The 72,089-nt window shown below is 39.4% G+C and overlaps 2 long non-coding RNA genes across 2 annotated transcripts; both read right to left on the reverse strand.

The window, feature by feature from the left end:
* Positions 1 to 21,391: 21,391 nt before the first annotated feature.
* Positions 21,392 to 35,472, reverse strand: LOC143419175 (uncharacterized). Its single transcript, XR_013099153.1, has 3 exons — positions 35,344 to 35,472; positions 21,720 to 22,057; positions 21,392 to 21,621 (listed from the first exon to the last, which is right to left on the reverse strand). It is a non-coding gene; the product is annotated as an uncharacterized LOC143419175 (long non-coding RNA).
* Positions 35,473 to 61,765: 26,293 nt separating this feature from the next.
* LOC143419176 (uncharacterized) lies at positions 61,766 to 62,847 on the reverse strand. The gene is made up of 3 exons (XR_013099154.1): positions 62,690 to 62,847; positions 62,558 to 62,616; positions 61,766 to 62,229 (listed from the first exon to the last, which is right to left on the reverse strand). It is a non-coding gene; the product is annotated as an uncharacterized LOC143419176 (long non-coding RNA).
* Positions 62,848 to 72,089: the final 9,242 nt, after the last annotated feature.

Consider the following 72,089-nt stretch of genomic DNA (forward strand, 5'->3'; position numbering starts at 1 on the left):
TCGACAGTCAGTCAGAGTGTTTGTGCTTCAAGGTCGACCACTCATCCCGTACTGAGAACACATCACAACATTTATGTTTCACACACAGAATTAAAACCTAGCATCTGCCAGACACAGATGTTCCCACTCAATCTTAATGGGAGTGAAAATGTAAGAAAATCTATTTATGAAGCTCCTCAACTACTGTTATTTACCTCTGAAGTGAGTTCTTGAGAAGCAACCTATTCCAAATGGCGAATAAGACAGCTGGCTGCTATCATCTGTGTACTTTGATGAAGTGAGATTTTGGAGTGCCAAAAAATTAGGAGCACAACTGTTTGGCCTGCCAGTTCTCCTGCACCTACTAAACAAATAAACAAGTTGAAGGTTACAAAGTGCACTGACATTCTGCTCAGGTGCTGAGATTATGGAAGCATTTATTGAAATACTGTATAATATATGGCAAAACAAATGCTTGAAAGTCAATATTTGGTATGACCATCTTCATTCTTCAGCCCACGCTGGACTGTCTTAGACAAGCTTTCTTCTAATTTCTTTAAGAAAACTTCAGGAAAACTTCTCCAGGCTTCTTGAAGCACATTCAAAGCTGTTCTTCGGATGTTGGCTGGTTCTCAGTCAAGATGACCTCATACTGCTTCTGTATTGTTGGAGACTGGGGAGGCCAATCCATGACTGATATTGTTCCTTTTAGTGTGTATTTTTTAATCCAGGTATGCTTTCACTGCATTGGCAGTGTATTTGAAATTACTGTTTTGTGGAAAAGATGAAGTTGCTGCCAACTAGATCCTTTCCAGATGGTATTTCAGGGCAGATCCCCAACGGGTGCTATAAATCTCTGGTGCTGGTAATCCTTCTCCTGACTTCCTTCATCCATACTAACAGAAATTTAAAGGAAAAATTTCAAATATGGATTCATTATAAGATCTATTGGTGATTATTTTCAGTCTTCCTTAAGAATGGCTTCTCTGCAGCCACACTTCCACTGAGACTGTTTATCCACTCAGTTTATTTGATGTAGAGAGTTTTTTAATCCTTGTTGTGTTTTCAGTAGATTCAGCTAAAGCTTCGGGAGCAAGTGTTTTTGCAAGAAGCTGCCAGTCACAAAGTGCCTGAAAATACAATTTAAAATGTGTTCTTTTTTTAACTTTTAAACAAAGTGCAGACAACCATAAACATTAAAGCATTTTGATTCAATTCAATTCAGTTTTATTTATATAGCACCAAATCAGAACAACAGTTGCCTTAAGTTGCCTAATATTGTAAGGTAAAGACCTGATAATACAGAGAAACCCCATCAGACATTTCCCTATGAGCAAGCACTTTGGCGACAGTTGGAAGGAAAAACTCCCCTTTTCTTTTTTTCTTTTTTGTGTCCCGTTTGGATCTTTAGCCTTCAGAATTGTTGTCTGAAGGCCAAGAAAGATGCCAAGCGGATTTACTTTACCAATTGGATCATCATGGCCTTACCATATTGGTCCATTTGATTGACCTTTATTATAATTATGTATTTATTTTATTTTATTTTCGGTTGTTACAGACGGGACAGACATGACTGGGGGATAGGACAGGGAGAAAGAATGAAAGAAAGAGAGGGAGAGAAAGAAAAATAGAGGGGAGAAGAGATGGTGAGAAAGGGGGGAAGAAAAAAACAAACAAACAAACAAAGCACCTAGATCACCTGTATGGAGATAAGAAAAAACAGAAGAGAAAACAAACAAAAAAGAGCAACATAATAAATACAGCACCATCACAATAAACTAGCTAACAGTAGATAACAGTAGATACTAAATATTACATGTTATTGTGCAGTACGCAAGATCGACAGCGCACAATGTGCTTTGAGGTAGCAGCCAAGAAAGGTGTAGTTTGTGTCTGTGAACACCCGTGTGTACACCTGTGTGGATCAGCACGCTTGTATTCAAAAGGTTTCTCCATGTAACGATCTGCTAGGGAGTGTGGCGAGCCATAGCCCCGTCCCCCAGGGCATGAAGCAGGTATGGAGGAGATCCAGGCCCCAGACATCCAGAGGTCCCAGAATACGAGGACCCGAGGAGGACCACCAGGGGGGGCAACCGTGCCACCCTCCTGGGAAGAGCTGAGGAGAGCCCCAAACGAGAGGTCACCCAGCAGCCACGGAGCAGAGGCCAGAGGGGGTTGCAGTGATGTGCCCGCGGGCTCTGCAAAAACTCCCTTTTAACAGGAAGAACCCTCATGCAGAGCATGCTCAGGGAGGGGCAGCGATCTGCCACAACAAATGTCCAATTAGAGACCTTCAGAAAGTTTGGAGAAGTGTTGCTTAAGGCTGCTTTAAAAATGACAAGAAAGTCTGACTCCTTGGAAGCAAAATAAAATGAAATGGGGGGTGACTCAAGACTTTTGCACAGTACTCTATTATATATTCTTCTGAACTCTACAGGTGAGCCAAATTAATACTCAAAGTTTCTCTTGAATTGCCAAACAGTACATTTTTACTGACATCCCTGTCAGTCTGAATGCTGCTTCTTTTCCATCCCGTTTTGTAATTGATGCTTGCAAGCCCCCACGCTTTCATCTTAAGATACAGCATCTGTGGAAAGGGGAGAGCATTTTGTTTCAGCCTTGTCATCACATTCTCGCACACACATTGAAAACTGAGAAGCGTTCAAAAGCTTCCATTTTGTCAGCAGAAACGCACACATGCAACCCTCCAACAACACAAATCAGATTCGATGTGTTTTGGCTGTTTAAAACGCTCCTTTAAATGACCCAACTCACTGAAATTTCTCTCAAAATACAGCTTTTAAATTGTTCTCAAGCAAATCTCAGGAATGTGTTTTTACTGTGTAACTCTCACAGTAATGATCTTCAGGTGTCAGTAAATGTAATTCAGGAATATGCAGAATCATAAGCAGACCTTCCGGTGTTGGTTGCGCAAAGCTGCCTGCGTGAGGTTTTCCTGCAGCAGAAAGGACAAGTGCTTCATGAAATTGAGAGGCATGTGCGCGTTTATGCAGGTGACACAGTGGCTGACACTTCATTAATATAGGATGTCAAGCTAAAAATGCCCTGCTCTACTCTACACATCTGACTGGGCAGCTGTTACACACAGATCCCAGGTTTATACCATGAAATTGTTGGCAATAAAGCAGCCGTTCTCTCTGGTGTTCCTGTCTCTTCTGTTAGAGCTTTTTTTTTTTTTTAAATATCATGTTTAAAATGACATTTCAGTGTTTAAATTGTCATAGCAGATAAAGCTGAAGAAGCAAAGGCTTTAGCAGCTCAGATAAATCTGGTCCTCTTCCCTGTTGACCAGTTTACAGGGTTACTTCACCCTTTTTCCCCTTACACCATTATTGGAATCATTCCATTCAGAAACTTTTGGCTGATCAAAAACCTGATGATCACAAGTAACAGATATCCAGCAAAGCAGGAGCACTTAACATGACAGGAAGAATAGGATTGGAAATGGCAGGCACCAACCCTGGTCGGAGACTTGCACGGACTGATTTGCATACTGAATCAAAACACATTTACTGGCCTTAGAGAAAGGAGTGCAATGATCAAGGGCTTCAACAACGCTATAGTAGTGTAAAGTTTATTTTCATTTTCTCAGTCATGGTGTGTTGCTCCAGTTTAACCCCCGAGGCGTAGAGGCAAGTTGGTGAGCCTTTTTCTTGCCCTTTTCATCATGCTCCATTTTCAAACCCATGCCCTGTTAATCGCTATTACAAGCAAGGCATTCACGGTTCATTTACCAGCCTTTTACTGCAGCTAGATCACATTTATCAGCAACATAGTTTTGTAATGAAATATACTAATTAAACAATTCAAATTAAAGACATGAAACGTAAGTATTGTTAAATGTAAATGCAACAACATTTTTAATGTCATTGTTGATGTTTATGATTCGAATAACCTAACCCTAACCCCTTGACTATTTCTTCAAATGGTAGCATCCGGCTAATTTATTCTCATTACGAAATGTAAAAAATGGTTAAATTAGCTTCCTGTTCATAAAGATTAAACTAGTGCTGTAAATGTTAATCTTGTTAAAATGACGTTAACGCCATCGTACCTATCTTAATTGCTCCTTGGGGATGAATAAAGTCTCTCTGACTGTGACTCTGATAACCGCATTAACGCAGCAAATTTCCGTTAGCAAGTTAACGTGGATTGGCCCGTGCGAGGGGCTAACGCGTTAACGAGCTAACCCTGCTAACACATTAACGCTGTGCAGCCCACGCACGGGGCAATCCGCGTTAACGAGCTAAGGGAGATTTGCCACATTAATGCTTTTATGGTGTTAATGTCATTTTAACGAGATTAACGCTGACAGCACTGGATTAAACCAATGCTTTAGTGCCCATTCATTCTGATGTCCAGCAGGGGGCGACTCCTCTGATTGCGAAGGAACATTCAGTCATCTAAAAATCTGCAGGAAACCAAGTCTTTGATTCTCCTCTATCTATCTATGACCACAGTAAACACTTTCAACGTAAGGTTCTAGTTTCAAGTCTTACTGAGTACAACATCTAAATCCCAGGCCCAATGAGAGAGAAACAGGTTTTCTATGCAACTGCAATCGATTAAAATATGTCTGCATTTTTCACTGCAAAGGAATCAAATACAGGAAGTCTTCAGGTCAAAAAAGACAAAAAGAAGAAAAACCTAGAAAAGACACATGCTAGTACGATGAGCTCGATCTACATTAATGATGTGGATCTGGGTGCATCATATCGCCAAAATAGCTTTTCACAGCATCCGTATTTATGATGCGACTTCAATTTCACCTCTGGGAATGTGATTTTGCAGAAATCAGAACTACATAAGATTGTCCACCACCTAATGAATACCACAAATATAACCGCAGTCAGTATGGAAATTGGTATGAGTGCACTTCTCACATCATGTAAAAATCACCAAGCGTTTGCATAAATTTCCATCAGTGCAGCAGGGACTGCATAGACGGTTATAAAAATACAACAGGCAACCGAAAACAAGGCAGTCAAAAAATGTTTGACTCAACATCTTTTTTTTTTTCATTTCAAAAGGTAAAATTAAAAGAGTCACATTAAAAAAGTGAAATGTCATTCCTAAAGTTTCCACTTACTTATTTAGCCTGAGCATGTTTTTACAGGCAATAAATCAAATGTTAAAAACTTTGAGTTTTTCAAAGTCAGGTGAAACTTGTCCTGTTTTCCTGATCCCACACATCTGCAGTTCAACAAAGTCTTTGACTACTTTATAAAAGTACCAAAGTGAACCACACAAACCCCTCAAGTTTTTCAGATGCCCTCCCTTTGCCGGTCAGGGCCCTCTTTCCCAAAACATTTGAAATGTGAGATGATCTGAGCTGATAGTCTTAGATCATTTTAGGCTTAAGATGCTACTGGGAAGCAGAGACCAGGTCATCCTATTGTTTCTTCCACCACTGGGGAGCAGTGGTATAATGAGTCGGTAATTGCAGTCACTATATAAATGTCACAGTCGCGTCTGGGATTTATGATACACACACTTGAACAAGGGTAACTGTGTAACGGAGTGGAACTGGCAGGAGCACATTCATTGAGCTTTTTCACGAGCCAAGTGAAGAGGATAAGCTCGTGCTACTCTGTCTGATATGATGCTTGACACGGGTTATTAAGATGGGAATACATTGACCCTCAGAATCAGCTGCTTCCCACTCATCTCACCTTTTCAGTTAAAAGGCAGTTAATGCAGAAGGTGTGACTCCTAATTAGATTTAGTTTTATAGTATTATGGAAATGGTGGCTTAAAATCTGTTCCAGTGCTATGAAATCTAATTAAAATAAAAAGGGAGAGAGAGATAGGGAGAGAGAGCACCAAGTACCATCATCACGGTACCTATTTCACTTTAATTCAAGGCGAGGCTTCATTCAAGACTGTGGATGGCCTTCCAGCTGGAATGCTCATACTAATTATAATAATTAATGTAATAATAATTATCAAAAATTTAGAGATTGGTCAACTACAAGGGTACATATTTGTCCGTTTCAGATGGAATAGTGCATTATTGTTCTCTGCAATCTGATAACATGTTGTCCTGAAATAACACTGGTCAACATGCATTTTTGGTACTGGGATTCTTTCACCTGTACTTGAACCAATTTCATTTTCCGACTCCAAATCTGAAAGCTGTTTTTGTCTAGCTAACCTCATTTTGAGCTAAACTGACAGAAATATGCTTTAATGCATCTCTGATACCGTCTTCTGGTTTGTTTTCGAGATAAACACAATTTATTTTGGTGGGAAATAGTTAAAATTATATGTATTTTATTGATATATTTGTAGTCTGGGAAATTAGTTGCCACACAGGACACAGTAACAGAGAGTGTTGCAGTACTTTAATTACATACAGAGACGATTAAAAAAAAGTAAAAAACAAAAAGGAAAACAAACAAAAACAACAACAAACGTAAAAAATACCTGCGGCATATACTGATCACTACCATCAGTATATGAACTTTGAAAAATTTGGACGGGGTTACCACTGTTCTCTGCAACGCTGCCACCTTGTGGTGAAAGCTTGTAACATCTTGTGAATGTACCTTCCAACTACAAATTAATAACGTGTCACATTCAAAAGAAAACAGCAAAGAACGTGTTCAGTGGCACTGTAACATCCCAAGAGAAAACTTATTTAGTCCAGATGGAAAACTCCGTTATTAAGGTAAAGGTTTTTAGCACTCGACTACATATTGACATTCAAAAGTGCAAAAACATCAGTGATGTGTATCTCAAAAACATGACGCCCAAGCCTAAATGGAAAACATATAAAAACACTAGATGCAGGGATAAAAGTTACCAGTTGCAAGAAAAACTCTACTTTTTGTACACTAGTGTAATTAATCTACAGGAATCTGCGAAAATACCAAAGTTAACCAACTGCCATTAGGTGTGGCCGTGTTTACATAAAATAAACATTTTAACGGAAGCAGTTCTAAGAAGGGTACATTTTTCTACTTTTACCTTTACTTTGTTTGTAAAGCTGTGAAAGTGGCATTCAGGAAATAAGAGAGAGTCTGTGCAGGTCTCAACTATTCCAACTAAACAGACAAATAAACAGTGCAAACTATATAAGTGAATCCCTCTCTCGCTCTCATGCTAATATTGCCAACTTTAGTCATGTTTAGAGCACCCTACATACATACATACAGCATGCTATTAATTTTTGTAAATTATTTTCCCATTTAGAGTCAGCAAGGAGGATAAAGCAGGGTGTTGTAGGGATAATTTGTGAACCAGGGGCTTTCTTCCTGTTAAAAGGGAGTTTTTCCTTCCCATAGTCACCAAAGTGCTTTCTCATAGGCGGCCATATGATTTTGGGGTTTCTCTCTGTATTTATTATTGTAGGGTCTACCTTACACTATGAAGCACCTTGAGGTGACTGATTGTTGTAATTTGGCGCTGTGTAAATGAAATAGAATAGAATAGAATAGATTAACGCAACTGTGTTTGTAGTGTTGGTGTAAATTGGAACAGATTTAATAGAACTGCCTAACAATTAATACATCTCATTGTGATTAATTGTACCCTAATCCTCTAAAAATGGCCACAGATGGCTTCAATACACGAGCGATGTGGCATCGAGAATCTCAGTGCTTTCACTTACCAATTCTAGAAATTCGTGTGTGATTTAACGGTGACAGCATTGAGTTCATCTAAAGTTCATCTTTTATATACAGTCTATTGCCAGAAAACCTAGTTGCAAATTCAAAGTTGGAAAATAACTGCATGCACCACGCTCCATGTTTGGTACCTTTATCAGTCTCTCCCTAATGTTGTCACTCCAGCTTTACTTGCTTCTGTTGCTGTCAGCTGGCACCAGCAGACACTGTCAGCACCATAACCTGTCAGCACAGCAATGGCGGGAACACACAAAGTTGTCGTCAGATTCGTCTATAAAATGAACTGGGGTAAAAAAAAAAGAAAAAAAGACAAGCGTTTATGATCCAACCATCATAGAGTGAACATGACAGGAGAGAGGAGAAGAGAACAGCCGAAGAGATGAGAGGAGATGAGATGAGCAGTGTGACAGACAGATGAGCTATCAAAAGAGCTGCTGGAGGAGTGAAGAAGGGGAGAGTTTCAGACAGAAAGATAAGACACAGAGTTAACACAGTTTGTCACAGTTTCAAAGGAGTTTTAGTCACACAATAAAAAGCAGGAGCTGCGAGTGTAGGGGTGATCAGGTTTCAAAACTAAACAAAGCACTGGGAACAATATAGGAAATGTACATGCGCTATCTGCGTCGGGAATTTCCTTTTGCTAAAAATAAAATTAATTAAATGAGAACTTAGATTGTATTCGTATTGTGTTTTTGACGGGATGTTATGTAAGCCAGCCTATGCATTTGGAAGGTTTCTGAAAAATAACTCAAATTTGGTGCAATGATTGCAAATGATGTATGCATTGCATGTTTTTGCGAGTGTGGTGGAAAGGACTGTGAGCCTGTAAAGGAATTACCACATCATACAGTCTAATGTGCTTGTATTTAAGTACACGAGGTCAGCCTTAACAGGTAGGTGGTATGTGAACTGGCATTAATTATTTACATTATTTATTTCAAGCGTTGCCACTAACTAATGATGTTCTTACTCATCTAGTGGTTGCAGTTTATTTATTCCTTAATAATGTATTCTTGGGAACGTCAGAAAATAATATAAAACTGAACGAGTTCTAGGGCTGACACAGAATATTGTACATAACATTGTTAACACTGTGCTGCGCTGTGGTAGTATTCCTCTAGTACAAACGTGCACTGAAGTGAAGCAGTCTCTCTGTAAACCACCCCCGCAGAAGCAGCAATGATGCTGAATGTGTGCAACGAGCAATGTTAGAATGAGAGGCCTAGGTGAAGGGCTAATAATCATCTACTTACATGGCAAACCGTATATGAGGTCAATTAATGATGAATCTTTGCAACTTCTTGGGGATGTCCTTTTCCCTCACGAGAGCTCAAAATTCGAATGACTAACTGTGGGGACTTTTTTTCCCCTTGTGTCTGTAGTTCACATAATTTTATCATAAAATCCACACCCACTTTTTAAAAGCCAGTTGTCTTTAAGTGTTTTCTCATAGAAGACTATGATTTAATAGGACTTAACTGCATAACATTGCAGTTAAGCGTGAGTCACATGAATCATTGATATTTGGTGTTTGGTGTGCTTGATCACTGCCTTTACTCTCTTAGCTAGGCTAGGTATTATCATATTGTAACTCGTTTCCATCCACCCTCCCTTCTCTTATCCATTTCTGGGTTGCAGGAAGGACTGGAGTATATTGCAGTTGCTGTAGGTTCCCAAAGTGTGCGGCATTGCAAGGGGGGGGGGTATGAAAAAAAAGAAAGAAAGAACACTTGGACACTGCTAGCATAATGGACTTTTTTTTTTTTTGACGGGGCTTCCTTCCACACAAACGCAAAGCAGGAGATGAAGCATCGCCAAATATGTTTCCAAACCAACTTCCTTCCAAACCAAAGACTATAAAATATGGTGAAGCATATCTTCCCTTTGGCTTCACCTGCACAAGTGCCGAGGTAGGTCTCCCCTGCAGAATTGGTTTTCCCTGCATCAGGAGCAGTGCTGGGCTGTTCAAATCACGGACAAACAGTATCCCACATTCTTGATTTTTAGTTCACAAGCACTTCTTGGAATGACTAACTACTCCTGACATTTTGGGGATGTTAGCTCTTTATAAAGTAAAGTTACAGTGGGATACAAATAATATCGGGCTGATCCTGCCACGGTTTGTTCCCCTATTCAAATCACGGACAAACAGTATCCCACAGTTGTTTATGTTTTTAAACCCATTTTGCACAGAGAGGCATTTTTTTTTGCAAAAATGTATTGATAGCAATGTTGAATATTATTACACAGGAAAAAAACAACTACACGCCTCTGCCTTTCTAAATGGAGAGACAGTAACTGCATGTATATATGTAAGCGTGTAAAACCTGAAGATAGAGACAAAATACTGTTAATCTTACTATCTGCCATTCTGCAATTCATCTCATGTAAACAATAACGTGGAGCACAGCGTGACGTGAAAAAAGGAACATACCTTTGATGTTGCGTGATGAACTCCGTATTCCTCGCCCACACGTAAACGTAAAAAAGGAGTTTTAAAAAATCTCAGTTTTCGGTGATTACAAACGCCGTTTACGTGCAGAGGTAAGGCCCAAACGCATAGAAACAGCTGCGTTTTCATAAATACCCGTGTAGGTGTGCACGTAGCGTGACAGAGTTAGTAGTGTATTTTATTACTACCTGTAATTTATTGCAGTTTACTTGTATTTATTTAATTGTTTACTAAATGTTTGAGGTGTGAAATAATGGAGTTTGAAAACAAGATATGGGTGTGTGTGGTTGGAGGGCGTGTTTGTACGTCGTGGTGGGGCGCGAACATTTTTCTTGTAAAACAAAGGGGGCCCTAGCAAAAGTTTGGGAACCACTGCCGTAGGGGAAGAGGGAGTGTACATCCTGAACTGGTTGCTGGTCTGCCATGGGGCTCTAATTAGCTTCCATGTGTACAAGAATTCTGGATGCTTGACTTTAATTGTGTCCAAGTATTTAGGGGCTTGCTTTTATAATATTTAGTACACAGTCAGACCACAGATAAAGAGCTTTAAAGTAATCTACAAATCACACACACAGACGATGGAAGGGAAGAAGGCAGTGAATAGTGCAACTCTGGAGATGTAAACGAGCCTAACAGTAAGAACTTGGTTTAATGAACCAAAGACAAGCTATAGGGTCAGTACAGTATGCACATAGAGCACAGTGTAAAAGACAGAATTAATATTCAGCAGCCTTATGATGGAATTCTGTAACCTTAACTGTCATATAGTGAAAGGTAACGTGTGAACCTGGAACATATGTGAAACATAGCTGCACAGATACTACTGCATATATACGTGTCATTAACAGTAATGAGGCTGACAGCAGATGTGCAGTGCCACACGGGAAAATCTCTCTTCCTCAGCTTTCTGTCCACCGTTACTGCCTTTAAAAGTTTGCCAGTTTGCTGCTGGTCTGCCTGCACAAGCACCAGCAGATTCATTTATTTACTGCTTCTTCTCCTCTGAACACCCGTCAGCCCTTTGGCGTCTCGTGACTTGTTACCATCGTAGAAACAAGTCATAGCTGCCGTCACTTTTTCCTCAGTGACTCACGCTACCTGCCACAGGAAAATCCTCCATGTGTCCCAGCTCTTATCCTCTCGCGCTGTCTCGACTGGTCATCTAAGCTCGACCGGGAGATGCGCTGCGAGGTGTGATCAATAGGTCACACTTGAGAGAGGCTTTCCCTGTTTCTCTGCTATCTTCTTGATACGGATTGACTTAGAACAGACAAATACCCTTGTTCTGAAGGTTTTTTTCTCCTTTCTAGTGCCATATGTGTCTCGATGTGTTCTCTCCGGTGTCCCTGTCCCAGTTTCCATCCCCCAACCCCTCCTCAGTTTTTATTGCATTTCATTTCTCAGCTTGTTTTTAAGTGACAAGCCAAGACTGAAAGGCGCTTACAAGCATTATACTGAAGCTGCTCTTTGGGCTTTCTCTCGCTCAGAAACAAAAAAAACCTGTCATGGTTCTGGGTCAGTTTCTACCCAGTATTTTGAGTTTATTATGTTTTGGATTAATTTTGCATCAGGGATTGTTTTCTTGTTCTCTTGTTGTGTTAATGATGATGATGATGGTTATGTTTATTATTAGAGTTTCATGTTTCTTTTTATTTGTGTTTAGGATTTATTCTTCGGATTTGTCTGGTTAGTATAGGTCTAGTTCTATGTGTCATTTTTTGTCTGTCTCTCAGTGTCGAGTCTGCGTCTTAGTGTGATGGTTTCTTGTTCCTGTTTTATTGTGAAGGTCTGCGTCTCATGTGAGTGTGTTCAGTTTTACCTCTTGTCTCGTCTCGTTAATGACTCCCAGCTGCATCCCCCACCTGTGTGTAATCTCCCTGTGTTTCTCTGAGTGTATTTAAGTCGTGTCTTCTGTGTTTGTAGTGGCTGGTCCGTTTGTGTATCCACCATGTTTCATTCGTGTGTTCCCTGCCGTCATCATCATGTACCATCGTCTTCCTTCCTTTATGTCCAGGTTCGTGTTCTTGTTCATGCTCAGTAGTTTAGTTCTCCGTTTTGCCGTTTGCCTATCTATATTTCGTGTTCAATAAATCACCTTCACGCCTTCATGACTGCCTGTGTTTGGATCCTCCTTTACCTTTTCCACACGGCTCTTCTCACTCGCCGTGACAAAAACTTTCCAAAGATAAACAAGAGTCGGTAATTGAAAGACATCTCTGCAAAAATCAATATCAAGGCCAACAAAAAGAAGGAACTAAACCACACAATTGTCGTAGCTTTGGTTTTATATATATTATTTGAAGTTTTTAAGAATTTCAGCTTTACATTTACTTTATTCTAGAGCTACAGTCCATTGCTCTTATTAAGACTTTTGGGTAACAAAGCCAGCAGTAGAACACATTTCTATTCTTTTTCATCCGAAGAGGAAAAAAAAGAGAGAAAGAAAAAATCTAAGTGACCTGAAATTAGATCAAAACAGTCAAATCAGTCAGATAAAAAGGGAAAAGACCTGTCAAATTAACAAGATGCTATGCATCTAGAAAAGTATGTAAAAATTTTCTTTTCATTTACTCACTGACACTGTGTGGGAAGATGTAACGCAGCTTGCGCTTGCCATGTTGGACCGGTACACATGGCAACAAGCAAAGAACAGTGGGAGCATCACAGGAAACATATCTTAGAAGCAGAGATTGCAGAGGGAAGAAACAGAAACCATGCTGGGGGACATTTGTAGAGGGTGTTTAATGTTGTTATAGAGTGACACATATATATAGTATATAGGTTACAGCTGAAACGAGGTGGCAGAGCAATAGCTAGAATGTTATGAAACCTTATGGAAATTATCAGGAGAAAGAGAAAAGAAGGTTCAGAGAAGACAGTGAGACAGTTCGAGGACTCCCTCGATAATAAAGAGCAATATCACTTTGTTATAACTCGAGGACGTGACGAGCTAAAAACACTCACAGCAATCAGCATCTCATAGGAGGTTCTTCATGTTGTATGGTAATGTAACTTTAATAATTTTGGATATATCAGTAGACTATTTCTACATACTGAGTTCTGATAAAGTTGGGATGCTGTGTAAAATGTCAACAAAAACAGCATGCAGTGGTTTGCAGATCTCATAAACCCGAATCATATTTCCAATAGAAAAGGAAAAGGTTTTTGATGAAAAATATTATGTTTTGAATTTGGTGGTTTCAACACATTTCAAAAGTATCTATAAGTATAAAAATATAAGAGATACTAAAAAGAAACAGCTGGAAGCTGGAGGAACATTTTGCAGCTAATTAGCTTAAATGGCAACAGTTTAATAACTTAACTGGATACAAAAAGACCGTCTTGGCAGAGATTCAGCAGTCTGCAAAAATAAATAAACTATAGAAATTGTGGAACAGTTTTTAGATCTGGTGAAATAATGTTCCTCAGTGGAAAACTATGAATATCTCATCATCCACAGTGCATAATGTCACCAAAAGACTGTGAGTTTCTGAAGAAATGTGCATAGGATAAGGCTGAAAATAATCATTGGATACCCTTAATCTTAAAAACGTCATGATTCTGTGGTGGAAATCATTTCAAATGGACTGAGGCAAAGTGGAAAACTGTTCTCTGGTCAGATGAATTTGAGATTCTTTTTAGGAAACACGGATGCCGTGTTCTCTGGAAAGACCATCCAGCTTGTTCTCTGCACTCTGTTCAATCTCTGATGGTATGGAGGTGGATTAGTGCCTATGTAATTGGCAGCTGACACATCTGGAAAGGCAGCATCAGTGGTGAAAGGTATATACGGGCTTCAGAGCAGCATGCAAACCCATACAGACAAGACGATGTAAGTAAGTAAGGCGATGCTAAAGCCCACGCTATATCTATTACTACAGCGTGATTGTAGTAAACATGACCCTAACATATGTTGCTCAGGGCCATGTTTAGAAAACATTTACTATGTTTTCTGTTCTATTGAGAGTAAAATATAGGTTTCTGGGATTTGCAAATGATTGGATTTTACACAGCACTCAACATTTTTGAAAATGGCTTTGTAAATGAAAATAAAGAAAAGAACAATGGTTACCTATACTGCACTCAACAGCCCACTCCGATGTAGCACGACTATAATTAGGATTAGTGTAGACAAACGGTTTCTGTCTGAAACTCTTCGAGATGTAGACGCGTTCACCTCCAGCCTGCGGTAACTCAGGGAACAACCTGCTGCACATTCATGAGCTGCACAGCCTTTGTTTCAGAAGCAATCATTCTTTGAACTGCACTGTCATTTCCCTCAGGAGACCTGATTTCAGCATGAAAACACCGGGAGAGGAAGTAGTTCCCACGCCTCGGCCTTTCAATCACTAATCCTAATCAGACAGCTCTAGATGGTGGGAGTATTGTGTGAGCGTGCATATGGGTGTGTGTGCACGTGTACACGCGTGTAGGAGGAGGATGGTCAACAACATGCTAACCCGGATTATGTTTCCTCAATCAAGTGATGAGGGGGCTTAAACACTGACAGCTCCTCATCTCATTTAGGTGTACTTTATTTCAGGCTTCCTCTGAGCTGTGAGAGCTGAGAGTGGAAATCAAACACGCTCTGTCTGAAAAGATCTTTTAGAGATGCAAATTCCACCGTGCGTTCAAATCGAAAATATCCCAACAAAAATTCCTGCCAAACTTAAAAAGAAAGTCTGAATAAAACTTGAATCCATGTCAAGAAAATAAAGCTAAGATGAGAAAACTCGCAACACTTCTGAGTGTCGGATTTCTGAAATCCACGTTTTTTTCACACTTTAGAAAGAATTTATCTGTTCATGTACTCTAACATGTGGTGCCATTTTCACCATCTATACAACAAGGACCCTCTTTGGCACTCGGCCCAAAGACTTTGTGGCGATGCGCAATCCTGACACCTCTGCTTGTTTCATGCTTTAGGCTTTGGTCTGTCTGGTGAAGTGGAAATATGGTGGAGAGGCAGGATTAATGAATGTTTTGTGCAGAGTAGAAAAAGGAACAGTGTAGCGGAGAAATCTTACTCAGTAAGCCTTTAGTGTATCGATTTCTTTTCCTTCTTCCTTAAGCTGAATTTGAGGTTATGTTTCTGCATCTGTTTGCGTGGCCCTGTGACTGCATAGATGCTGCATCATCTCAGCCTGTGTTGGACTAAACACACCTTTGAGTGTAGTCCTCCAAAAATTCAGCAGGACATTGCACGTTGATTGTGATGTTGTGCTTATAGTTTAAATGTTGACGAGCTATAAAAATTGGTGACTTAATGGTTTGGCAGTTAACACATGCATTTAGCAAGTAAAAGGGGGATGGCTTGATTCCAGCTGGAGACACAAATCCTTTTTCTAAATACATTGTCATGAACTTTAACATTTAACATACTAACTGAGGGTGTTTTTCTTTGTTTCTGAACATTGCACAGTCCGACCTTGGGATGAATATGTTGGGATATCGACTCCTGGGAAGAATGACGTCAATCTTGAATGTAAGAAAACTTTCTCACTTCAGATTGTTTGGAAGTTGCCTCATAAGTCTTCCCAGGTTGGTGGGCAATAGCAATTGGTTCACTCAGATCATTGCTGATGTAGTTCCTCCATCGTATGTGTATTAAAACAAATATAAATACTCCAGACCCGGATTTCAATTCAAGAAATGCATTTGAGAGCAACACCTGACTGCTGCAGATCTACCTAGTATTTTCACACACTTATTCGACATTTTGGATTGTTAAATTAATAACGACCCAATGCAAATGTCATGTTTTATTGTCCAAGAGTGTATCGAGCTAATTTGAAGACATGCCGAGTACCAGGTCATTTAAACACCTGAAGACAGACAACATTTATTTATTGTCCTTTGCACACCGAGATTTCTCCATATCATCTATTTATAATCTATTTACATCTATTTATAATATAATCTTATAATATATTCTATTTTTAACAGTCATGTTGAAGACCTGTTTCCACTTAACCAAATTAGCAGTTTCTTCTCAGTGCCTTTTAATTTTCCAATCTTTGCCCCCCCTATCCCAACATGTTTGACAAAGGTTGCTGCCGTCATTTTTAAATGGAGATAATATATTTTTCTTATAATGGTACATTTTTCTTCAATCATATGTTTAAACAGAGAAATGTTTTCTGTGTGAATAAAGTATGGAGCTGAGTTTAGATCTGCAAAAATTCTATTTTATTTGTATTTCCATTTTGTTTCTGAACTTCCTGAACTTATCTTCTTCTGAACTGAGTTCGTAAAGGGAAAATAAACAAATAACAAATAACAGATTTGATGCTGATTACTCCTCAGAGAGTAAATAGTGTTTTATGCGGCAAACACAACTTCAAAACCATCTCTTTTTTGTTTTTGCTTTTATTTTTACCAGATGTTTACAGGTTTTATGTAAAGCAGCCGAACAAAAAAAGCTCTTATAATTACCTGAAGTTTGCACACTGATCACTGTGTTGCTCCCCAAAGTCAAGCACTGCTGGATGTTAGCCACCTGCTCGCCACATTACCATTTCATTTCATATTCTGGCGGCAAGAGTTGTAGACTTTGTAGACTAGAAAGAAAAGTACTGAGCAGAGCGGCGCTCCTCTCCACGGAGTCAAGTTGACAGGATTTATTTATTTATTTCACCCGAGACAAGCTGTAACCATAGCAGCAGAAACTTTACAGCGAGAGGCCACAGGACAGTAGATCTTTGAAGTTAACTATCGATTGAGCAGTCCAAGCGCGCTGCCTTCAGTGCCGACATAAGAAGCGGAAAGGACAAGTGTGTGTGAAAATTATTTGTGCGTTTAAAGGGCAGTGCAACAAAAAATGCTCGACTAACTTGCTGAGAGAAAAAGTAACGACAGCCGAAGGATACAAAATAAGGATTGATTTTGATGTGTAGAGAGTAAATTAAGGGTCCTGACCATTTCGTGTCAGGTACAGCCGATGGATGTTTAACAATGACACTGATTTCCTGTACTTGAAAGGTCAGTTTGGACTAACAGCAGTCACTGATGGAACAGATAGCTGGAAAAGGAGCATGCACACTAACACAGCAGGGAGAAGATTCTGGCTCAGACGACCGAGAAGGACTAGTTTATAATATTATGCAACATATGCTTCCTTACTCTAAAACAGGCAGGTAACTGAAAGGACGCCGTGTTTGTGAGTGAACATCCTTTCTGTCATTGCAAAGACAGTTGGGTTTCCATGCATGCATTGTGCCCTTTTAGCATTCTACCTATGCAAAGGTCGAGCAGTCGAGGTCTCATTTTCATACAGTCACACCACTGGCAATGTCAATCAGACGCATGTGAACGGGAGCATTGAGACGAAAAGTAGGAATGGGGGCACAGGACAAGACTAAGTCTTTCCATGCTTAATGGTCTGATTAATAATAAACCCCCTGCCTAATTATGAAATGGTAAAAACTAATGAGATTTTTGACACCAGTTTTCTAACGAGCGTATTAGCAATTCCACTCTTTGTCTCTGCCACACAAATGATATCATCTGCATATGTCACGTTCCTTGAAGCTCGCAGAACACATGAATATGTGACTTTTGCACATGCCGTCCCTGCTGCTAACAAGTGTTTCGTTGGAGGAAATGACACCAGTGATCCTGTAGGTATCCCTGGGCAACTCACTTATAATATTTGCTCCAAGACTGCACATTGACACGCAGACCTTTTAATTTAAAAAAAGGAATCATGTTCGCATATATCTTTTGCATGATATAGCTTTAACCTGGTGTTGCGGAGCGTTATCAATCCCAACGGATTTGTGGATGGCATGGTGAACTGTGCTCACAGACAGTGATGTCTGGAAGTGTTCCTGAGCCCACGCAGGGATCTTCATGATGCCTGTTTTTAATGCAGGGCTCAAAGGTAATCCAGTAATGATTTTTCTGCTTTGTTTCTTGTGCACAAAGATTCATATTCTTCATCTTTTGGTGGTATTCTGTAATATATATGACGAGATATTCAAATTCACAGTTTTATGTTGAGGAACAATATTCTGAAATGATTCAACAATTTGTAGATGCAGTCTTTTACTTTGCTGATTGTGAACCTCTGTCCGTCTTTAATTCTTGAAAGAAACTCCACGATAATCTTTTTGTACCCAATTACGTTACCGACCTGTTTCCAATTAACCTAATTACCTGCAAAATGTTCCTTTCCATTTAGTTGCCCAGTCTCAACATTTTTGAGATGTGTCGCTGCCAACTTCAAACTTCAACTTAAAAATGACTGAATACTTTTCTTAAATTGAGATCTGTCTCAAGCCAGTAAAGGAAGAGTAAAAAGATGATTTTGTAATGCGGTGAAGAGGAGAAGCCAAAAACAGACTCTTGTTAATATTCAATTTATATCCTTTTGTCATAAAACCCCACATAAAAAGAAAAATAGCAATGGCGTCATTCTATTAAGCACTGTCTGGAGAGCCACAGTAGAGATCATTTAAGATTATCAAGTGTCACTGACCTCCAGTGTTATTCTAAAATCACGAAAAACTATATATTTTAAGAAATCTGCTTACTGTAGCTTTACAATTCTTCTCACATATAAAATCTTAAATAATCATGCCCCATCATGTCTCATGATACCTTATTTTTCTAACAAAGTACTCTTAAACCATTCTACTTCTGGAGTTTCTAGAGGTAGAATGTCATCTTTCAGCTTTCAGGCCCCTCTATCCTCTACCATTGAACCAGCTCCCACTTTGGATTTGGGAGCCACACATTCGCCCTGCTTTTAAGATAATGCTTAGGGCTGGATCAGCTGACTCTGAACCATTACTTTGTTTTGGTGCAGTCTGTTGGGCTGCTGGGGGGCGGGGCTTCCAATGATGCACCGAGCATTTTTTTTCACTCATATCTTTTCACTATATGTGTTTTCTCTCTAGTCTCTTTTCTCAATTCCTCAACCACAGTCGGTCATGATGGATAGTTGTCCGTCCCTGACGGATAGTTGCCCGTCCCTGACAGTGGTTCTGCTGGAGGTTTCTTCCTGTTCAAAGGGAGTTTTGTCTTGCCACTATCACCAAGTGCTTGCTCAAAGTGGGGTTATGTGATTGTTGAGGTTCTTTTTAATATTGTAGGGTCTTTACCTCACATTACACCGTCCCCTGAGGAAATTGTGGTGAATTGGCACTATATAAATCAAATTGAACCTAAATGATTTGAGTGTTAGTTCATATTGTTTCTCAGAGTTTGTCTTCTCTGAACCCCTCCAAGCCAAATACAGATTACCCTTGAGAAACTCATGCCTGATTTCCTGCGTGGTAACTCTTCATACTGAGGCCTTGGTGTGTAGGAATGAGGGAAAAGGGTGCTTGCGTGTGGACTCGGCATCAGAGCAGAGGCGCGTGATATCATGTTTAGACAGGTGGAATTCAACTGTTGGAATTATTAGGCTGGGCCCTTAAGCTCAAATGCAACGACTGATCCAGTGACCTCTACAATGTGGTATGCACACAGACAGAAAATTTTAACCGATGATCACCTGTCTGCACAGTTAGTTTCATTTTTCAATGGAGAGCTTGTTTTCACAAGTGCAGGTATGAATTTAGGTAAACACGCTAAAGGTTTTAGATGTTAGTCACTGGATTTGAAGTTTGAGGCTCCAAAACAGTAAGATTAAAATAGTTCATGTAGATTCAGGAAAGAATAACTGATGTACTTGAACCAAAATGGGAGTTAAACTTGTTTTGTTTATTATGACCTTTAATTATTAAATGCCCTGTTTCATACAGAAAAAGATACTGCTGCTCTGCTTAGCTCACTGTATGTGGCTCCAACTGTTATAGATTAGTCAGATCTGTATCATTTCTAGGAGTTGAACTTCAGATATTATGCGTTAAGGAAGAAATATTTGAGCTCGACAATGCTTATAATCTAAAACATGTCAAAATTGGAATTCTGTGTCTGTGTGTGATTAAGTGATGAACAGCAGGCTATATAGAGCAGCACAAGCACTGGAAGTGTAGCAGATGTTCCACCACATTATCTGCTTGTACGCTCGGATATCAGCAGAGGTCCATTCATGCTCAGGCAGTTATTTTTTTCAAGTAACAGCTTGAATCCTGCTAGACTTAGATTACGGTCATCAAAGTGACATTTATTCTCCATAAGAAATATCTGTCTAAAAACAAAAATGACTAGACAGACAGTCCCAAAAGTATGCAAATCCAAAAGACAAAACAGTAATATCTTTTTTTTTTTTTAGAAAATTGACAGGGAAGAGATATATGGCATGTGGATGTGAAGAAACAGCTTCAGCTTCCTGTAGCTTTGTTAGTGATACAAAGAAAATCGTTTTGGCTTTCTACAAGTATTGGGGTATTAATTATTGCTTCCAATCACTGAAAGTCAAAATATAATTGTATAATTGCTCAATTCACTTAACCCCTCTCCCCAAAACCCCACCAAAAAAAGATGGCTATGACCTTTTATATTTAATGAAGTCCTCTACTGTATAAACACAACAAAAAACTAAAAAGAAAACTGACTGCATTATTGTTTCTTCTTGGTTTTAGCATACTAATCTTGTTATTTCTTAAAGAAACATGATAGAAGTTTGGCTAAATTTGTTGTTAGAAGAGAATAATTCAATGAAAATAATAAAAGTCTAAATGCTAAAGCTGGATTTTAGAAATAAGTGCTTAAAGTTTTCAAGAAATGTATAGCATAGCATGTATATCTTCTGTCACTATCTAATGTTGCATCATGTGGTTGGTTGCTTGTGGTTAATAGACACACACTAGTTTATGTTAACTAATAAGTGGCAGAACCAGTAACTCTCCTCAGGCTCAGTGCTTTGCAAACTCCAACATTATGGGTAACAGCTAGAGCTAGCCAAACATTGAACAGCCAATTACTGCTAAAGAGTCAGACAGAGAAAGTGGACAGTATATCCTTGACTTCTTACCATAAAATATATTGTTGCAGGACAAATGTGATGCCTTTAAACTGATGTTTTGTTTTAATGTCCTTATTATGCACTGAGTAATCGGTTTTGTCTCTAGTTAGCTAACATAAACGAATGTAAGTCCATTAGCTGCAACCACCCAACCAACCCGGTGATGAACTAACAGAAGATGGCGCTACGCATGTTCTCAAAACTCAAACTGTAAGCACTTATTTCTTATATCCAGCTACACATACAGTGTTACAAGCAGGGCTCAATCATGTAAATTAGCCTTAATATGTGAGTGTTTCATGTGCTCTTTAAGGATAAATGTTGCAAAAGACCACAGTATAGCTGCAAAGTAAACACTTTGCAAAAAACTCTAAAACAACATCCAAATGTGCTGAATTATATTTTATTTGTACAAAATATGTCACCACCTCTGATAAATACACAAAGATGAGATGGAAATGTGACTCTGTCCCTCCTGTGAACTGATATGTAATCCCTTCTGCACACAGAGGTGCAGGATGCGAGTGAGTAACATCTTGCTGGAATACATAATCTGCAGTGTTAGCTCATTAGCAAGAAGAAACTGCTATGTTGAGATGCAGGGGCGCAGCGGTAGATGGCACAGGCTGATGAAGAGTGAAAGGTGAACATTTTACTGAAGTGGATGAGGCAGTAAGCAACGTTCAGCTGTGCCGTTTATTAGTCAATTTATCTAATTACTTACAATCAGAGCTCATATTGCTGGTCTTCGTGTTGCCAAGATGAACACTGCAGGCACTGGAGTGAGGAAACTGTAACTTCACTAATGGAGAGCGACAGTAAGCTTTCCTTAAGAGTCCTCTAAAACTTTAAAGACGGTAGTGTGCTCCAGCAACCCTATGGTTACATCAGCGTAACTGTGAGCAGTGTGGCATTTCCTCCCTTTCAGCACCCAGCGCCGACCTCTCCATCCTCTGAAAGGCAGCAGCTCTTCTTGTAGCCAGGCAACGTAAAACTCCAAACTCTCAGCCGTTTTGTCTTTGCCTGGCATTTTGCTAAACATCATGCATGTCATGAAAGCATCTGCAGGGTAAAGCAAGGAAAGAAAGTTACCGAACTGCCCCGAAATGCAGAAAAGAGATACGAGGCATAAAAGGCTTTTTGTTATAAGACCTCTGCCTGCTCTAAGAGTGGGCAAGACCACCTACAAAAAAAATAAGTACAAATTTAGCTAACATCATCTATCTACACATTTTAATGGAAAAAAAAGGGATGAGTGTGTGCAATGCATTCAGCATTCATGTCTGTCTTTTACCCTATTACTTTTTTAAATGCAGTGCAAGTAAGTAAATCTTCTCGGCTGCCGCATGGCGATACTGCCAGTCGCCACATCAATCTTTCTCAATTCACTCCTCACCGAGCTGCACTTGTTGTGACATCTGTTTCCTGCCTCGTTAAGTGAGTTACGAGTGAATGTCTGTCACGGCGTTTTTAGTGATATTAGATGCCATGCTTTTTATGTTCACACTGAAACGGTTACACGAGTGTACGTTCTAGAAGTTCAAAATAAGAATTTCAGCACTATGACCTTCAGTTAATACTTTGGTTAATAGTTTGTTTGATCGTTTTGTACTTTTTTCATGTGACCTTCTCAGTCTATTTTAGAGCCACTGACCAAAAGTTTAAAGCGATTTCTCATCTTAATGCCTGACTGGCAGTTCCCTCATCATACTGATGGTCTGTTTTAAGAGGACTTGACCCGTGCCACATCAGTTTGCCAGCTTCAGAGAAATGACACAGTCATGTGCCTCCCGTGACATCTGAAAGGCCTCGTCTTGGTCATCCGCCAGTAGGCCTGATCAAAAAATGCTTTGTCCATTCTGAGGAACATTCAGGGAGATCATTTCGAAACATGGTTTTTGTTTATCATTTCAGGTCCGTGATTATGACGATAAGCCTTTTTTTCTGAGTAACACCTAAGGTTAGTTTTCAGCTTTTTCTTCTCTTATTGAAATGTCTCAGTCAGACAGCAAGAGTCCATTCTCAAGATGATACAGCAGCATTTTAAAACTCTCTGACATGGGAAACCAATAAAACACTCCTGTAGTGGAGATGGTAGATTTTTTATGGGACTTAATTCACAGTAGAATGGCCCTCCTAATATCACCCGTCCCCGGGATGAAATATAAATGTGACATCAAGGGAGTGGAAGACCAACTTCATGATAATAAGCTGTTAAACAATGCTGCTTAGTAGTAAAAACCTACTAATCAGAGAGAAGATATACGTAAAACATACAAAATCCAAAGCTCATGTGCTCATGTTAATGCATATATATAAATGCTTTCAACTACAAGCATCACTAAAACCTGGCATAATTATGATATAGGGAGTCTGCTATTAGTCTGCAGTTTGTCTAGTTGACTGTTTCTGATAATAAAGCAATTAACTGTGAGAAATTATCTCTCAGATCTACATTGAAATTCACATTTAACAGAAATTCACATTCAGTTATTAAGTTTTTGCACTCAGCAGTCTTCCTTAACCAATATATAACCACAATATAAGCAGCTGGCAGCGAATGGAGCCCCCTCGAGTTGTGCTCACTCGTTCAGACCAATTGGAACATTTTGGCAATCTGTCTGCAATAACTAGATAGCAATTATTTGCAAACCTTCGATAATCTCTCTGGAATGATTGCAGCTGTTTGCAGAAAGGTTGACTCCTATCAGATAAGATGAGCCCTCTTGCCCGTTGTAATTCGAGAGCGTTGTAATGTAATAAAATATAGATATTTGGCGGCCCTATATCGATGCAAGATCACCAAACAAAATATTTTCTATAGCATGCTGTATTGATATTTTGATGTACTCGTCACAATATAAAAATAAAAGCTGAAATAATATAAACTTTAGAAACATTTCAGATGCTATCAGGTAACCATTGTTCCTATTCTTTGAAAATTGCCACCTTTGCCACCAATAATAAATTGTGTTTATTTAAAATGGAGACACTGTTTTAGATTCTGGTATAATGTACCATTAATTTTCTCTTTTATTGTGCTGAGCCTTTTCAATGATGTTTTCATTAATTGCACTAGAAGCTAATGATTATCTCTCTATATATGTATATATCACCGCTTTGTTGTTAGAGAACAGAACAATCTTTTTCACTGGATTATCTACAGCCTTCTATAATATGGCTGAAAGGAGTTAGTGGAGGTGTGAATGTACTGATTTCTGCATCAGGTTTAAGTTAATAGATTAAGATAGCAGAAAAGTTGTCATGTGAGTCATATCGTGAGGTCCAAAAGAAACAATTTTTGTAAAATAATTGGAAAATTGCAGCACAGTGGCATGGTGGTTAGCACTGTTGCCTCACATCAAGAAGGTCATGGTACTCTGGCTTCCTCCCACAGTCCAAAGGCATGCAGTTAGTGGGGTTAGGTTAATTGGAAACTCTAAATTGCCTGTAGGTGTGAATGTGAGTGCGAATGGTTGTCTGTGTCTGTGTGTTAGCCCTGTGACACACTGGCAACCTGTCCAGGGTGTACCCTGCCTCTGACACAGTGGGGATAGACCTGACCCTGACCCTGAAAAGGATTATAATAAGCAGAAGAGAATGGATAGATGAACTGGAAAATTGACTGAGAAGCAGTTTCTAGAGTATAATATTTTGAAAAACAAGTTATGGGTACATATTTGCATAACTTTTTAGGTATATGTACAAGTAGCGGTAATTACAAGTAAGAAACATGTACTGTGCTTCATAAATGAATAACAAATGTAGTAGGGGTGCAACGATACTCGTATCGATATTGAACCGTTCGATACAGTGCTTTCGGTTCGGTACGCATATGTATCGAACAATACAAAATTTTTAATTTATTTTATCAACTTTTCTTCTGACGATGCTGTCTGTGTTGAGCGCTCAGTGGATCTGCGCTCGACAGTGCAGCCTAGGCGGAGTAGTCGAACGCAGATTCACTGAGCTCAGGGCAAGCTAGCGAGACAGAAGTTAAGCTCTCCTTGCAACATGGACCTCCCCCACCCTCATTCAAAACTGGCGTTTGGAACTATTTTGGTTTTCATGTGACGTATGACCCTGAAGGTAAGCGCGTCATGGACTAAAGTAAAACAGTATGTTGGATGTGCCACGCAATGCTCAATTACATGGGTGGGAACTAGTGTGTTAACTTACATTAACTACTGATTTTATCTACTGTTCTGATTTTATCTGTTTTGATTTTATATACTGTTTTGTTTGTTTGTTTGTTTGTTTGTTTGTTTGTTAAGCGGGTTTAGAGCTCTGGGTAGCTCCCCAGCTGGGTCTAGACTGGGTCTAGAGAGTATTTTAAATTCAGGGAATTTAAAATAGAAAGTAGCTCGTCCACAGAAGGACTGGTAGCTCCCCTTACGATAAGGGTTGAGATCGCGCGAACAGGTGTGAAATGTGTGTGTTTAGTTAGTTTGTTTGTTTGCTTGTTTTAATCAATTTTAAATCATGCTTTTTATTTGTTTTTGTTTCTAATGTCTCTGTAAAGCACTTTGAATCACCTTGTTGTTGAATTGTGCTATACAAATAAATTTGCCTTGCCTTGCCTTGCCTTAGCGCAGTTAGCTCGTTAACGTGTTGGCCGTCCAGCTCCACGCACGGGGTGATCCGCGGTAGCTCGTTAACGGAGATTTGCCGTGTTGTGCCGTTAACATCATTTCAACGAGATTAACGCTGACAGCACTAGTGGGAACACAACGAATATGACTGCACATTTACTCCGACATCATCCTAGTGCAAAGACAAGTGGAAGCAGACAAAAACAACAAGCACGCATGCTACAAACTTTACCCGAGTCATTTAGACAGCTGTTAGCACATGATTCTCCTTATGGGGACCTGATATGTTTAATATGCTGCTGAGAATATAGCCCAGAAGAAACCTATAGTGTAGCTTTTATTTAGGAAAGAGACATTTCTCTGTAATAAACTCTCTTTTCCAAAAATGAGTGATTTCTCGATCAGACAGATTTATTTTTTTTATTTTGTTGTTTCAGCAACATTAAATTTAAAAACTGTACTTCTGAATTAAAATATATATTTATAATTTTAATAAATGACAAATTAAAAAGGCATGAACATTTTTTTTGTATCGAAAAAATATCGAACCCTGACACCAAAGTACCGAAACCGAACCATGAATTTTGTGTATCGTTGCACCCCTAATAAATTATATATATATATATATATATATATATATATATATATATATATATATATATATATATATATATATATATATATGGGTCAATACATGAGTGGGGCACAGAAAGGGATTGGCAAGAATACCAGAGGCGCAAAACACCAGCTACTGGTAGACAGAACAGTCAGCCGAGACTGCAAGACCAGACTGACCAACCTGTGCACTGCCTGGATTGATTACAAGAAGGCCTATGACTCAATGCCCCACAGCTGGATACTGGAATACTTAGAATTGTACAAGATCAACAGGACCCTAAGAGCCTTCATCAGGAACTCAATGGGGATGTGGCGTACAACACTAGAGGCCAACTCCAAGCCCATAGCACAAGTCACCAGAGGTGTGGACTCGAGTCACATGACTTGGACTCGAGTCAGACTCGAGTCATTAATTTTATGACTTTAGACTTGACTTGAAAAAATGTTCTCAGACTTGTGACTTGACTTGGACTTTTACACCAATGACTTGGGACTTGAATTGGACTTGAACCGGTTTACTTGAAAAGACTTGATATTTTACCCCAAATATAAAATTTAACATGCATATTATATAGAGATTGAAAATGTGACGTCATTCACGGGTAGAACCACAAAGGATTCTGGGAACTCGTGGCAATCGGTACTAGCGCACGCAGGCTTTCAATTAAAATCAGTTATAGGGCTTCGGAGTTGACGTCACGCCGCAATGCATTGTGGGAGCGCGGCGGCATTTTCGGGGTCTACGAATCAAATCAAACACACTGTGTTGGAACGACGATTACAAGATGCTTAAAAGCAGCTTAAAAGAGAATGGACTGTATAGAGACCGATTGCGTCCAGAGGCGAAGCGGCGGTACTTGCAGAAAATAGCGTGCATTGGAAATGTGGACCCGTATGAAATACGGCCGTGGAGTAGAAACCCTGAAGACCAACCGCTATTGACGTAGCCTGATATATTTCATACCTTATCTGTGGAGTCAGCGCGTACAAGTCGTCATTCAATCAAAGGTAAGTCAGCTCGAGTACAGCGAGTGAAATGCGTTTGATTTCCCTGCAAACATTCAGATTACTGCAGCATAAATTCATTCATGAGGGGAAATTACAGTGAGAACATGTGGAGACTGTTAGGTGGATAACATAGTGAGTTCAGTGCATTGATGAGACACTGTCCTGAAGGATTTAGTTATTCTCTATGGTTAAAGAAATTGCAATGATTTATTAATGTTTATTATAAATAATTCTAATTATACATCTTGCTTCCATATTTGTATCTTGTGTCACTAAAAATACATTTTATTTTAGTTTTATACTTTGATTAATGACCTGCAGAATCTCCTTATCATATTAAGTGATTCATAATTGTCACTTTATGCTTTCTCTATCTCTAAAGTGATGACATCCTTGCATTACATACTTTAGGTTCATTTTCTGCAGGCAGGTTTCTGACAGAACAGACAGATTTAGACTATAACATGCAGCGTTCTATAGATGGACACATAAAGAAATGAAAAATCACATGTATGTGCTAACTTTCTTGACACTTTGTTACATTTATGATAAAGTAGATTAAACACATTTGTGTCGGCCTTGGCTCATAGTTCTTGTCTTTAAATGAACTTTGTCTGTGTGTGTTTCAGGTGCTGCACTCTAAGACTGAATGAACCAGCATTGCAGCCATGGGTCACTGTGAGCATCACAGGGAAGGTTGAAGCCGCCCGCTGCACCTGTATGGCCGGAGTCGCAGAGACCTGCACCCACGTCGCTGCTCTTCTGTCTAAAGTAGACGGAACAGTGTTGATCCGTGGCACAAGGACTGTTACAGATGAACCTGCATACTGGGTTTTGCCTGGTAATAATACCAAGATACACCCAGAGGTTGGCCATAAGATAGACGACTTCTCTTCAGCTGCCCAAAAAAAGGCTCTTGATCAAAACATACACAGACCATCTGTAGTGACAGGTAAAAGGAGCCGTCCTCAAAAAAGAAAAACCCCACCTGCTACTGTAGAGGAGTTGTCACTGCTATAATGCCATCATGTTTTATCTAGGGGTCTAGATGTATGCCTGTAGTGCACTGCTGTGTAAATAATTTGCATTTACTGAATATGTACTGACTGAGTCCCACTGTTCAAAAGTTGAATAAAAAAACTAAATTATTTTGCCTTTTTTTTTTTTTTTTATTAAAACCACTTTATAGAACATCACATCAGTAACAGTGTAGAATCCATGTCATTTACAGTTTACAAATGACAAAATGTTTACACCAAATCATGAGTGTTTACATGATATCACCCACTACTAACATTACTTTATTTACTGTATCTTTTGAAAAAATAACAGCACAAGACTTAAGAACATTTAACAGGAGCAGGTTTCATTCTTCTTTGGTTTTATTATCACACTGTTCACCAAACGCAGCAAACCTTCACCATCTTATCCAGAAGGGTCACCTCTTCACCCTCACATGGAAGAAGTAATCTGATTGGCATGGTGGTTTGTTTGAAGCAGGTCCCTCTTGTAGCGCTGGAAACCAGTCATGATGTTTCATCCATTTCATCGGCTGGTTTGCTGCAATAATGCCAAATAATTAGCAACTCTATAAATAGACGGTAGTTCTGCAAAATCACTCAGTAGGATGTTTGTTCTAATTTGCTATGAGCTCAGAGTGCATCGAAAATGAAACTAATAGGCTATAAAGAGAGATATGAACATATTTAGAACTTACCGGAATGAAAATGTCTGGAGCACCAACAGATATTTGGAGATGGAAGAGAGCTGCACGTCAGCTCATCTCACAGCTGCTATCCAGGCTAGACGCCTTCGTTTGGTAACATCGATACACGAGCTGCCTCATGTCGCTTCCAGGTTGGGAAAGCATAAAAAGACAATCCAACCTTATTCCCGTGCCGGTCGTAAGATCGAACATTGCAGCCGAGCACACAGCAAGTACGAACCATGGCTATGCTATCGCTCCTAGCTTAGACCCCCAAAATGGTGAATCGGGCCAAAATCCTTTCCACGCCCACCCCCGTGACATCACGCTCCGAAGCCCTATACAGCAATAAAAAGAAACACAAAAATGTCAAGAAGCTGTTGTATTATTAACTGCAATAGCCGGTCGCATGACAGCCACGGGAAGCCGACGGGTAAAGAGATTGGTTGTTATCGGATTATGTCGTTGAAGAGAAATTGTTCAAGCCATGTTTCCGAAGTAACAAAGACGCGACGGATGGCCTGGATTGCAGCCATTCAAAGACCAAATATAACGTCCCAGAACACTCCAGCTCACAGGTTAGTCTGCTCCAAGCATTTACACGAAGGTCAGTGTTTTTTAGTAGTTAATACGTCATTTTCATAACATAATTAGTGATATAGGTTACAAGCAAGTCTGGCGCTGAACAGAAATGGTCGCGCTATGCTCCTTTATTTATTGTGCATAAATAGTGAATTGTCCTGACACAATATTGCGTTTCGCTTCTGTTATTATGGTACATTGACAAAAACATATACTTTTATTCACAGGATAAAACAGTTGTTTTGTATCACTAATTGCCCAGTACGATTACAGCATACAGTATTATTGTCACTGCTACATTTCTGTGATGGGTACCAGAAATTATTTCCACTACTAATTAATTACCGTTGAGCTCAAAGGTCCTATTAATAAACGGTTAAGGAATGTGTATTTATGACGACGATTTGTGAGACTGGTAAACTTATGATACGTACGATGGTCTTTCGTTCTACACGGTGCATTTCAAGGTCCTGCACCCATCCGTCGGTAAACTGTACCTGGGCTTGTTGCAGTGACCGGAAGTTACTAAACTTCATGAGTGTATGCACTCACTCCAAGAACCGTATGATTATAAATATGCATATAAATATGCTACGATGAGATAGCTGACTTCATCTAACTAGCAAATGTTGTCCAGGCTACGTTGGTGATACAGTTTTTTTTAATGTGTATGATATTTTTGTCATGCAATTTTAAAGCCGGTCCTACAACCGCATCCAAGAATAACATGCAGCTTATCTCAGAACTGTCGGTGAAAATTATTCTTGGAGCTAAGTTTAATTGAGCTGCATTTTAAAGAGGTGCAACTTCACAATTTGTGTATATTTTCTAAGTTCACTATTTTGTCATGTGTTGAGAAAAACACAGATTTTAAAATTACATGGTCTAATATTTACATTTAGCATAACTGCAACATAATTTTTTCGTTTTGTTTTTTTTAAAGACTCGAAAGGACTTGAAATTCAAAGTTTCAGACTTGTGACTTGACTCGGACTTTTACACCAGTGACTTGAGACTCGACTCTGACTTGCCTGACATTACTTGAGACTTGACTTGAGACTTGAGGATAAAGACTTGAGACTTACTTGAGACTTGCAAAACAATGACTTGGTCCCACCTCTGCAAGTCACCATCAAGTGCGGGATCTACCAAGGAAATGCTCTGTCCCCACTGCTGTTCTGCATAGGCCTGAACCCCCTCAGTGACATCATTAACAAGACTGGCTACGGATACCGACTACGGAACGGAGCAGTTGTCAGCCACCTCCTGTACATGGATGACATCAAGCTGTATGCCAAGAGTGAACGAGACATCGATTCACTGATCCACACCACCAGGATATACAGCAATGACACTGGAATGTCGTTCGGACTGGAGAAGTGTAGTCGGATGGTAACAAAGAGAGGGAAGGTAGTCAGAACTGAGGGGATTGAACTACCAGAAGGCAACATTGCAGACATAGAGGACAGTTACAAGTACCTGGGGATCCCGCAGGCAAATGGGAACCATGAAGAGGCCGCTAGAAAGGCTGCAACCACCAAGTACCTGCAGAGGGTCAGGCAAGTCCTGAGGAGTCAGCTGAATGGTAAGAACAAGATCCGGGCCATCAACACGTACGCCCTGCCCGTGATCAGGTACCCTGCTGGGGTAATAGGCTGGCCAAAGGAGGAGATAGAAGCCACTGACATAAAGACAAGAAAGCTCCTTACCATGCATGGAGAGTTTCACCCCAAGTCCAGCACCCTGAGGCTGTACGCTAAGCGGAAGGAAGGGGGCCGGGGACTGGTGAGTGTCAGCACCACAGTCCAGGATGAGACAAGGAACATCCAAGAATACATTGGGAAGATGGCCCCAACTGACCGAGTGCTCAGTGAATACCTCAGGCAGCAGAAACCCAAGAAAGAGGAGGGAGACAAGGAACCATCATGGAAGGACAGGCCCCTGCACGGTATGTACCACCGGCAGATAGAGGAGGTGGCTGATATCCAGAAATCCTACCAGTGGCTGGACAAAGCTGGACTGAAAGACAGCACAGAGGCACTAATCATGGCAGCACAAGAACAAGCTCTGAGCACAAGATCCATAGAGGCTGGGGTCTATCACACCAGGCAAGACCCCAGGTGCAGGCTGTGTAAAGATGCCCCAGAGACAATCCAGCACATAACAGCAGGGTGCAAGATGCTAGCAGGCAAGGCATACATGGAACGCCATAACCAAGTGGCCGGCATAGTGTACAGGAACATCTGTGCCGAGTATAACCTGGAAGTCCCGAGGTCAAAATGGGAGATGCCCCCAAGGGTGGTGGAGAATGACCGAGCTAAGATCCTGTGGGACTTCCAGATACAGACGGACAAAATGGTGGTGGCTAACCAACCGGACATAGTGGTGGTAGACAAACAGAAGAAGACGGCCGTAGTGATCGATGTAGCGGTTCCGAATGACAGCAATATCAGGAAGAAGGAACACGAGAAGCTGGAGAAATACCAAGGGCTCAGAGAAGAGCTCGAGAGGATGTGGAGGGTGAAGGTAACGGTGGTCCCCGTGGTAATCGGAGCACTAGGTGCGGTGACTCCCAAGCTAGGTGAGTGGCTCCAGCAGATCCCGGGAACAACATCGGAGATCTCTGTCCAGAAGAGCGCAGTCCTGGGAACAGCTAAGAAACTGCGCAGGACCCTCAAGCTCCCAGGCCTCTGGTAGAGGACCCGAGCTTGAAGGATAAACCGCCCGCAGGGGCGTGCTGGGTGTTTATATATATATATATATATATATATATATATTCTTCTGTTGCACAAAGCTGTATAAAGAGAATTAGTACCTGTTTATGCTCAAGGTGTTCTTTATTATAATTTCTTATTTATTATGTCAAATAAATAATAATGAGTTTCCACGAAATACTTTATATGCACAATGCCTCTTAATTAGCACATAAAATCCTTCCTGTGTATTCACAAATGCCCATCTGAGGATGGAAGAAAAAACCCTATAAATTCAAAGAGCTCTGATTCCAGCGCAGCAGGGCAGAAAACTGAAGCCAAGTTCTATCTGCTCTGGGTTTCACTTTGGACCATTTCAACAACATGCATGCCCAACTACACAGACACATATACAGACATATGCATGACAACACAAACACGCTCACACATTTAAAGCCATTCAAACACAAGGGCATCCTGTCAGAAGTAGATCCACACCAAGACCTGTGCCAGAGCCCTGAAGCCATGAGATAGATGGTGCCTGGAATTTGTTTGAATACATTAACCAGTTTATTTGGTTCAAGTAAATGTGAAGCACAAGTCTTAAATTAGTCTCAATTATGCACGCAGTAATTTGTGGTGCTGTATCATAAGGTAGTTAAGCACACCGGAAACATAACTCACTGTCCTTTTGCAGGGCATTGTGTTTAGATTATTCTGTGTCATATAGGCCAGTCGGGTATTCTGTACAACATGTGTCTTAACACGTCAATCAAAACCTTTAAAATCTATGAATTTTACTGTCTCTGGTGTCCTTTCACGTTCTGGGATGCAAAGGATTCCAAAGTGATTGTCGGGGTGAACAAATGTGGCCGTGCACACGTGACAAATATTGACGTACCTCACCATTTTCTACCTCCCGCTGTTTGACCTTGGTTCACCTGTCATGCTTTTAAAAAACAGCTAGCACGCTTTGCAATCAGTGTCTCCTCACTGACATTGGTTTGCTGACTCATAACGTCCATGACTTTGGGAAGGATAAGTACGCGTTACATCTGTCACAGCGTAAAGTGCACCATGAACCAGAAGGGATGAGGAAAGAATTCCAGAGCTACAGTGTATATGAACCTCACACACTGCTGACTGGGACAGAAAAGATGAGTGCAACACCTGTAATAAGATCATCCGTTGTCCTTGACTGACGAGAGTATGACTTGTCAGATACTGTATGGTTGACCACACAGCATAAGATATAAAACAGGGCTTTTTCTGGGGTTTTTTGTTATTGTTGTGTTATTACCAAATTTGCACAGTTTAAAGTGAAAATCTCAGAGATGTAAAGAAATCGCAGCTCTCTCTCTCTCTCTCTCACACAAACACACAAACACACACACACACAATGTTAGGCAGTAATGGGCCCATCATTTTGTGAGGACATATAATGCTGCACACTACTTGAGCAGGGCATGGAGAAAGTGACCTCAGTGTTGTCACTTGGTTGGGGATGTGTAGCCTGTCTGCTGCAATACTCCACACTGACCACCAGTGTTGGTCAAGTTACTTGAAAAAAGTAATCAGTAACTAATTACTGATTACTTCCCCAAAAAAGTAATCACGTTACTTTACTGATTACTTATTTTCAAAAGTAATTAATTACTTAGTTACTTTTAAAAAACCTGAATAGGTGATAAAGCGATAGATCTTTCAGCCCAGTTCTACTTTTTCTACATAATCCATCATACAAAATGTAATCAAATGGAAAAGTCTCTTTTTAAAACATGTTTTATTAGTTTTAATCTTTTAACTTTATGCATCAAGCAAAAATTTAATTAAATGCAACCTTCTTTGACTGGAAGAAATTTGTTTAACATTAACCTATTTTCTGCATATTCCAGCACATAAAATAAAATAATTTTTTTTGTGTTTACACTCACTCTTTCAAATAGATGCAAGTAAAACACAGCAGAAAATAAATAAAATCAAAGACCAGCGGTCCTGTTGCTCTATTTTCACATGTAAAGCAGGACTGCGGTAGGCGGAGGTTTACCCTGGTGCAGGTGTGCCGCGGTCAGTGGAAGAATCCGCGAGTTTCTCTGTGAATTTCCCATTACGTCATTGTGCACTCGGTGCTTGCTTGGAAGTTTAGGGGTTTTTTTCGCTGTAAAAATAAGTTTTCTTCCCACGCACAACGGACGCTAATGTTTTTGTCACTTTTTATGGAATCAAACTCAAAGTAAGGTCAGTACTTCCACGCTTTAAACGCTGCATGCTCATACTCTCTCCCACACTCGATACATTATCCATTGTTGATCTGCACACAGCTGTTGTCACAAACGTCGCACTGGCTTACATCACTGTCATGAGACACTCTCGCAAAAAAATCACGGTTTTAGTAACGCAGTAACGCAGCGTGCTTACAGGAAAGTAACGGTAATCTAATTACCGTTTTTGCAATAGTAATCCCTTACTCTACTCGTTACTCAAAAAAGTAATCGGATTACAGTAACGTGTTACAAGTAACGCATTACTGCCCATCTCTGCTGACCACTGCTGTAAATGATCACAACAATTTTTACACAGTACTGCATTTTTAAATGTAATTGATTTGGAGCTAAATTTTGAAAAGCACAAATATCTTTTTCTGTAGATAGTCCAAACACCCACAATGGTCAAGCTCTTTCACAGGTAGCAGAAAGAGCTTGGACTGAAACGGACACTGGAGCCTTATTAAAACATAGTTAGAATATAGGACATTACTTCTCCACAGCTTTGCTTTTAATGGGTTTTATTATGCATCTGTGCATTACGGCATCTCATGACTAACATGTCAGGAAAGCCTCTGTTTGAATTTGAGTGGTATTCTCACTCTCTGTGTTCATATTATATGATCCCATTTTCACACGTGGGGGAGCGCTACGATCCATCGAGGGAACACTGTTCTCACCTGTGCAGCTGTGCCTGTGAGGTTTTCTTCTATTTGCAGATTAAGTACCTGCATTATCCTCTTTTTAAACAAGTATTAGATGGACCACTGTCCATCTGCTGCTCTACAGCCCCTAGTTATGGTATTAAAATGGAACATTTCGTAGAGATTAAAGAGTTTCATTACTACACTTGATGTAACCTAAATGTGAACATGAGTGACATTACCTTCCCAGCAGCATCAGTCCATAACTGGAAACTTTACCATAATTCTGAAAACTACTCAGTTTACTATGCACTTTAAAAAGTCTTACATTTTAAAGCAAGGATGTGATTCAAGGAAGAGTAAGATTTTAATTGTAAACAGGTAGCAAAAAACTTGATGTTACAACACAGACTGAGGGAAGACAGAAGAAATACATACCATGGAGAGAGCGGTAATAATAGAATATAGGTGAACACTATCAAGGCAGTAATGAGGGTGGGAAACAAAGAACATGAGAAACTAACCTCTAAAAAAAGGGATGAATACAGTCACCTAAAATAAAAAAGTGGCAGGAAACAGTACAAATACTGAGGAAAAACTCTTCTTTGGCACACTTTGTAGGGGTTGCTTATCATCTGTTGCCCTCTCAATGTATCCCTAGCATTCCTTTCAACCGTCTACATGTCCTCCTGCACTACATCCATGAATCTTGTCTGTGTGGTCTTCTACTTTTCCTCCTGCCTGACAGCTCCATATTCAACATCCTTTGTTCAGTGTTACTCCTAATGAAAATCTTAAAATCTTTAACTTGCCAAGACTTGCCACCTGTCTTTTTGTCAGTGCCATCTCCAAATCATAACACAAATATAAATTGAGCGCCTGGTTCTTATGCAGCAATTTTCGACTCTGTTTGATCACATTATACAACATGCCCCATTCACCCATTCACCCTTTCACACGAGGACTTTCTATTTAACATGGCATCCAATCTCTTGCCCAAGGACACTTAGGCATGCAGAGTGGAGACTGGAGGGGATCAAACCACAAACCTACCAATTAGTGGAAGACCTGTTTTAACTAATGAGCTATGCCCCAAACATACTGGCTGTTCACAGTCTTCCTGTTGTCTTGATAGACAACAGGAAGACTGTCTTAGCCTCAGGAGACAGTAACTGCACTACAGCTACACTATAACAGCAAAGAAGTCTACAGTCACGTCACGTTTGCCACACCAATCACATTATTTACAAAGTCACAGGTCAAGTATCACTCTGATATGCCACCTGCCCATCTGGTCATTCATTTGCCACTCTAATGTGACTGCAGAGTAAAACGAGCGAACAACAGTTCCTCTTCATGCAGTCTAGCAGCGCCCCTTTAATTTCTGACCTTGCAGATTATGAACTCTGTGCACACTGCTTGCTTGGAATGTTTATCATGAAATCTGGATTTAAACAGACACGCTTCAGCAGTACAATTTCCTGCAGAGCGCTGCACAGAGGCCAGCAAGTTGCTTTTCTAACTAGCTAATTATTGGGTACGTCAATCACCCATCACACAGTTTCTTTTTGGATTCAGAGCACTCCCGAATGATATGCAAGTGGCTTCCTGTTACTGTGAATGCCGGCAAAACTTTCTCCTGACTGATATGCATGGGGTTTTTAAGAAAGTTGAAAATAATCTTTTACTTGCATGTGCCCCTCAAGTTGCAGATGATAAGCATTATGCAGAGACAGATGATGACGGAGAAAGTTAACTGTATATCATGACAAAGCTCTTTTTGTAGGCTTTTATATTTCCTCCCACACACACAGGATAAGCTTTCTCATCTCTTATATTTTGCATTTTTGCACTGTTCACATTATGTTATTTTCCCACTACATCCCTTTCTTTGCAGCATGTACCGAACAGCTTATATCACAGCCAGTGGACTTTGTTGTGTAGGTGTTAGCTTTTCACTGTCAACACACAGTGGGATAATTGGCAATCGTCAGTGTAAACATCCATGCCATCTTAAGTCAAACAATGTCTGTGTGTGTCTGTGCGCGTGTGTGTTAATATCTGCAGCATTTTGCATCACTGTGGTGTCTAGTTTATCTGCCATTCGAAGAACAAACTAAGGATGTAAATGTTTTTTGCAAGTAATGCTGTGAATAGGGTTGCCAACTCCCTGAAAAATAAATAAGGGACACCTCGTGGCCAGGGCCGGGTGACCCAGTTGTCTTCACCCTTCCCAGTGTGGTGAATTTTCTAGCTCTTTTTTTGTGTGTGAAATTATTTTTTTAACCCTTTGACTTGAATTTGATTTAAGTAGATGTGTATTCTTTGTGATATGAACACATGTGAAACAAATGATCATTTAGCCATTTATTTTTAGCTCAAAATGACAACATTAACACGATAAAACTGGTCTCCTTCTTAAACAGAAGCCTGTCATGCTTAACTTTTGAGAATATAAGTAAATCTTTCTTTAAAAGCACTCTGTCCTGCTTAACTTAAAATAATAGAAAACAATAGAAAGAAAAACATTCTTGTAACAGTGCACATTTAGTGCATTTAGTACAATCGGCTTCAGTTGAAATATTATTTCAGCTTTTCTAAAGCTAATCAGCTGCTCCTGTTTGTAAACCCGCTTGTTCCCATGATTACGCATCATAACTCATCATCATTATTCATCTATGTATTACTTTTATGTATTAGTCATCTATTTGTTGTAATCATCTATCCTTGCAGTTGTTTATTACACAAAATAAATTATATTATCACACTTCTGGCCACATAGCGCTGATATTCACTGCACATGCCCATATTAACTTTTTCCAGCCAGGTGTTTTCCTTTTCCCATTCTTCCCTTTCTCTGAGGGGAACAAACATTGCTGCTCTAATGCTGGGCTCACACTGTGCGGTTTTAGGCCCATTTTGAGCCGATTTTTGACCGATTTTGGCCTTCATCGTGCATCGTGTAGTATACGTGGGGTAACGAGAAGTGATTAACACCTCACGACCAGCTCCCGATCATCAATCGCTCGTGAGGGTCTCATCACAGCCGCTCACACTGCTCGCGCGCAAACACGTAAACGTTGGTGTAAAAGATGGAGCAGCACGGCAGTGCAGCCTGTGATCTGGACACAAGCGATGGAGGCACAACTTGTAGAACTTTGGAAAGCTCATCCGAGCCTTTTCGATGTGGCATCACAAAATTATCACGACCACAACAACCGTGAAAATAGTTGGATCTACATCGCTGCTTAATCACAGCTGCCTGATCAATGTTTTTCATTAGCAATTTAGCAAAGTTGATGGTGGTGGTGTGTCTGTGTGAGTGTAAGACGGAGAGAGAGAGAGCGCGACAGATTTTCTGTTATAACCTTCATTTTATGGAGGCACAGTGTGAGCACTCAGGTCGCATCAGAGCATCGGGCGGTATAGTGTGAGACCTGCATCGTGACCTACCAACTTCTAACCCCTGCGAGTCAATCGTGCAGTTTGAGCAGGAGCTGAATAACGTGACTGAAAAAATCGCACAGTGTCTGCCCAGCTTTAGGTGTACTGTCGTCCGAGACTTGCACCGCCGTGTCGGCGTTTGTTTCCCTGTTGGCCATGCTTGTTGTTGTGGTCATCTGTTGTCTTCCGGTATTTTCTCCGTAAGCGACCTTTCCTCGACCAATGAGATGAGCGGTAATCTGAATTGTCATACTCGAATTGTCATAAGTGTGCTGTCAGCTCATTGGTCACAAAGCAGGAGAGGGGCTGGGAATTATGTTTTCAAACAAAGCGTTAATTCCATTAAAAGTTATAGACTACTTTTGATTCTCACTGTATTACGGGACAAAGTGCGTCCCTTATTAGCTCAATACGGGACGTGTACTTTTGTTTCGAAATACGGGACGATTCCGTATTTTAAGGGACGGTTGGCAACCCTAGCTGTGAAGCATCTTCAGTGAACAGACGGCTCTGAGCTTTAAAGCCCGTTTTGTATCCACCTCACAGCTGAGGAAGAGCTTTCCTTTAGTGTGTATGAAAACATGTACACATGGTTTCCAGGAGTGCTCATTAAAGTTATGAATATTTTCATCTCAGGAAGTGTCAAAGTAATGGGAACCTTTCGTGCTCAATCGTTTAATGATTAAATTGTGTGCTTTTAGCTCCCACTAAAGTTGGCTTTAAATGCTGTTAGCATGCATTTTTCAATAGATGCGAGTAATTATTTAGCAGGAGCAATCAGCACCAGAGGCTCCCAGAGGCTCAGAATTACGGGCAGAACCCCAAGATACCGCCATACCCCATTATTTCATTCACAGTGGAGTTTGAACGTTGGCAGCTCGCATCACTGGGCTCTGTGTTCAAACATTGCACAGTAAGTGAAGCCTTTCAGTGGCTGAAAGCTGATGGCTGATAGCTTGTGTTTGGCCTCAGTTCTGTTTGCACATGAACACAGATGTGAGCCTGAGGCTGTTGTCTGAAACCCGTGTGAGGAGCGAATCAGATTTGTGTATGGGATTACTTGTAATTGGATACTATGAATTGCTTTTTCCTTTTATGTAGGATTATTTTACACTCACTATTTCTGTCTTTCACGAATCGGGGTTATCAGCCAAAGATCATTGCTCTCAGATCATATCTGAGAAGTGGCACTTCTACATTTAAAATAAAACATTTTAAAAAAGCTTTTGGCTTCTTTCCAAAGTGTAAATTTCTAAATATACATGTATCCTATCATATAAATGGAGGTGTTGGAAAAAAATGTGCCTCCTTATAATTAAGGAGTTTGTATTCAAGGGGTCAAGCCTGGCCACTGCTCTTCTGTAAGATCATTAATGGACTCTCTGGTGTTTCCAATTATAAATGTTTATCCTTATGTATGCATCCATATTTAGCATTAAATCTAGTTCTCCTATTATTTCAACCCAAAGGTGTCCAGATAGCCAACACCATCCACGTGTGTGTATCCAGAGGCAGGAACATTAACTCATCCCTGTTGTTTCGCCACTTCTTCAGGTACTTGTCACGGTGCCACCTGGCTAAGGAAAGTTAGTGGAGTAGGTAAGAAAAGGGACATCTGAGGGGGAACCCAAGTTGCTCCCAGGCCAGATGGTATATATAATCCTTTCAATGTGTTCTGGCTCTAACCTCTCAGTTGATGTGCTTGGAATACCCAAACACTGAAGGCATCCAGGAGCCATCTTAATCAGACCACCTCAGCTGTTTGGAAAAGGGTAGCGTTACACGTTCCCTTATGGTGAGCACTTTTATTTAACCTGAGTTCATACTAAAGTTTTTTTTTTTTCTAAATGTGACCTCGGTTAATTTATTGCTAGTTTCACATTGGATAATATTTATTTGTTATTAATTGAGCAATGTTTGTATTTGTATGTGCTTGAGCTGCTAATTTGTCCTTGACTTTTGGGGATGCCTCATTCAGTATGTAAAATGTGTTATCCTGTCTCAGATGTTTCACATAATGCCTTTAACTGAGCCAGTTGACTGCAGCGCAAAAAGCCTTCAGCAGTTGCAAATGAACCCTTGATGATGCTAGCTGATACTCAGCATTGTGCCACAGAAAATCTGCAGCTGGTTTGGGTTGACTTTGTGTGCCAAAAACACACAAATGAATGACCTGCCAGTGTGAACACAGGCAACCTGGGACAGCTAGAACCATCACTGCCACACAAACAACATTATACACTGTGGGGAGCTTGGTGAATTGATTTTCTTCATTTAACAAAGTGTTCTGTAGTTTGTTTGTTTTTTGAATGGTAAAATTAACAAGTAATTGATAGCAGACACAGGTCAAATAAATGGAAAATTTTCAGTAATATCTTGGACTGTGCTTCTCATTAGTCTCTATGCAGTAGCAAGCAGTTACTTTTAGAGAAAGGCAAGCACAGGTGAAGATAATGTTAAATAAAATATTAATGAAACATTAAGGCGGTGGTTAGCTGTTAAATTTAGTGGAGTCAGTGAACCAAGTGATTTCTTACAGATGCTAATCTGAAAATGGTGGTGGAGTCTGCACCTGTTTAACTAGCCTGTTTTATTAAATGGGACATGGTAAAAGTTCCTCTCTCCATCATCAAAGCAATCTTTGCTAATTAGATGAAGTAGTTTTTAAAAGTTTCCTCACAGTGCACATTAACTCATCTATGTCGCACGTGCTAGCCAAGATGGTTTGTAACAGAAAATGTATCTTTTAAAATGATGAATCACGCAGTAATTTTTTTCATTTGCTTGCTACAGTTTCCAAACATATCTGCGCATGAAAGCACCCTCAGTCTTCAGAGGTTTATTCAAACATCCAGCATCAGCCTTTATTCCGGGGACATGGACATGCCCATGCCAAGGAAACTGACAGAAACTGATTCTAGTGGCTCAGAGTCAACTACAGCTACAAGATACGAGTAATTAATTGGATGGATGCAAAGAAACAACATGTTTGAAATTTAAGGAGAAGTGCTTGCCTTGCTTGCCCTGAAGAAGAAGATATTTTAACAACTAATATTAGATAATATTTTAAATGGTGAATAAACACAGAAATCATGGTATAAAAATCAGGCTTCATCTATTGTAAAGCTTGAATATTTCAATTTCTGTTAACACACTTTAAAAAAGAAACCCAAGAGTCTCCTATAAATGATATCTATGAAATGTGATATTGTGTCACAGTTTAGCATTTATGCTGCCATAAAACTGAATTTCTAAAGTCAGTGTAGTATAAGTTAGCAAAATCTTAACCCCAATTGTTGAGTGTTTCCTTAAGTTTTAATATTTTGCATATAACACCTGTCTCCAACTTTTTTTTTTTTTTTTTTACCAGACTTCAGCTCTGTCTCCATGACAGTGCTGACACCAGTTTGTTATGAAATATGTGCAATGACAGCTCAGTGCCAGAGTGTTTAATTAGCAAGTTAAGTTAATGTAGCATTATTGTAATTAGCATTTTCTGCTTATTTTTTTATCCTGATGTTAATTACAGACAATATAGCATCTTCTCCAAGGACTCTCATCTGCTGTTCTTCAATCTGTGGTTTGCATATAAATAAGATAAATAAATAAGACAGCTAAATGAATCACAATGTATTTATATCGCTCCTATGATGTTGACATGCAAACCGTAGCATTGCGTAACTGAACTTTGAAATATATTTTCTCATTTAGTTAATGATTTTTGCAAACCATTAATCTAATTGGATATTTCCATTAGAAGTGCTTAAGATAATTTGATACAAATGAAGGAATGTAACTGTCTGAATGCTGCAGTGACAACAGAATAGATACATTGCACGCGACTGTGTCACAGTTCTAAACGAAACAAATGTGATTTTGAGCTCAGCATGAGATTGCACTCTATTAAGAGGATGCATCCATGTAATTTAATGCAGTTTGTTTGGTATGTTGCATTTTGCATAGTTCATAATAACAATGAGATTACTATATTACACTAACAATAATGTTTAATATTGGGACAGGTTGCATGACATCAATATTTCCAATTTCACTACTTTATGTAATATTGCAGCTTAGAGAAAATGGGGTGATTTTCATTAATACTTTAATTAAATTGCATGAACCGGGAATCTGTCAGTAGCATCCACAGTAGCAGCTTTCATTCAAGCTGCTTTAAATTTTAATTTAAAAAGCGCTGCTAGAAACTATCATCTGATAGGTAAGATGAGGCTGTGTGACTGTGTATTTGTACTTACGTCTGTAGATATCCATTTGCCACCTTGCCATTGCAATTATGGCTGCTGGGGAATAGTATTTAATAATATACACTTGTCACCTTAAAGATTGAGTTTAGTGCCTTTTTATAGCCTGAATAACCCTCTGAAATTGAACGATAGCTCGGAAAAACCCATTTTGCAAATTTAATTTACAGCCCGAAACCAACCAAAAGAGACCCAACTTCAACAATGGGAATTCTTACTTCTTCCTCATGACTAAAACAGATTAGTTACACCACCAACAAAAGTTTCAAGTGAGCTCATTACACGGTTTGAAACTTGTGGAAGAATTCTACAGTTTGCCAAATAAAAGCTTCCTGTTCTTCCTCTAAAAAATCCCCCCTGGACTGTGGCCCTTGTCTGATTTTCATCCAAAACCCTAAACAACATAATACCAAGAATAACAACAGCAACAACAAAGTCTAGCAGCCATTTATGTACAATTCCCAGGTTATGAATAATATTTGAAAGTCTTCTTGGGTCAGTTTGCAGCGTGGCCGTGTTGTTTTGCTGACACAGGTCCTCATTAAAACCAGTTGCTGATTTTTCCCTCCCTCTCGCGTCTTCTCTTCCTCACTCGGTTCCTCTTTGTGCTGCTGGTTCCACATCAAAGGGATTAATCTGCATAGAGCGAGGAGGGAGTAACGAGAGCCAACTTTGTTTAGCTAGTCAGTGTGCTGGTAGTGCTTATTGGCTGCTGACAGATGAAAGAAGAACTGCTCCACTAGCTAAACCTCATAAGTGCCTGGTATGATAAAAGCTCATTTCCTCAGTGAAAGTGAATATCCTCACAGCTATCTGAAAGAATGCACATAATAATTACAGAATGAATGTGAAAAATAACACATATATTTCAGTCACTACTTCTGAGTGCTTTATAATTTACTTTAATAGGATTCCTGTTTTCATTATCCTGCTTTCAGTATTTTTTGGAAATCACAGCTTAAATCAAGAGAGCGATGGCCAAACAGAGTTTGTTCAATGTTGATAAATGATTCTTAGTTGACATTAGTCATCCTCAAAAGCAAACTAACCACGGCATGGTTCATTCTGAGTGTGTGCCCTTATGTCTACGTGGCTTAACATATACTCACACGTGTTTACAAAACTGTTGCATGCATACTTGTTATGCATTGCTGCTTTACATCACCTGTAATGAGATTATGGGGTGTATTTTCTTGGCAGTGCAAAGCGCTACATGCACTGCTATTACCCTTTTGTGAGGCACAGATATGAACAAACTAGTGGATGCTTTATTCTCTTTGTTACAGTAAGCTTTTGCATGGTACATAGGTTACCAGGAACATATGGCATAAAACATTGGCTGGAGGGGATGAAGGTGAAGCATTTTCCCAGCATTGTCTTGTTAATACGTTGCACTTGGCTCGCTAACCTTTAACACTGCTCTTAACGGAGTGTAAGGTTGTAAAGGGACTGCTGGACAGATGTGCACAGTGACTGGTGCCAATTAAACTAGCTGCTGGTGGTCAGCTCATACTGTCTGCTTATGGAACCACAGTATCCTCTTCCTCATCCTCTTCCTGCATTTGTTGTGTTAAGAAAAACTGTTGATGAGGAGCAGGACGTGGCATATTTTATGAGATTTGTTTTCTTTAGAAATTCTATCAGTGTCTGTGCTGATCTTAGTAAGTCCGATTGTGTTTCTTAGAATAGATGTGTGTTTCTTTGATAAAGGATGATGTTAATTAAATCAAACAGTTTGCTGGTATTAATGGACATTAAGACGTATCTAAAAGAGGTAAAATGAATAGACTCTATCTATCCTAAATATAGTACTGTGTGTATGTGCAGCCAATGAATCACTTAACAGTGCATCTGTCAAGAGTTATGATCAAGCTTTGACTGAGACACTAGAAAATCAGGCTCTTGTGTGAAAATCTGTGTTTGCCTATAATTGGTTGTATATCATTAATTGGCTTGAATGAGAATGTGCGCAACGCACAGTCAGATAAAGCCAGAGGAGCACTACAAGCCAGCAAACTGACACAATGTGTTAAACGTCTAGTGGACATAACACACCTTTACCAAATTGCTTTTTTAATCACAGTAATCACAGAAATGTTCAGTGTGCTCATTTAGACCCTGAAAGACATTTTCTTTGTTTTTCCTTGAAACCTTGGTACACCCATTGATACAGCTGTGCTCCCATCGCCACGTCGTGGTATATTTATACCATATACCATATATAGTATTTGTAAGAAAAATGGAGGATTATAACTGTAACTGCAGGAAGAAAAGGTAAGATGTGATGCACAAATTCGTAAAGGATACTAAAGGGCTGCAGACGTACATGCGTACACAGTCTAAGTACAGCAAAACATTTTTGGTCATTTTCTGTCGATCTGAATTTCTACCTTAATCATCTGAACACAAGTAGAGCAGCTGAGTAGGCAGAGGATGCACCTGCCACAGGGTCCACTCTGGTTCCAGCCAAACAGCAGCTTTTTAGGGTAATTTAACTGTCTGACTACATGCAGAGTTTTACACTGCTGCTCAGTCAGATGCAGCGTTGCAAAGGGATGAAGTTACATTGGTGTGTTTCTGAATAGATCTATTTGGTAAAAGGGAGAGAAAGTAGCTGAAGCAGGAGAATTCAAAGTGCAATGAGGTAGTAAAGTTTGAACATGATATCAACCAAAATACCAGCTAAGGCATTGTTCTTTTTTCAGTTATTGGGCTTTTTAGGCTTTGTGATTGTAGTGAAGTAGATTTTGGGGTAGGATTTTACGCGATGTCCAGGAATGCAGCACTAACATCCACACCTTCCCAGCTGATAATTAGCGGGCTTATAAGAAACAGCTGCGCTTCACTACCACATGGAGGCATTTGGCAGTCTTTTCCCATCCAAGGTGGCTGAGAGCGTCAGGCAGATAAGCACTGCAGCTCTCCTCAGGAAAGCTGCTCATTTTAGTATTGCCCTTTAGATAGTGGTAAGTGGGACCCTTGTGTTTGTCTTAATGTGGCATGTAGTAGGGTGGACCTTGATGCTGTTTCCCTCTTTTGTTACAGGATTGTGCCATACTGCTGCTGTCTCGTGCTGTTTTGTTTTGGCCTGTTGTCATTTTACAAATGTTTTTGGACTGGCCTTGACTGACTCCTGGTTTTATGGTCTTTTACTCGGAATTGTTTTATATATTTTAATCTTGCTTTTATAAAGAACTGTAACTTGGGGTGCATTTCTTTTACTAATTTGTTTAATGTCTTGGGCTGTTCTTTTCTTGTGTTTTGTTGCTTTAGTGGAGGTGCGGCCGCTTGTTGAAGGGCTAGGCATGTGAGGTGGAATCCCCTCCCCGATGCATGAGAGTGTACACACCGGGCACAGGTAGATTGCACCATTTAGATTTCAGTGTGAGTGACAGTGAGGTTTGCAGTGGAACTACATGGGTGACTAATTGGTGGCACCCTTGGGCACTCAAGTGGCCGGTCTCCACTAATTTGTTTAGTTATTTTATTGAGCTGTTATTGTTCTAGGGTAACATCGTGGCAGCGAGCCTGGTCATTTTAACCATTGTTTGTTAATAAAGTGTTTTAATTAACCATCTTGCAGCCCTGCTACCTTAAGAACTTTTCTGATTTTACAGTTCTATGCTTTGCAGTCTGACCTCCATCAATATCCAACTCACCCTATTGAGTGAATCGCATGGCCTCGCAGTACCAGTGTCAGGCAACAGTGAATTGCTGAAGGGATAAAACTGGCCACAGACAAGTCAGTATTGTAAGGTCGTTGCAGTAGTATTATTGTCCGGAGACAGTTAACTGGAATCCTGTCATTCCGGAGCTGCGAGATTACAGCCAGTGATATCTTTGACCTCTAGCAAGTCTCCTCATGGGTACCGCCCTTTAATAGTTAAGCCGGGCTGAGGGAATTGGTGCGTGTGTGTGTGAGAGAGTGTGTGAGCGTGCTGCACGAGATGACCTCTCCCGCTGCATCCTTGGGTAGCTCTGCTTGAAGCTGAGACTAATTTCCATTCTATAAATCCTCTCATCTGAAGGATGCATCTAATGAGATCGCAGACTAGAGAAATGCAATGAATGTAAAATGCAATCCCCAATTTCTTGCACATTTTCCCAGGATAACGAGCTGACATTGATCTGCTCTTTTATTTTTGCCTTTCAACCTAATTTGGTATTATTAGTCTTCAACAATCAGGTATTCACTAACGTGCCATGGTCCCATAGTTTTGAGTTTTGTAGGTTTATGGGTTTCTTTTGGGTTTTGTGAAAGGATTATGTTGTAGCTCTATATTGTTTATGGTTTCTGTTTATCGTATCATTCTGGTGGTTTTTAGTCTTTGTTATCTGTGCCTTTAGTTCCTTGCTTAGCATGCTTATCTTAGATGTTCATTGTTTGCTACTTCCTGTCTTGTTATCCCTGATCTCTTCTTGCTGCATCTTCCACCTGTTTTCCCCTAGCCTCATTACCTTGTATATTTATTGACTTGACACTCTCTTCGCCCTTTGTCGTGTTCGCTCATTTTGCTCCATATATCTTCGTTCCGTGTTTCCTTGTATTTACGTTTCCTGTTTTTGTGTTAGTAGCAATACACCTGTTCTTTGAGTTAACACTGTTTCCCAGAGTCTTGCGTTTGCGTCAACAACCTGCAAATCGTGACAAAACTAGAGGCCACTCAGCTCTGTCAAAGCATTGCATTTGCCATATGTTAAAGTAGAACACACTGGGGTGTAGTAAATATGAGGATGTCTTGTTGTTTCCAAGTTTAGCACATAAAATTAAACTTCAACTATAAAACGTGATGTTGAATCAGCAACTGTTTAGCCAGACATCCTTTTCATTTTTAATTTTCTTGGTTTAAAATTGACCATTTACCTTTAATCCACATGAAGCTTGTGAGGCTTTTGTCTTTGAGAATAGTTATTTTTAAAGTGTGTGAAGGTGGATTGAACTCAGAAATATCTTCTTCATGGTTAACACTATTTTCATTAGTATGTAAGAAAGATGTGCACGTTCATTTAAAACATGTCAGAGACATACAACGTGCTTTGAAAGCGAACATATCTCAGGGGAAATATCGCTCTCAAACAACCCAGCGCATACTGGGAAGCCTGTGAATGTACTGGTACCATTTGGTATAAATGCATCTATAATACCCTGTTGTAAATGTTGTCAATAAGACAACATGAAAAAGTTGGAGATGTGGGAAGTTCTGTCGAGCTTATATACTTAAATGTTTTTAGTTAATATTTGAAAAAAAAAAAAGAAGAACGTGTTGATTTTATTAAATTTCATTGCCATAATCTGTTGGAGTTAACTGCTGCCTGAAATCAAGCATTGTTTCAAAAAATAGGTTTTTACATTAGCAAATCAGCCTTGGACGAGTGGAGAACTTCAAACCTTGGTTGTGCCTCTCTTAGAAAAAGTAAAGCTCTCTGCCTGAAGCTAATTTCAAAGTAATAATATGTTGCAGTGTCTGAGAGGTTCCTGGTGCCAAACACACTGTGCAGCCTTCATCAAGAGATAATAGAAATGATTCGACTCTTCTACTCTATTCTAGTGATGTGTGAACATTTGCTATTCAAGATATTCCTCAAACCATCCTATCATTTTTAAATGTAAATGTAATAATAAAATAATCACTTCAAAAACTTTTTGTTTACTTCACATTTTGGCTTTTTCTGCTCTCAAGAAAACAAAGACTTAAAAAGACTTTGAAACTAACATATATGATAGTTGAAGGGTCTCATCGAAAGGCCTCAAGCGAGAAATGCCAGGAGAAAAGCCAGTCAGGGATTTTAATAACAACCACATGACACCAAACTTCTTAAAAATGAACAAAAAATGTTGCATTTGAGGAAATCACTGTTATTATGCCAACAAATTGTCTTTCTCAGAATGGACCTTATAATCCCCTTTGAGATATGAGCCGTGAACTGAAGCACTTTGATTTGAGTTTGCCCCGTTGATTTGTCTCATTACTGAAATTACTTTAATTATTGTATATATCTTTGAATTTGAAAGTACTATAGCTTACTAGGGTATATATTAGACTTAATAGTTGCTATATACAGTAATGGATTTCTATACATTTTACATCAGATGAAAACTTTGGTTGTAAGATTCAGATAATTATTTATTAAAAGTGAGACATTTTAAATGAGAATAAGAAAGAAAAGTATTTCTTTGTACCGTACCCCCCTTTTCCCTGTTAATGCCCTACCTGGGCCCCTGGCAAAACTTTGCTAGACCCGCCCCTGCACAGTTACCAGCCGTCATGGAAAAGGATCCTGGTGTAGACAGTAATATTAAATAAGTTCTAACAGTTGCTTATCAAGGTTAAATGTGCTGCTGTTGTTTATCCGCTGGTTTCCTCTTCCTGGCGCAAATTGAGCGATAAACAAACAAGCGAGACGGACTCGCGACAGAAAAGCCGATCAGCTGATCATCGACCAGTTTCATGATTGAAGTAGCAGCAGAAGAGGGGGAGAATGAGAGGCAGTCGCTCCCAGCATTCGCTGGAAATGCTTTACAAACATTCAGAGATGAACTCACACACTTGCTTTACTTCTCTGGGATACCTTTAAATGCTGGTTTGGGAGCACGTGTTTCCCGTGTCTGTGTGGGTTTTCTACAGATCCTCGAGCTTCCTCCCACAGTCCAAAGACACGCAATTAATTGGGCTACATTAATTGGTGATTCTAAATTGGCCGTAGATGTAAATCTGAGTGCAAATGATTCTGTTTCTCTGCGTTAGCCCTGTGACAAATTGGCAGTGTGTCCTGGGTGTATCCTGCGTCTTGCCCTATAACAGCTGGGATAGGCTCCAGCCCCCCATAATCCTGAATTGAATAAGCAGAATTGGCAAACGGTAGAAGTGCCTATGAGTGTTTTACAGCCAGATTTCCACGCAAATTGGGAAACCGTGTCAAATTTGAATATAAACAGAATGCAGTAATTTGTCAGTCTGCCTCTAATATTGATATGTGTGGTTGAAACAAAACAGTGACCACACCAAAAAATGCTCTGCTTACCAGTGATTGTAGGGCCTTACTCTAATAACTTTGTGGTTCTTTTGGAGGCCAATTTGTTTTGAAATACTCAAATTTTTGTTTGACTCTATTGCCGATAAGCAATAGCTCAGATTCTTGTAAGAGGTTTGACAGTCGTCTAGTGACCAGTCACAGCTGAGCAGGCTTTGTGTCTATGATTTAGCATCATAGAAAACCAAGACACTGTATTGGTAAAACGCCAGTTTAATAAAACAGTAACAGTCTTGATCCAGACATCTTGGCTACACTGGAAGCTCAAAAACTGGCAGTTACTCCCAGCAGCAAGTCAGTATCTCACTTTGCATTACTCTCACTTAATAAGCTGAACTGTAAAAGAGCCCAATGAGTGACTTCCAGTACAGAATGATGTATGTTTTATGTATGCTTTAATGATGTCTGTGCAACGCCATCATGATAACAGTCATTAAATGCTGGTTTTTGAGTTTGTGACCCAGAGACAGATTTCTGAATGTTTTCACCAACAACAACTTGAGTCCTGGAGTCTTTCCTATGTCACGATCTGAGGAGACAGACCGTGCGGTGGTGCGTGTGGTGGACCCAGGTGCGAACACAAGAGAGTAGACCGGAGTAAACTTAAACTGAAAGCGAGCCTTTATTATGGCTGATGACAGGTTTCAAACAAAGCAGAAATACCGTGATACTGTGACTAAACTGGGAAGCAGATACTGATAAGCTATGAAGACTCAGAAAACCATGACGATGACTGTAAAGACTGGCCGTGAGGACATGGAGGGTGGGAACACAGACGACGCAACACAGACTGAATGAAACACAGAGACTAAATACACATGAGGGATGATCAAGGGAAGTGGAAACACATGAGGGGGGAACAGCTGATACACATGAACCTAATGACAGGACAGGGAAAGTGAAACTACAAACACTGACATTAGACACAGACTTCCAAAGTAAAACAGGAAACATGGAGATTAGACGTGACCTGAACTGAACATAACCACACAGATATGACGCATGACAGGTAGACGCACGAACCAGGGAGACTGAGTACAGGGAGATGACATAAACACTAAGAAACAAAGGACTAAACAGCAACCTCAAAATAAACTAGATGAACTAAACTAGGGCACAAATGAATACAAAAGATGCATAAAACTCAAACACTGGGTCGCTCGGCCCAGGACCATGACATCCTAAGCCTCTCTGAGATTGTTTAAATCCCATTTATGTTACAGACCTGCTGCGTGTTTGTGAAATCATCACACAATTTTTCCTTTTATTTTGTGTTGTTCTTACTCTTCAAAGACTTCAGGTGTAAAAACATACTTATTAAATTGCATACCTACAGTACATCCAGTTTTGCCCACATGGCGTAGGTGGCATGGCAATTTAATTAATCTGAACATGACAATGTCCATCTTGGATGTCACTTTATAATAAATGATATGGCCGGCAAATTGCTGGTGATTGGTTTAATTATAACCGATGAAAATTATAATTTAATTATTACTGATGAGATTGTGGCACTTTGTAACTAACGTTTGATAGAACAGATAAATGTTCATCTGAGGACAATAGCCCAGTGTGTTGTCATTTTGTAAGTGAATTAAATACAGAGCTGTCTTGGTGTGATTGCTGATGGTGAAAAGGAAATTGCACCGTTAAGAAGATTTAATGTTTTCCCTTGAAGGGTCTCACCAGAGCATGCAACATCAACATCATCATTGCCGTGCTTTATGGGACAACAGATTAGAGTCTTTATCCCTCCCAGGGAGGCTGAACCACAGGGCGAGGAGGTAAAAGTGTCAAATCTGTCCATGTGTTGGGATTAATGCCAAAATTATGTCTGTGCATTAACCTTTGTAGCTGGAGTCAGAAGGCAATAGCTTAATTTAACTTCGCATAATGATTGAAAACACATAAACATGCTGGCTCAAAAGTTTAAAATTATGATTAGCATTACCTCAAAGTTCACCAAGTTACACTTCATTTTGTGCATTTAATCTGTGTACACATAGCATGTTTTCTTCAGTGTCAGACGTTTAAAACTACTGTCACATCATGGTCCCTCAACCCAGTTTTTGAGTGTATTATGGTCTATCTTCACTTTTGTTTTCTTAGTGCATCTGAGTTTGTTAATTTTAGTTCCTGGTTGAGTGGTGGTTCATGCTGTGATGTATCTGTGAAGGTTCTCAGTCATCCAGGTCATCATTGTCAAAGGAGCTTGCAAAGAAAAGCGTCTGGACTTCTTTAAGTTACTTGAAGACGTTTCACCTCTCATCCGAGAAGCTTCTTCAGTTCTAAGGTCAAATGGTGGAGAGTCCCAGATATAAACCTAGTGGGAGTATCCCCCACAGAGGGACAAAAGGACCCCCCTGATGATCCTCTAATCACCTGAGCCAAGGTGTGAAACTGGGTGTGGGTCCCAATCAGCCAGTTTCCCGAAACTGCTGCTGTGATGTACCTTTGTGCAACCATAAGAAACAAAGACTACAGCTGCGCAAAGTTCAACCACACGATCAAGGGAAACACTGTGTGCATATTCCAATTCTGTGGACTTTTTGACAACTTTACGTGCATTTTATAGGGACCTCCAGAGGTCCTTTCAATGGCTCTGGGGACCTCGCGAGGAAAGCTTTCTATAGTTAGCTGTTTTTAGTTACAAAGCTTTACAAAGGTTTCTTCTTAATGAATGAACATAACACAAACAGCACGGTGGCATGGCGATTAGCACTGTTGCCCTGCTGCAAGGAGGTCCACCACCTCGCCGGAGGCTTTCTGTGTAGAGTTTGCATGTTTGCGTGGGTTCTCTCAGGGTACTCAACCTTCCTCCCACAGTCCAAAGACATGCAATTAGTAGGGTTAGATTAATTGGTAATTCTGAAGTGCCCATAGGTGTGAATGGGTTAGCCCTGTGGCAGACTGGCGTGTACCCTGCCTCTCACCCTATAGTAGATGGGATAGGCTTTAGCCCTCCCATGACCCTGACAAAGATAAGTGGAAGACGATGGATGGATGGACAACACAAACTCTCGTAGAGGATACAGTGTCAGAGTGGTACATGTTTTGAAGTGACAAGCAGCAGGTGCATTTAGTATACGTCGAGCAGCTGCAAAAAAGACCAAACAAACATAGAAGCAGAGCGCAGTGGCCTGCGAAACACAAATGTTGGGTCCTATACTCTAGCTAGCGGTCAGCGCAGAACGTGCTGTGTCTTATATAAGGCTCGGCCTGCCAGTCATGACAATTATTCCTAGCTTTAGTGCACCACACAGTAGTTCTTTTTGCCCAACTGTTGCTGATGTAGACACTTCTTAAATGGCTGCAACATCACTTTTTTAAAACCTAACTGTACAAATTAAGTAAATGCAACAAGTTAGCATTAGAAGTTATAGCGTCCTTGTAGGTCAACGTTTGTGTTAAACTAAATTAAATGTATCCATTATCTCAGATTTGATGTATTTCTAAATTATGTTCCTTTCTTTAACCGAGTCAAAATAATACAATGCTTTCTGATGGCTAGTCTGCTTGGCCAGTAGGGGTTTACGCAATGCGGTTACAGAAAATAGCTTCTTTTCTACCTTGTGCTGCTCACAATTGAAGTTCTCAAAGGCATTTCATTGGGGATGGACTAGATGAGTGTTGGATTTCTCCCAAGATCGAAGAGCAGAGAAATCTAATCTGGAAAACAATGCCGGTACAGTGGCTGCACATCTGAAGAGAATTCTCTGCTGGGTATATATGCAAATGTTTTACCACTTTTTCAATTTGAGAGAGAAAAGGCTCAGTGCAACCAGTTTGATAAGATTTTTTCATTCTGTCAGAATGCATACACTTTAAGAGGATTCTGTCATCGTCAGCTTGCTTTAAGTATGTGACAATCATAACAATCTCCCCTTTCCACTGCTCTTGGTGGTAAATCCGCTTTTTTTATCTTATCCCTCAGTGCGAAACACTATCTGGAACAGCCTGATACAGTGTGCAATAAATGTATCTCTGTATATATACTGAAATTCAGGTTGTTGTCAAAAATGGTATTAAGGCTTAGATAAACAAAAAAGCAATAAATTCAATATATATTTTTTAACTTTAGTAATTAATGCAGTCTAATTGGATTTTTTTTTTACAATATTATTTTTTAATTGGAAAATTAATGCCTCTACCAGCCTGGTATTAATTGGGATTAGTAAAGGATGCGCCCATATGTTTTTTGTTTTGTTTGTCCCTACGTCTGATTAGAGGTTTAAAAGGTAAAAACTGATCAAACATGGCATCTGTTTAGTGAAAACATACAGATGGTATTTTTAATATAACTAGAAACATGTTTCTATGAAATAAAAAAAAAATCAATTAGCTTTCTTTACAATATCTGAACTCAGTTTTTTAAATTATTTAAATCACATCACCTTCCTTGTAAATGATTATGGCCTAAATTGTCTGTGCTGTCAGAGAGGCGTGTATCCTGTCATTTAGTGCATTTGGATAAGCTTTAATTAACCTGGTAACCATGGTATTTCTTTTTGAAATCATTTTTGTTTTACTGGCTGATGGGTATCTCTCTTTGTATTTTGTCATGAAAATCCCTGGATGAGCGCAGGAACACCTCCAGAAATCATTATCTGTGAGCACAGTTCACTGTGCCATCCACAAATGGAGATTAAAGCTCTATCATACAAAGAAGAAGCCATATGTGAACGTAATCCAGAAATGCCACCATCTGCTCGGAGCCAGAGCTCAATTAAAATGGACTGAGGCAACGTGGAAACCTGATTTGTGGTCAGATGAATTGAAATGTGAATGTAGAGAAAATGTACACTGTGTCCAGGATGGTCGATCAACTAGAATCCTATATCAGATAAGAATGAGACAACATCCCTCTCCCAGATGTTTAAACCAGTCTCCTCAGTTTCTAGACCTATACGTTATTTTAAAAAAGTGCAAAATCCACAGGTGGAAATATTGAATTTGCAGTTTTTGCCCCATAAGTTTTTTAAATAAACTATATTACTTGGACAATTTTGAGAACATTATCTGATTTAGCTGTTTTTTTGCACACAGCATGATTCTCGGTCTGCACCTTTGGAAATTTAATCATACACAAACATAACAACTAGTTACTGTATTTCTGATCCATACACAAACAGAATTGGGGGAAAGTTGGCATACAGAGACCGAGTGTTCCAGTGTTTTCTGTAACAAACCCAAAAGTTTTCTTTACCTCATCTGGCTGAAGAACAAGTGAGCTTATGAAATGGCGAGACACTCATGAGTGATTGTTCATCCACAGTTGACAAGAATCAGTAATCCTCCTATAGGATTATGGCTTCTTCTCTGTGGAATAGTCTCCCCTTAAATATTAGATCTGCACAAACACTTGAGCAATTTAAATCATTACTAAAGACACATTTCTATGCCCTGGCTTTTAACACACTATGACCCAAGCATTTTGGTCTTATTTGAATTAGTTTAGTTATTGTTTTAATTCTTTTATTGTCCTATTATTGTTTTTTATTGTTATTATTGTATTACATTGTTGCTTTTTAATACCATTTTTATATTGTTAAGCACTTTGTGCAGCATCGGCTGTTTGAAATGTGCTATATAAATAAATTTGACCTTGACCTTGACCTATAGTATTGCTCAAAATTTAATCAAACTTATTCAGTTTATGTTTACACTTTATACTAAGCCTAACTAAGCTAGTCATCTTATCCCACGACTACAGGCATGCAGTTAGTCTGCTCAGTGATTTAAGCATTTCTGACATTATTGATTGCTTGAATATGACCATTGTAAATAACCTTTTTTAAAACTAGCTGTTCTTTTATACCAGCTGTAAATATTAATCAATTTATCGAGAAACCAACCCCTATGTGTTTTATTTCTTTGCTCAAAAACTTTCCTCATAGTTTCTCTCTTGTTACTAATCATGAATTATTCATCATTTTTTAGAAAAATGCAATCTAATCCTAGCTCAATTCACAGCGCTGAGAATACCCTCATTAAGGTGATCAATGACTTATTAGGAACTGCTGGTTTTTACATTTTAATTAAACTTTATTAAGGTGGTTCCTCTTTAGCAGGTCCATTTAATTTTGTTTCTATATCTTGAATTGATTGTTTTAATTTAATTGTGATGGTGCACTGGCTTAACTTTAATAGTTTTTACCTGCTTAACTATCTGTGAAACACTGTTGCTATAATTAGGATATTTCCCTTGTCTTGAAGATTTCCCTTTACTAAGATAATATTAAAAATTTCAGTATTTGGACACCAAGCAAATGTGTCCAAATACAGGATCTCGGTTCCCGTTTATATTACATGTTTCAGCATCTTACAGCAGCTTATTGTGATCAGTTGATCAATTATCCCTTGATTAATGTCCAATCCCGTGATTGACAACAGCTAGTTAAAACTAGCCACCCAAAAGTACAGAGATTTTAAAACCTTCTAGTAAACAGGGTCCCAGCTTCTCCTGGGAAAAGTCACCACTGCCATAATCCTCGCAGCCCGGACCCTCCACACATCACACATCAGACTGCGGAGACAGGGCATGAAGGTGGTAAGGAGGAACTAAGGGGGGCGAGGCTGGACAATGTGACTTCGATTGCTCTGTTGAGGGTGGGGCTCGATGGCGAACCTTTGGCCGCTCTGGTGGGGGGTTTATGGGGGACAAAAAGGGATTGGGCCGGGGGGTAGATCTGAGCCCAGCATTGACCCGCTCCATCATCTCCTCAGTGAATTTCAGGTGTGGGGAGGAGGGAGAAAGGGAGGGGGAGGAGGGTGATGGCCTGTCAGGGGTTTGGGGGACTGGGGAAGATCGTGGTCCCTGGTCCTGGTCGTTGGTGTTGTTGAGAGAGTTGGAGGCAAATAGGGACCCTTCTTCTTGCCTCAGATGTCTCTCCTTTCTGAGGCTCTTCCTGGGTGGGGGCAAATGGAGCTCCTTCTCAAGGTTTCTGCTGGGCTTTGTCTGTTCTTGGAGTACTGTTTGTTCCTCTTCATGAGATAACTCCTCGTTTATCTCAGCCTTGGCACCAAGCACAGATGGATGACGTATGGAATAAAACAAGTTGGAGGTGAACAGTTTCACCCTTGACTTGTTAAAATTAAATCCATTTGCTTTAAACAGATGCCTGCGTTCCCAAAAAATATTAAAGTTGTTGATAAAATGCACTGAGTGGTCAGCACATGCTGATATAAGCCATTTATTCAGTGTAAACAACCTGCTGAATCTCTCGTCTCCTCCTCTGACGGGCGGTACAGGTCCACTGATGAATACAGCTGCATTCAGAGAGTTTACAGTATTTAGTAATCCAGTAAAGTCCCGTTTCAGAACCTCCGACTGTTGTTTGGACACATCGTTTGACCCTGTATGCAGAACAATGTTTGTCACAGTTGGATATTCATCTGCAATTTGAAGAATTCTCTCCTTCAGGTTGTTGACCATATCCTTAGGAAAGCAGAGGACTTTAGTGTTCTTACCGCACATCCTTTGTACATCCTTTACGGCAGAGTCACCCACAATCAGAGTTTCAGGCCTAGCCTTTAGCTTTCCCTGTGGTCTTTTACTTTTCAACAGATTTTCAGACCTTACTTCGCTGCTTTTAGATGGATGGTTGTCCGATATAGATCCAGGGTCCTTTGATAGTGGAGCAAATCTGTTGTGCAGTTTCACATTCAGTTGTTTTGGAGGTTTGTTGTTAACCTTCCTATTCACGGTTGTCCAGTCCTGTTTCCTCTCGTATACAGGGGTATTTAATTTTTACCTGGTAAATGACATTTTCTTGTTAAATCACAAAACAGCTACTAGTACTTCTGCTACTACTACTAAAATAATAATCATTATTACTATTAATAGTCTAAAAAAATGTCACTTGTTCAGCCATCTTACAGTGAAATAGCCCTGTGCTATCTCTGTGACCACCTGTGTGTGTCTGTGTGTGTGTGTGTGAGTGAGAGAGAGAGATATATACACAAGGTAGTATATATGTCGATGTGAAACACATCAAGGATTCCTGCTTGTGCATTCCCATCATTCACAGCATGTAATATCTCCTCATGGGTATCGACTTAGCAATGACACAGAATTTCCATTAGCTCCCAGCAAAGACTGTTGTCAGGTTACTGTGTTGCAACTTTACTACTAGCACTAAACATGCCTCAGACTTATAAAGTGGAAGACAGTGAGATGCATTTTCTCTCTTCTCCATACAGAAGTATCATAAAATCAAATGTGTAACTGTTCCAAAGCTGGCACATTATAGTAATTGTGCTTCTTGGATCGTTTCTAAGAAGCAAAATCACATCACTGTGCATTCACTCTATTCACTCTAGCATGATGGGCAATTTCAACATTTCCGCTGATTCAGTGACGTTGAAAACAGTAACAGTCAGTCAGTAAATTCTACACAGAAATGAAGTTTTTGCTTTATCTGCTGAAACATGAAGTCTAGATCTCATTCATATATATATATATATATATATATATATATATATATATATATATATATATATATATATATATTATTAACATTATGAATGTAAATGACGGTTTTATGAAGTTATGTCACAATGCAGTTTTTAAATGTTTGTGAAAGAATGGTATATATAATTCTCTTTTCATAAAGTGTTTAGGCAGACATCTTAGTGATACTGAATTGAAATGAAAATATAAACTGTATAAATCTGTGTTAAAAATAATTGCTTTGTTTTTCCTGATCTATCTTTTGCTAACAGTGATCCTACCAGAGTACCAACCAAGAATTATCCTACTCCTTTTTCCTGAGAAGAACTTTCTATCATATCTGTAGTTTTGGTTCATTTATGGAGAAGCAAAAAGTGTTGTAAACAAAACTATTGTTTTGTTTTTTTTTGCTATGACATAGCAAAGAGCTGTGGTGGACAGCAACAGTTACAGACAGAAACATGTTAGCTAACGGCATGGTTAGCTAACATGCTAATATATAATGTACGGACAAATTTACACTGGGCACACTGGGTACAGGGAAAAATTAAAAATATTAAAGAACAATTTAGGTGTTGTGTTGGTAAAACAGCTAGTTAAACTAACTACCTAATTTCGCTAAATATGCTGGTTGGATTTGTACCTGCTTAGCATAGCAGAAGATGACATTCATCAAAGCATTTATTACTAATATGCTAGATGACTTAAAAGTTTCTTCACACTACAAGACGGTCTTTGTACAAAGGACCCAGTACCAAGGTCATTTGGGGGATTCTGAAATCAGTCAATAAAACAGCTCACCTTCAGGTCACATCACCCCACCTCTGTGTGTCTGTATTTGGGTCTTTTACATATCATTCAGATTTCCAACAGATTCTGATGCTAATTCCTTTAGACCACATGTTGGTCAGGCGGTTAGTAAGAGGAAACGTATCTGTTACAGTGATTAACTACAGAGTGCTTGTTTGCTAATGCCGTCTCTGTATCCAAACACTACACAGATTGTAACTTATCTCAGAGTAAGCTGAGCCTGCTACTCTTATCTAGGATGCTAGAAACCAGAGATTTATCAGAGGCTTAGATCAAATCTTTCATAACAGGATTTACACAAGTCCTTGAAATGGACCGGACTCAGCCAGAGTCAAACCTGTTTTCAGAGGAATTAGCAAATAGGCAATAAGTGAAAATTTAAGGGTAAGAACAGCATTGGAGATGCAAGGAAGGAGATTTTTCACTTTGGCACGTTGTCAGGGCAAGAAAGGCAAGCAGTGCTTGTCCTGTGAAATGGAAAAATAGACAACATTTAAATTTTACCAAAAGGTTAAAAAAAAAAAAAAAAAAAACAACATTCTTTAAGGGGGTCAGCAAGGATATACAGTCGACCCCCGCCTACTCATGGTTCAGTATTCCCAGATTCACCTATTTGTTATTCAAATTATTCTCAAAAATTTGCCTATTTGCTGATTTTTTGATAAAGCATGTAAAATATTCACTAATTGTTTTTGTTTTATTGTTGTGGCTAAATACATTTCTATGCTTAAAAGATTCTTTACTACTTTTCAAATATTAATATTAATCTAAACTCAGGCAAAATATCAATAGGCAGTTAAAACATTTTTAGAGGGGCTCGCAAATCACAGCCAGTTATGATCCCTAAACCCTGTGAATATCGGGAGTCGACTCTATATTTTATTTCACTTCTTTGGGAAACTTAAACCAACTAAAACTTCTCAATACCTCTAATTGAATACCTCAACTGCTACAATTATTCTTGTACAAACATTTTCAGCTGTTTTGAATGCAAACATCGGGGTTATTAGAGTATTAAATAAAGTATTTCGTTCTTTTTCTCCCTAAAGACCTCTTTTACGTCTGTGAGAAACCAAACTGCTTGAAAATTATTACAGGAGTGACTACTACAACATTAATTGGATCTATTCTACTCTCATTGCAATTGATGTTCTGGCAAGTATGGTGTGCAGTTTTTGACATATTTGTCTTGTCCTGTGGTGCAACTACACATTTTTAAGCAGTGTGTTATGTACTTTGTTTACTCACTGTTAAGTCAGCTAATGAGGAATAATGAAAAAGATTTGAGAATCTTTGATCTTTGACCCTTAAACATTGACCCTGTTGCTACTTAATTAATGTGGTTTTGTCAATAAACAATTGACAAAACCACCAGACTGGATAACATGTTGCTATTTATCTATCTAAACATCTAAAGTGTGACTTCTTGTTCTTGTCTTGTTGTATAACTGCCCCCTTGATTTCATAAATGTTTATCACCTTCACACAAATCATATCCCATCTACTGATCGCTGCATCTGTGTAAATCTGAAGACTTGCCAGCAGTTATAATTTGGATTATCTTTCCCAAACACATTGTGTGGTTGGTCACATATACACTTTATAAACACACCATCACCACAACAGGCTCTGATGAGCAGGATGCATTTCCTCAATGCAACCAACGGCAACTGTTTGCATTCTCATCCTCAATGCATTCATTTTCAATATGGGGGCATTGGACTGTAAGTAAATCGAGCCCAAAACAATAGTGTTCTATCCTGCCAATCCCAAAACTTGGATTTCTGTCATTAGTAGTGTTAAGTGTTATGACGTATTTCTCCCAAGATAATCAAACTTCATGGAGCAGCAATTTTATTTTTAGCACACCCTTGAATGGTCAAAAATCGCAGCAATTGAGGAATTGGTCATTTGCAGTGCTGGAAAAAATGGGTTGAATGTTAAAATTTTATATTTGATTTGATGAGAGTGTCAGAGTTTGACTGTGTGGAAGGCACATTGAGGACCCAAGTGCAGAAATCCGGCTACAGACTTGAACTTAATTCAGTTTTATTGCTGAAGTATACAAACCTGAAGGGAGAAAACAGACCACAGTACATGACTGGGGACTCAGAACGAATAACAAAACACCTGGAGACTACAAAGGAAACACAGGTGGCAAGACACAGATGAGACTAGGAATAACAAAAGCCAGAACTAATAATAAACCCAGATGCAGTAGAGAAAGCTAAACTATACAGAACTAAGTCTGAAGTCATCTTTTAAATGTAGCAGAAAGTATCACGAGTCCACAACAAACTCAAAACACTGAGATCCAGAACCATGACAGACAGAAACTTTTGTTGACCGCACAGATGTCCTACATATTTGCTTAATATGTGCATTGAAGGACATATCTTGATTAAAAACGACTCCAAGATTTCCCACAGTGTTACTGGAGGCCACAATATCTGAATTTAGAAGCGGGAAACTAGAGGTCATCCAGGTTTTTATGTCTTTAAGACATTCCTGCAGTTTAACCATTTTGTAACACTGATGTAGCGCTAATGAATTAATACAGGCTAGGGATTGAGTGTAATTTTATGGTTATTATTAATCAGAAGATTTAGGGACGCTGCTGGAGCTGATGGGCAGTAATTGATAAATACACACAACACAAAAAAATGGTTTTGCAGGTACCATGTATTTAACCAAACCCCAAAAAAGAATAACAAGAAAAGAAAAACTTAAATAATCACTCCTGCTGCAGCTATCCAATTAATCAAAAACCCAGTGAGGGTACACAAAGACAACTAAACAGATTTGTCTGGCTTATACCAAGCAACACAGGTTCTCAAAAAACAGTTCCCCCATAAACACCACATGTTAATATCAAATCCACTGATCCACACTGAAGTCCATGAGTTTAATCTGAATGTCCATGAGAGATGTCCAAGCGCTATTGTCCATAAATGAAGGGAATGGTGTGTATGATTGCGGAAATCAGTGTATTTGGAAAATGGGGACAGAGCGTTGTCTTTGATAGCTTCCTACCCAACCGGTGGAAGCGTCAATTGCAGAATGTGTCCTGCTCCTAGCCGTTCATTGGCTCGCCATCCTTTTTCATACCCCAAAAAGGTTCACCTGGCCTGCATTAAATAAACAAGGCCAATAAGAAATCACAAGAATACAAAAATGTCAGCCAGTTAAGCTAAATACATTAAGTTATTCTTGTTCCTGTGTACACAATTTATAAATAAATAACCAAACAATGTATTGGTTAAATATAATATTTCTAACCAATAAGGATTTAACTGAAAACATTTCAACTGCTACATACATACATACTATGTAGCTCCACAACATTTGTTATTCAACAACTATCAGTCAAATCAAAATCAAATTGTTTGGACCGGCAGCAGCCGATTAGCGTCAGCTGGTAGCAATACAAACAGTCAATTAAAAGTTCAAACTCACCAATTCCATTCTGTTCAGTGCACAACAACATTATGGCTCTGGCTCACAGTAATCAGCATCTAAGTTACATAACTTAGTTGGTGTTAAAAAAATGCATTAAAACGGGAAAAGCAAATGTTTGCCAATACACACCTGCAACAGCTCTGTCACCTGGCTTGCCTCCACGCATCTGACGGGAGGAAGCCGGGACAGGCTTACTATGACCTACATGCCATCCGATTGGCTGAGCAAAGTCATGTGGTTGGAGTCATGCATTTGTGATGCGTTCAATGGCAGGAAATAAGTGCAGGAAATTACTCTGGGTTACAATTTGGTGAGTGTTATCTGGCTTCATGGATAGATAAAGCTGGGTATCATCTGAATATAAGTAAAAATGTATGGTATGCCTTCTTATGACGCTGCCCAGGAGAAGCATGTTTAATGTAAACAGAATTGGTCCTAGCACAGAACCCTGTGGAACTCCAATATCATCCTTTTGATATGATTCAAGCTACTGCAGCACAATGCCTTTTTACCTGTAGCATGCTCTAGTCTATGTAATTAAATATTATCCTCAACAGTATTAAACACTGAACTTGTAGGACAAGCACAGAGATAAGTCTGCTGTCAGGAAAAAGGTCATTTCTAACCTTCACTAAAGCTGTTTGCGTTCTGTGATGAGCTCTGAAACCTGACTGAAACTCTTCAAATACACCATTTCTCTGCAGATGATCAGTTAGCTGTTTAACAACCACTCTTTTAAGAACAGCTGGGTCAAGTGATGGCTTTTTTAAAAAATGGTTTAATTACTGCCAGGTTGAAGGCCTGTGGTAAATAGGCGATTAAGAGAGATAGGTTGACCATATTTGAGTCCGAAACATTAATTGATGATAGGACTTCTTTGAGCAGCCTTGTAGGAATGAGGTCTAGATGACACGCTGATGGTTTGGAGGAAGTAATTATTGAAGTAAGTCAGAAAGATCAATTAGTGAGAAAGTGTCTAAATAAATAAAAGAAGCTTTACATAATGTTATGACATAAATCACTCAGCCGACCAAGTACTCTGCCTTTCAAACGATATTCATCTTAAAATATTTTCATCTAAAGACCTATAACAAAGAATCAGTTGTTATTCCCATGATGATACTTTTCTGCAGCACTTAAAAGAGCACAGCTACAGTTAGGTTCCCTAGGATTCAACCTATTGCACTACTTTCATTTCTGACATTGTGCAGTTTCTCTTTACAAACCCCACCCGCATGCCTCCTCTTACACTCTGAGGATCTTTTAAACATAGGCTCTAAACAGACAGTTTTTCCATTGTGTTATTTGATTTGTATGTGTGGTTGCCACTTATCACCCACACACTTCTATAGTTAGACACCTTAGCTTTCACACATATAGTATTAAAACACCAATGCTTACTTCAGTGGATATCTTGTCTATAGAGATAGTCAGGTATGAGGGCAGTTCTGAGAAAGTCCTACAGTATGAATTTGTGAACTCTTTATACTGAAATTGAACTGCTTGAAATACAGGAGAAATACCAGCGATGATCATTTTGACCTCTTCACATGCATTTTTCATTTCAGTGTGACAATTAAAACCTTTTGCATTAGATGGTCAAACCTTTCAATATGTACAAGCACAGCTGCAGCAGCTGGCTCTGTAATGATTCCTGCATTGGTAAATTAGATGATAATTTTGCAGACTACGATTGCAAACTGAACCGATAGCGCTCTTCGGTATATGGCTATACCATAAATCTGTTCCCGGTTGCCAGGAGATGTTTATTGGCCAATGAAGACTTTCATTACCCACCTCTTCCCACTCCCAGATTAACATTCAGATTTTTTCATCAATGTTTTTAATGATCACTAGTTTCACTGCTGTGCAGCTGGTGCATCGCTATGACAACAGAACACTGCAGTGTTATTTATTTGTTATTTATCTGTATCATAACCATATAAGAAATTAGTTTTTATCTGATCTGATTCTGATACTTGGGAATTACTTGTTGGTTGTTCCAGACATGAAACACAAATTGCCTTTAATTGCAAATTGAATTAAATTCTCTTACATATAATTGTGTAAACGTATCTGGATGACTAACACTACCTTCTGAATAACCAAAATTAAGATTGTGTGTGTGTGTATGTGTGTGCGCATATCCATCTGACAGATGAATCCCAGAGAATGGAAAGCGTGCATGTGACAAGGACTGAGGTGAAGGGAGGCTCGGAGACTGATGGAAATAATTTTGGAACATGCACGGGAAACACCTCTTTTTTTTAGCACCGAGCAAAGCAGAAGCATGAGCTGAATGATTCTGAGTGAGGGGAGGGAGGCTAAAGGGGGGTCGAGGGGGAAATAAATAAATAAACCTGGTATTATTTTTAGCTCTGCTGCATTCATACATTCATGAATCTATATGAATTGTGCTGTTTCTGCCTTCAGCAAATCCCATCCTTGCTTTTGTTGCTGCTCGGCTTATTTGCAAACGGCAGACAAAACATCATGGTGTGGTAAAACCCTATCAGTTGTGGCAGGTTTTAGGATTCACATGCAGAGCAAAAAAAAAAAAGAAGAAGAAGGAGAAGAAAGTGTGTCCATGCTCAGAAATGTGTGGGTGTGTGTGTGTGTGTGTGTGTCTGCACGCTGGCTCGTGTGCCCACATCTATGAGAGTGACAGAGTTGGTGTGCTACTCTGCTGTGAAATATCCTGAAATGGCTTGCCTTCAGGGGATTGTGAGAGTATGAAGCAAAACGTGACTGTGTAGTCAGTGTTTCACGACTGAATGGAAAGGAGGGGGAGGGGCGTGCGCGCAAGACAGCAAAGAGACTGAATGAGCGGGCAGGTAAAGGAAGAGTGAGGAGATGAAAAGGATTCAGATATAATGTAAGAGAGGGAGAAGGAAAAAAACATATAAACTTCTCAATGAGGTGAACGAGGTGAATGACAGAGGGAAATTGCATACAAGGGAGTGGAAGCAGTGCGCTGTAGAGGCTAAGTCTGTCACGTGCAGCGCTTTTCATTTTGTCAGCCTCTGTGGCACCATTGTGACTAAAAATAGAGTGCATATAAATAGAAGTGGGTCAGATCTTTGCTATCTAAAGGACAAAGTGGTGTATTTATAAATAGCACATTTAACCATATATGCTCTTTCCCCTTTATGTCTTTATCAAAATGTCTTAACCCTCTCAAGGCAGGCGTTGCAGATTTGCAACAGTTAAAAGCTAACAACCTCAGTTTTTTTTACTCAGCAGTACCACTGCAGGTATTCTTTTGTGCATTAGCAACAAAAACTTAATTTGAGCCTGAGAGGGTTAAAAATGTGATAGTTGGATAGATAAGATTTACATGACGGATGTAGAAGATGTGCAACCTAAGGGTGAATGATACTGCACTCACAGGGAATTTTAGAGTGTAACCATTATGTCAATTTCCATCTCTATTTTTTATTCTTGGTCTCTACTGGAGTACCTTTGCATGATTCACAAAAATATCCATGTCTGTCTTAAACAAGGTCCCTCATTTCATCCACTGTTTGAAAAAAGCCCTTTCAGCTCCTCTGCCTGGAAAGACAGCTTTTCTTATTAGCTGCCCCTCACAAACAGAAGGATTGAATAGCAGGTCAGAGAGGCTGCTGAGCTAAATGACCAAATTAGGCATATCCACCCTCTTTGACATCATATAGATCCAATACCAGAAACAATCTCATAAACAAAGTGTTTAAAGGGTAAGTCACACTAGAATAAAAACAAGATTTCATGTTGTAGCTGCAGTCACCAACTAGTCACCCAGAAGTAGAGCTTGCAGCACCCTCAACCTCTGGTTAATCCCATTCAATCCCGAATCATCTGTGCACAGTCACAGTAATTTTGTTCATGTTGCAATCTGAAATTGTGGTGTTTCCTAGTGTGACTACTGCATAAAGAAGTCTGAGGCCTGAGCTGTTGGCTAACTGGAGTGACTTGCACATATGCTGACCTCTGTTATTTCAAATGCACATCTTTAATAATTAATTTAAAATGTTTGTATTTCATTCTTCTGTGAAATACTTTACACACTTTCGATACACATTTTAGTCTACTTTGCTGTGTGTGGGCCTTTGTGCTATGCAGCTATAGCTGATTGTACTGCTGCATGTCTTGGTTAGGATACAGATTTTAAATATCATATTATCATTATCCAAAGGAAGAAATAAAAGTAATATAAGCCCCTACCACCAACTATAAACACATGATAGATCCGCTTGATATTCCTTTTTAATTTTGACTTTCAAAAGTGTCACTCACTCTTTGTTTTGATGGTTAGTAACATTTAAATCTCAAAGAAAGGTAAAAATGAACTGACAATTGAATTAGGTGAAGATATACACAAAAAACATTAGAATTTTTCTCACTTAACAACAGATAACAAATAAAAAAAAAAGTGGCATTTATTGTAAAGAGGCCAGTTACACCTATCAAAAGTGATGGGACACAGTTCGTGAGAATCAATTCAAATAAAATGCTCAGACAGACGTTTAGATACGGTCATTCACACGCTGGTTCATAATCCCTGTTAGCTAGTAAGTTAAATCTTTCCCATAAATCATTTGCGCAAGGTAGAGTATGCTTACTGCAGTCCCAAGCACCCCATCACTCACTGTCTCCACTCACTCCTTTGGCTGTGATGCGTCTCAGCTCACAGTACTATTCCCGTCTCAGTAGTCAAAGCTGAAAGGTAGCCTCTCTAAATCGCTCTTCGAACTCTCACTCACCAACTAGGCCAGTCCATCAGCTCTGCATGTCTCATTAAACATTTGCAGATTGGTTGCAGGCATATACCTTCGTTCCTAGTCAGCTTGCAGGCAATTTGCTTACAGCGCATCCTTACATGCCTCACTGGCTCTCATTGGACATAGACAGCAAGGGAAGCAGCTTTCAGGTCAAATGCACGAGGAGACAAACAGGCTAACACATAAACCTGTGCAGAGAAGGGAGTGAAAGTGAGAGAATAGTTTGTATAGGGGACAAGGGATGCTACACATTAGTGAACATCTCTCCACTACTAAAATAAAGCTAAAATAAAGGAAGCATTTTTATATCCAATGCAGTGGCTTCGCAAAAGATGATGACTACAGTAAATTAAAAATGAATAAATAAGTAAATTAAAAAATATATCTTTAATAACTAGATATACACATAGACTTAATTGTATCCCTTTATTTAAACAATAAAAATAAAAAATAAATGAGAAAAGTAAAAGTTAAATACTATGGTATGTACAGATGGTATGTACATATGTATATATTTGGGATTAAGCGACTAGTCGTGTAGCCAACTAATCGATGTTCTTGTCACTAGTCATTATCAGACTTACTAGTCATTTAATCGAATTGTTAAAATTTTAATTGATGCCTGATGCCAGTAAATTATTTTCTCTGAAATGTTAAGCAGCCATCTGCCACCAGATGGCTTGTTGAAAAACGCCATAACTCTGTTAATCTAGGTCTCATCTTTTTGTTAACACTGTTGGCATGCGTTGGCGGACACAAGCTTTGATAATGCACAGAACAATGCGTCAGACTTTTCAGTTGCAATTTGTTCGTTTTATGGATGCCAACTGGTCATATTTTAGTAATTGACAAAGATATTATGTAGTAGATTTCATATCATATTTAACATCGGTTTATTTTGCATGTTTCTTCTTCGTTGTCTGTCTGGAGTATAACGTGTAATGTTGATAATGTAAGATGAAAGGTGTGGCACAGTTAAGTGGCATAATTCGTGAATGTGATAAACGGTTTAAAGGTTTTTGACATTTTCCATTAAATAGCTCTCAAATGTAACTTAATAGCTGAGTGTCTCTTAGTTTTAGACTAGTCGGTTAAGCTAATTCTTTTTCCACAGATAGGTGACCAAGAAAGCAGCAGTTTCCTAGAGTTTCTTAAGTGCTGCACTTCAGCTGTTTTAATCTTGTCTTATTTCCCAAGTGGTCCCTGGTGTATGACTGTCATTCTTCCGATTTCTTTGTATTTTGTAAAGTCTGCGAACAGAGATGGATCTGGTAATTCTCACTAATCTCTGAAGCAGTGTTTGGTTTCATTTCTCACCTGTTATTCTTGATTTAGCTCACAATTATGCAGTCCAATCTGTTGCTGATCTTTATGGGTCTGTCTGTGTGCCTTCTGTTCAATATGTCCTAACTGTGGAGGACGGGAGTTTGTTGATCTAACTAATAGAGTGACCTTCACTGTGCAAACAAATAATTGTTGACCTTTCCACTGAGCTCACTTGTCTTTACAAGTTTTTTTGGGGAACCAGCTCCAAGGTAACTGAGAATGGATGCATAAAGTCAGTTCCACACAGAGCAAGTCTAGTTTGTTTTATTAATGATGGATATGTTGTACTTACTTTGACAGCTAGCACTTTTAATCACATCATTTCATGTTGCCATCTAAAATGTTATATTTATGTTTTCTATAAGGATTATCATGTATTTTTAGTGAAAAACATTTTTATTACTAGTAAAACATATTGAACTTCTGGAGTTTGCTTTTAAAAATTGTACAGTTTTTTGCCTTATACTGTATCCCTTCTATGTTTGCACATGTTTCAATAAATCACTATCCGATTATAAAGAAATGAGGGGTGTTTTGAGACAGTTGCACACTATTTAACCTATTCTTTGATCTCAGCCAAAGACCTCGACAGAGTTCTAATCCATTTGCAAGCCTGGTGCTTAGATTTGTCCACCCTAGCTGGAAAACTCAAAAATCTGTTTTATTTCTTGATATCTATCGTCTAGCTGAGCCCTACACAGAGTTCCTGTCTGGTTTCTCAGACTTTTTATCGGATTTAGCGCTGAGCTCAGATAAAATCCTTATTGTGGGGGATTTTAACATCCATGTAGATGCTAAAAAATGACAGCGTCACCGCACCATTTAATCCTTTATTCTTAACGGGCTTTTTCCAAAATGTAAAAGAACCCACCCACCACTTTAATCACACTCTAGAGCTTGTTCTTATGGCATAGAAACTGAACATTTACCAGTGTTTCCAGGATCTTTTTGTCTGATCATTTACTAATAACATTTACATTTACAATAATTGATTACACAGCAGTGGGGAACGGATTTCATCACAGCAGATGTCTTTCTGAAAGAGCTGTAACTAAGTTTAAGAATATAATTCATCCACTATTATCTTTTTCAATGCCCTGTGTCAACATAAAGTACAAAGCAGCTACCTGAATGCTACTCCCACAGAGGTCAATTATCTTGTTAATAATTTTACTTCTTCAGTCTTTCTCTCTAATTGATCTTTCAAAGATATCTTCAATAATTACTTCCTCCAAACCATTAGCATGTCATCTGGACCCCATTCCTACAAGGCTGCTCAAAGAACTCCTACCATTATTTAATGTTTCAAACTTCTACTCTCACGTACAAGGTCTTGTATGTGACAGTGGACAGTGGACTTTAGTGACCTTTTTCACTCACTATGTGTTTACACACCACTCGCCATTTAATTATTGGTTATTATTCAACTCTGGCTCTCTTCGACAGCATGTCTTTGTCCTGTCTTCATCTGCTTATCCACAACTGGTGGCAGCAGATGGCTGCACGTCCCTGGTTCTGCTGGACGCTTCTTCCTGTTAAAAGGGAATTTTTCCTTCCCACTGTTGCCAGAGCACTTGCTCATAAGGGGTCGTGTGATTGTTGAGTTTGTCTTTGTATTATTCTAGGGTCTTTACCTTATTAAAAACCACCTTAAGTGTCTTTAGTCTTAAGCATCTGACATTACTGTTGATGCTGCACCAACAACAGGATCCACTAATCCTGTTGTTCATGAGTGATTTATGATCACTCGTGAACAATACCCTAAGATACTCGGGTTGCATGGAAGGTTGTCCACTGTTTTCCAGCAGAGAATGATCACATAAGCTTTTCCAGGGCGGATGAGCAGTGTGACACTTGGATAATTGGAGCATGCCCTCTGATCTTCCTTTTAAAGATGAAAACCATCCGTCCAGTCTGCTATTCTGCTCACACTGTTCTTGACCTCTATGCAACATTGAAGATGTGTTTCATCCAAGACAGCCCCACAATGTTCAGCACTTTTAGTATTTCAGGGCAAACTTCATCCCTTGTGCCGTGCTGCTGAGAAGCTTCTTAAGTATCTCAGAGACCCGAAAGGGGAAAGGATATAGATGAAGCTTTCCCCTAAGGCTTTAAACTGTGCTTTCTCCTCAGAGAACAGTGGTGACATTCAGGAGTTCCTAAAAGGACTGTCGCATGGCTTAAATAGATTCTCAAGCAGGGTCAGCAGTTTCCAGTCCTGCTTAACAGAGCCTGTGCAAAGATATTCTTTCTCTTTATGATCGTGTGTATTTAGCAAGGAGGGCAAAAATGACAAATAGAGCCACGTGATCATTGTCTTTGAAGTACAGAGGTGTTGAGTTAATCCAAGGCCTCTTTCTCAACATCTACATTATTCTGAAAGCATCAGAGACCTTGAGTTTAATAAGCATGTTTTGACATTGTTCCTCTGGAGACATTGCCCCAAAACATCTAAATGACCACTTTTTTCTACCATCTGTCAGGAGGACAAAGTAAAATACTGCCTGACAGAATTTCCAGAAATGTGGTGGAGAGGTGGAGGATGACATTAGAATTAACAAATACATTTCAGGTGCTACTGACTTCCTTTAAATTTGTGTGATGGGACACTCTTGGTAGAGAATAGTGATGTCTGAGATTACGTCCCTGTTAAATCAGTGACAAAAAAAAATTCTTGGCAGTAAGATGACTGTGAAGTAGAGCCATATAGTTTTACTGGCCAGACACATAAAAACCGTACTTTGAATTCTGCTATCAAGTTAATTAACCTCTACCTGTGTGTCACCTTTAGATGCAGTGGAACTTTTTTAGAGTAGATAAGTGGGAAATGAGCTTTCTAATGTTTAACTGTCACGGTCTGCGGAGGCAGACCGTGCGGAAAGGTGTGTGGTGGACCCAGGTGCGAACACAAACGAGGATGCAGGAGTGGATTCCAACAAAACGAGCCTTTTATTATGGCTGATGAAAAGAACAAAAACAGAATGAGGGCAGCATACGTGTAGTACTCAACAGAAAACCTAAACTGGACAAAACTAAGGAAAGACTATGGCTGGAGGTACAGAACACAGGAGGTGGTAACACAGACGACGCGAGACAGACTGTATGAAACACAGAGACTAAATACACATGAGGGATGATCAGGGGAAGTGGCCACACATGGGAACACAGCTGACACACATGAACTTAACGACAGGACAGAAGGAGTGAAACTGAATACACTGACCGTGAATACAGACTTTCAAAGTAAAACAGGAAACATGGAGATTAGACAAGACACATGAACCGGGGAGACGTAGTACAGGGGAGATGACATAACCGACAGCATGGACTTGACAATATAAGACACGCAGACATAAACACACGAAGGGCAAGGGAGACTTAATACACGGGTAATATGTACAAATGGCTGGACTGCCTTAGTGACCCTAAACAAAGAATAAACA

Source organism: Maylandia zebra, linkage group LG6 (assembly GCF_041146795.1).
Source record: "Maylandia zebra isolate NMK-2024a linkage group LG6, Mzebra_GT3a, whole genome shotgun sequence".
Classification (NCBI taxonomy): domain Eukaryota; kingdom Metazoa; phylum Chordata; class Actinopteri; order Cichliformes; family Cichlidae; genus Maylandia; species Maylandia zebra.